Source organism: Thalia democratica, chromosome 3, assembly GCF_965202585.1.
Source record: "Thalia democratica chromosome 3, ktThaDemo2.hap1.1, whole genome shotgun sequence".
NCBI lineage: Eukaryota > Metazoa > Chordata > Thaliacea > Salpida > Salpidae > Thalia > Thalia democratica.
The window spans coordinates 43,472,537-43,544,250 of record NC_139167.1 but is presented as its reverse complement, the minus strand read 5'-3'; the positions used below and the strand labels follow the sequence as shown (position 1 = coordinate 43,544,250).

The 71,714-nt window shown below is 25.0% G+C and overlaps 2 protein-coding genes across 2 annotated transcripts in view; one reads left to right on the top strand and one right to left on the bottom strand.

Annotated features, from left to right (window-relative positions):
- Positions 1–13,036: 13,036 nt before the first annotated feature.
- Positions 13,037–39,033, bottom strand: LOC145831831 (phosphatidylinositol polyphosphate 5-phosphatase type IV-like). Its single transcript, XM_082939172.1, has 9 exons — positions 38,924–39,033; positions 35,427–35,541; positions 33,151–33,275; positions 31,768–31,887; positions 25,899–25,998; positions 25,527–25,675; positions 23,239–23,351; positions 20,310–20,455; positions 13,037–13,467 (listed from the first exon to the last, which is right to left on the bottom strand). Exons 1-9 carry the CDS (start codon positions 38,985–38,987, stop codon positions 13,392–13,394), a joined length of 1,008 nt encoding a protein of 335 aa, XP_082795298.1. The 5' UTR covers positions 38,988–39,033; the 3' UTR covers positions 13,037–13,391.
- Positions 39,034–70,729: 31,696 nt separating this feature from the next.
- LOC145831987 (putative pre-mRNA-splicing factor ATP-dependent RNA helicase mog-4) overlaps positions 70,730–71,714 on the top strand; it is a 16,254-nt gene continuing 15,269 nt past the window's right edge. The window contains exon 1 of the mRNA XM_082939342.1: positions 70,730–70,849. Within this exon, the coding sequence (XP_082795468.1) occupies positions 70,787–70,849 (63 nt within the window). The 5' untranslated portion in view covers positions 70,730–70,786. The remainder of the gene's footprint in view (positions 70,850–71,714) is intronic.

The following is a 71,714-nucleotide window of genomic DNA, read 5'->3' as shown; positions in this document are numbered from 1 at the left end:
CAAGGTTCAACTCAACATATCGTATGCTAGAGAGACTGAAACAGCTAAAATCAAGTGTCCGGTACTATGTGGCTAACTATAAAAACGATCAAGATTCGAATATTACACCTGAAGAATGGCAACTGATTAATGAGATTATTCTACTGCTGGACCTTTATTTGTAACAAAGGAGTTAAGTAAAAAAAGTGCATTGCTCTCAACCGTGATCCCGCAAGCAAAATCACTGAAAAAGTTTGTTTTTTTTTTTTTTGAAAATTCAGAAGTATTAAATGTTCGTAAAAGTTTATAAATAATCGGAGAGGTTTGCAAAAGAAGGTTCTATACCAATAAGAACAACTTAAACCTGGATAACAACAAATTACTGTTAGTCACAACAGCTGTTGTTCAACGATATCGACTTTCCGCTTTTCCTTCTTACCTCAAAAAAAATGTTAAAAATCATATATGTTTCGAGGCTAATAAAGGTTATGATTCTTTTATATTGCCACCAGAGAAACCAAAACCACAGCACTATGTAAATTTTTATCCGAAGAAGTTTTAAAATTACTATTCTTGGTTTAAAATAGAATCAAACACAGCTACACAGGAGTTCGAGCAACAGGATTCTATTAATGAAGAAATTTAAGCGGAAATAAAGGTTTTTTTTATTTGCTACATAAAATTTGAATGCAGAAACTGAAGAGGATGAAGTCTTAAACTGGTGGAGCTTGAACAAGACAAAATACGCACACCTTGCTAGTTTTGCAAGAAATTATCTTGCTGCACAATCATTTTTCTGTATTCGGAAGATTATTTTCTGAAGCTGGGAATTTGTACGAGCAAAAGCAAAATCGATTGCTTCCAAATACCGGCGAAAAACTTTTAATTCTCCACCACAACTTGAAAAACAAGAATAGTCTTTTATAGTATAATAGAGAAATCTTTTGCTATTGTAGTTCATGTTATATTTTTAAACAGTTGCTTAAGTTTATCTATATTTCTTTTTTGTTATGATAAAAGTGTAATCCTAAATGGAATTTAAATAATTTTATTACAATTGTAATTCCTATTCTTTTTTAGGCCTTTACTACAGTTGGTATTGTATTTCAATTTATTGCGGCTCCATGTTTTTATAATTGCACTTTGTTTTATAAATATGAACACTTGCAAAAGTTTATGTTCTTACTCGTTTGTGGTCACAATAAGAACTAACCCTTAAGTTAAAAAGTAAAATGTTTTAATAATTTTTTTGTGATCTGTTTTCTGTGTTAAGTATTTATTAAAGTCTATAATTTATTTATTTTGCATAACAAAAGTACAACTTAATTGTTAATGTTGCTTGCATGGACATTTGATAATTGAAACTAAGTTTTGTGTATGTAGCTTAGTTTTTTTGCCATCAAGACATTCGTTTTTTGTTCGCTTTTAAAATATATTATTCTTAAGTATAATGTATTTAATTATTAATATTGTTTATTTAACGGTAAAAAAAGCGCTCAAAAAGTTTGGTCTTAGGACCTGGTGTACAAAGGAACCTTTCAATTATCGATTCGTACACCACATGCTTATAAAGTTTCTTACGAGCTATTACATATAGTTTTTTTTTATCATTTAAATATTTAGTAATAAAACAATCAGTTAAACGAAAAGAAAAATGTAATAAAATAAAACTAAACGAAAATTAACTGAATTTTGTGTTTAATAATGTACTATGAATCTTATTTAGTAACATAAGAACTAAAAAATATATATAATTTTAAATTAACTATTAAAAGATGATAAACACCACTAATAACAAACGTGTGAATACTTGAATTATAGGTTACAATTTCTTTAAAGATAGTAAAAGGAAATACTCTGAAATTTTTTTTATAAGTATTTTGTGGTAAAAAGGCAATTTTTATTTTATTTAATAATTTAACTTGAACAATAAAAACAATTTTACATTTGAACAGTTAAATAAACTGTTGTAAAAAGTTTTTAAATAATTTTAAAGAAGTTATTTTTACAATAACTTAACTTAACTTTTATAAGTGAAAATATGAAGATAAGTACTGTAAAATTTATGCTTTTAATAGAAAAAATCAATAATGATATTAAGAACAACAAATTTCCTTCTAGTTTAAAATATACTTCTTCTTTTAAGTATTTGTCCAAGTCTAAAACTGTAATAATAGAAAGCAAGCAAAATTTGCAAACATAAAAGAGAAGATTTTTTCTTTGATTTCCTCAAAAAAAAAAAAAAATTAAGTTTGTTTGGAACAGTTATCTTAGCTTACTATTTAAATACAGTAGACTACCGCTTAAGTACGCAAATTGAACCCGACCAAAAAGTGCGTACTTAGCACGGGTAGTGCGTACTTTTTGACGACATAGTATGATATGAAATTTTTTTTTTTTTCTTTTTTATAACTTAGCCACCAAATAATTAAGCCAAATAAACAAGTCTTTATGTTTTAAATAACATTTAATACATAATTCTAATCTGCAAAATTCTTTGATAGATTTTAAAATGATTTTTTTTCTCTATAAAAAGTTTCTACACAACTAATACATGCATTTTATATAGAAAGTCAATGTCAGTCAATGATATAAAAAAGACTATTAAGCCATATTTTCCATACTTTGTTTTGTTAGAGGGAAAGTAACAAACTGTGTTTACCAAACATTTTCAAAACATCAATGTGTGTACATTTGAATTAAATTATGACTTAACTATGTTGTATTTGTAGGTTTTTTTAACTTTGTCATCTAGATTTATTTGTTTTATAGCTTTGCAGCTAAAATATCATTATTCTTTTCACTTTTCTGCAGCCACTACATAAGTACTTAGTTTATTAACATTTAATAACAGGACTGTAACAATCTCAGGCCACTTAGACTACTCAGGATTATTCACCCTAGTTTAAAAGTTGTGAAAGTTTTAGGCTTACTCAGCAGGTTGGCCATTTTTGTCTTTCTGGATAAGTGCGTACTTAAGGCGGGGTGCGTACCAAAAAAAGTGCGTACTTAAGCGGTAGTATACTGTACTTTGTTTTCTACTAAAGTAAAAGCATCTATAACTATTTTTTACATTTGCATGTTAAAAAAAAATTGTAAGCATAAGAAAAAAAAGCTTATAAGTATTCTAAACTTAATTCAGAATAGTAATCTTAAAGAAAAATCTTAAAAAATAACTAGTTAGAAAATTCTAAAACCTAGACTAAACTTATTTTACTGTAACCAAACAAATCAACTTTCGAACAAAAAATAAACAAAAGTATAAAAAAATTTAAAAAAATTTGGACATCAAATGACAAATACTATTAACTACTTTAACAAAAACAAGTAGACGAGTAGGAATTATCACTAATGACCTTGAGAATCACTATCTAAAATATAACTTTTAAGTTCATCCTGAACTTTCCAAAATGACTTATATTATAATAACATAATGGTAGCTTAATCCATAACTTACTTCCTTGGTAGGATAGCGATTTATGACGTATTTCGTTAATGAATTTAGGTAGGAAAAAATTTGTTTCTGAAGACCTCGTATGATAACTATGGACATTTTTACACTTTTATAGTAATTTTTAAAGTTATCTGGTAACAAGTTATTGTTATATTTAAACATAAACAGACCTATTTCATATAGATACAGACTTTCAACATCTAATATTTTTTTCGGAATTTTTAATTCTTTTACACTATCATCATATTTCTTACAATGTATGCATCTAAGTGCTCTGTTTATGAGAACATTGATATCATTTATACATTTTTATTTGCTCTTCCTCAGCACAACAAGCCATTTCTAACATTGCTCATAAACAAAGAGTTAAAGATTAAATATAATTTATTTTCATTTAAGAAGTGTCTGGTTTTATATAATACACCCAATGTTTTTTGTAATTTTGTTTTTATAGCTTCTATGTGTTCTGTCTATTTTAAACTTTTGTCTAAAATATTCCAAAATATCTATAGCTACCTGTGTTTGTTATAACTGTTTTACCTATTTTAACATTAAGTTCATTAACACGTTAAAAATATTGTTCAAACTTTTTTTACGAATTAAGTAATAATACAATACGTAATTTTTATTTATAAACTTATATTGTATTTCAATAACAAGCAGATTAAATCTTTCGGATTCCGATTATTAAAGTATTTGGATTCGAACTCGGGTTCGGCCGGATAAAAATTTCAAAATTGAGATTCGGATCCGGATTCGACCAAATCCTAATTTGTTGAAAATAAGATTCGGATTCGGATCCGGACGAATATTACGAATCCTATTTTAAAATTAAGACTCGGATTCGGTAGATCACTATTTTTGTCACTACAAAAAGCAAAGCTGATGACAAACTAAGATAAGGTTATATTAAAAAGTTATCTTAAGTCATGGAACTGAAATATTTATCTTAAAAACATAAAGGGTTCTTTACATTGTTTTAAAATTTCGTTTTATTTTTTATAGATTTTATTTCAATTGTTTTTTACAAAGTTCAAAGGAATTTTTAAGATATAGGAAAGTAAAGTTAGTGAGATTAAAAATCAAATAAACATAAAAACATTTTCTTCGGACCGTAAAACCTAGATACAAAAAAAATAAATAATATTTACAAGAGAATAAATTGATTATGTAAAATTGTCAATTTTTACATGTTTTTGTCATGAGCTCGAACAAATTATTTAAATTTTTATAGTTTTAATTAGTTTTTTCTTGTTGTCCACTAAAACATGCTTAGAATCATTCCATTTATTGATTTAAGACAATTACAAAATGTATTTTTTTAATCCTATGTCTTTTAAATACCTAGATTACTAACAAAGCAGGTTGGTAAAAAAATTTAAAAAAAATTTAAAGATAATTTGCATGATACACCTATTTTGTATTGACAGCTATAATTATTCAAGATTCGAATAACTTGAAAAAACAATGAAAAATTTTAGATATAAATAAAATAATCGTACCTTTATGAGAACTAGTTTTTTTTAGTTATATGTATAAACCAAATATATATTTAGATACGATAAAAAAAAATAACTTTATTTTTTTTTTTACATTAAAATCTTGATTTTTTTGTTTCATGATATATATGAAGTTTGTAGCAAAAATAAAGGTTGTTAAAATAATAACTTCAAAGCTCAAAATTTAAGCCTAACTAGGTTTTTTTTTTATCTACCTTATGTTTTCTATCACTTTTAGTATGTATAAACATCCGTCCAATATTCATTTTAACAGTTTATTACTAACAAAACAATGTTTCACTCCTATACTTGCATATAGGAGATCCTCAGTTGTTGTAAAAAAATCTGAAAAAATTTTTGAACAAAATAAATGGAAGTATAACATAATTAAAAACTAATGGTATAACAACAAAAATTAAACTTAAAGATACTAAACTTGAGTAAAAATGTTATGCTTATGTTACGCTTTTAAGAATTTTGTTGGTAATACAGACTAGAAAAAAATTATAATGTTATGTACGTTAAAATAGTATTATTTTGTTCAAAAATTTTTCAGATTTGTTTACAACAACTGAGGATCTCCTATATGTAAGTATAGGAGTGAAACATTGTTTTGTAGTAATAAACAGTTAAAATAAATATTGGATAAAAATCTCCTTAAAGACATTTAAGTCGAGAACTTTAAATTGTTTAATTCAAAACAAGTTACAGTATTATATGTATAAACATTTCATTTTTGCCACTTTGTAATACTTTTGGGCATGCTATGTCACTAGATTTCACTAAAATCAAACATAAAGATTGAGTAAAACCTTTTGACATCTTAACAGAAACTAAAAATAATTGAATTGCTACATACATTTGTTGGTCTTAGCTTTTCCAAAGTTGAAGAGTTTACTGTAAATCTAGTTAGAAAAATCTCTCGTTTAACGCCCCGTACACGTTTGCTTAATCCAAAATTTTATGATACTTTAGATCTTATTTAAGATTTCTGTTCAACTCTTTTTGTACTACAGTTTTTTACTAAACCTTTATAGTTGTCTGACTTGTTATTGTTTTATGTTTTAAAATTATTTTTTTCCAACAAATGTTAAAAACATTTTTGATGCTCTATAACTTAATATAAACACTTATACCACAATAATTTAAACCTTAAGAAAATTAAATTATAAAGTTATACTGTTGTTTTTGATTTAAACCCTAGATTTAAATGTTTTAACCTAGTTTTTTTACTAATAGATAAAAACTTATAGTTTTTTATTCACTTAAAATTATATCTAGCACATAAATACAAAATGTTACACGCTTTATTAGTGTGCATTAATCTTTAACATACTCCTCCGTATAGCTGTTCATGTTTTATGACCAGCTAAACGCCGTAAGTAATTAAATTATTTGCGAACAAATATTTTTCTTTAAATGAACTATGTTTATTTAGATATATAGGTTTTAACGTCTTATTTCTTAACTAATTTTTTCAGTATAAATGTTACAAAGTTGTAATAAAATTAAAAATTAACTTTTAACAATATTTTTTTTTAATTAGTTGAAATACTATGTTGCTAAAAGTTACTTAACATATAAATATACATTTAAACAACTCTATTTTGGTTTATTGTAAGTCTTTATAGGCTTAAGTTAAAGAAACTCATAGTATTACTGTACAATACACTACCGCTTAAGTACGCAAATTGAACCCGACCAAAAAGTGCGTACTTAGCACGGGTAGTGCGTACTTTTTGACGACATAGTATAATATGAAATTTAGTTGTTTGTTTTCTTTCTTACAACTAGCCACCAAATAATTAAGCCAAACAAACAAGTCTTTTTATTTTAAATAACATTTAATACATAATTCTAATTTGTAAAATTTTTTTATAAATCTTGAAATGATTTTTTTTTCTATAAAAAGTTTCTACATAATTAATACATACATTTAATATAGAAAGTCAATGTCAGTCAATGATTTAAAAAAAATATTAAGCTACATTTTGTTTTGTTAGAGGAAAAGTACCAAACTAAATTGTGTTTACCAAACATTTTCAAAACTTCAATGTATGTACATTTAAATTAATATATGACTTAACTATTTTGTATTTGTAGGTTTTTTTAATTTTGTCATCTAGATTTATTTATTTTATAGCATTACAGCTCAAATATCATTATTCTTTGTACTTTTCTGCAACCACTACATAAGTATTTAGTTTATTAACATTTAATAACAGGACTGTCATAATTTCAGGTTACTTTAGACTACTCAGGATTACTCACCCTAGTTTAAAAGTTGTGAAAGTCTCAGGCTAACTCAGCAGGTTGGCCATTCTACCTGGAAACATAAAACAATCTGGAAAAACTTGATGATTGAAAATTTAGGCAAAAAAACTGGAATTTCTTATAAGTTCTAGTATAACATCCTTTACTTTGTCTTTCTGGATAAGTGCGTACTTAAGGCGTGATGCGTACCAAAAAAAGTGCGTACTTAAGCGGTAGTATACTGTATATACTTTATTGAACGACAAAAAACTACGCTCAAAATATTTGTTCTTAGGACCTGGTGAAAAAAGAAGGAACGTGTCACTTTTGTACGAGCGTCACTTTTTCACGCAGGGTCACTTTTGCACGACAACTCTTTTGCACGAGCCTCAGTTTAGCACGACGGGACACTTTTGCACGGAGTCACTTTGGCACGAAGTGTCTTTTTGCACAAAGGGTCTTTTTTACACGAGAGTAAAATACTGTACAAATCAAAAGAAAAATTTATTGCAAACAAAAGACAGGAAAAAAATTATAAAAAGATTAATCAATAGAAAAAAAAAGTTACCGACCGATGGTAAAGGTTAGTGGTAAGAGTGATAATAAGATAAAAAGTTACAAAATAAAATAAGAATAAACAATTAGAAAAAAATATAGAAAAGGAAAAAAAAAATTACCGACCGAGGGTGAGGAGTAACAGTAATAGAAAAAATATATATACCTAATAAAAATCATTAATCAAGTAATTTGAATAAATCTGAAAAATTAAATATAAAAAACTAATTATAAAAAAGTAAATAAAAAATTTACCGACCGAGGGTAAGAGTTAGGGGTAATAGTGATCGCAAAAAAAAAGCTAAAATTAAAAAAATATATAGTCAGTACAAAAGTGACCCTCCGTGCAAAAGTGACGCCGTGCAAAATCGTCCACTCGTGCAAAAGTGTCCCTTGTGCAAAAGTAACACCCACCCGCACAAAGAACCTTCCGATAATCGAGTCGCAAACCACGGATACCTTATAACGTCTTGTCCAGGACTATTCGTGATAAAAAAGCTATGGTTTTCAGCTGATTAGTTTGAAATGTAAAATTACCACAAAAAAAAAGATATTTAATCTTAGAGTAAAGCATAAAATGTTAATCATTTCTAACTATATACTATAAAATTTAAACGCACAGGAGTTTAAATTAAAGTAGTAATTTAATTCACTATTCAAAAAAAGTAGATATAATCAGTTTTGTAGTAAGTTTCTATTACAAACACAAGAATTTTAAGTTTTTAATCTTTATTATTTTTGGAATTATAAAACTTCACTAATAATCTACTTACTTCTTTTTAAACTGGAAACTAAAAAAAATAGGAAATGTTTATTTAGTAGTAGTGTTAAAACCATTGAGTTTTAAAAAACATAGGAACATATCTTCAAAAAAACACTATTTAAAAAAAGCGATTATTTTTTTTGAAAAAAAAATTCCACTGCTAACCTTTGAAGAATTTTTATTTAAACAAAAACTGAAAAGATTATTGCAAATTGGTTAAAACAATGAAAGAGATGAAATATTTTAAAAAAATATTAGTTCAAGTAGTTTACATCTTCCATAAAAAACTAATTAAACCATAAACTTTAATCCTCACATCTCAAAAACTACCTTAAATTTTTCAAAGTGTCTAGTAGCTGAGATACAAATCTATCAATTAAATTAATTTGTAAAAATTAAGTTCATTACTTCTTAGATAAATTTTCTTTATATTTTTATGATCATTGTGAATTAAAATCAAATTTTTTGAAGCTTTACAAATAACTTATATAACATAAACTACTGAAAACTAATTTTTTAAGTAGGTCTGAACAACAAAATAAAATAGAAAAATACAATAACAAATTTAAAAATTGACCTCTATTTGTTATAAAGTACTAACTACACTACTAAAATGTTTACTAATGTTATTCAACTTAATATTTTGTGTTTTTTTTTTAATTTATTTTTCAAACAAAACTTTGCCCAAAAAGCTTATCAGTGCATTGAATAATAATTCTTAAACATATAAGTCACAAGCTCAACGCTGTTATAATAACTGTCGGTTAGAACTTAAAGCAAAAACCACATACAAAAAAAATTATCATTTTAAAACTAAAACAAATAGTCTAAACATCTATTAGTTAATAAAATTGTAGATAAGGGATGTTTTTTCTTATTTGAATATATCTAAGAACAAAGAAATTATATTTTCGGAACAAGTATATTTTTTATATTAAACTTTGTTAGCTAATGTTTGTTAAACTTGTACGTTTGGAGGTGTTAATGTTTGTTTAATTTTGTAAATCACTACTTTTAAACAGGTACTTAAAGCTATAAACAACAAAATCAACTAGTCTTAAACGTTTTAACATACTTTTTCTGCTTTAATATCATCAAAAAGATAGCTTCAAATCTAAAATAAAACAATTTGTTAAAAGTTTAACGTTTTTTGTTGTATTATAAGTTAAACATTAAGTTATAGCTTAGATGTAAATTACAGTAAACTCTCGCGAATCTACGCAATCGTTTGGTTATGCTTTCTCGTTTAGTTACGTATTTTGGAGTTATCAAAATGTAAATCAAAATTACTTTGAAAATTCTTTGTAACTTTAAACAGTTATGAACCTGAAAAACTAAATATATGGGAAGTTTTGATCATACCAATTCGACCATCAGACCACAAGTCTTTGGAAGACTGAGACCAGTATCATCCTCATGTTTTATAATTATCCGTTTGAAAATTGATGATTGAAAGTTTTTCGGTTGTGACTGACTGATGAGTCCTTATAACCGAAGGCTTGTGGTCTGATGATCGAATTGATCTAATCAAACCTTCTGTTAAACTTTAGCTTGTCCCACGGTCTATGAAAGTCCATGCTTAGGCTCTGTAGACTTTTACCGATGTTTTTGATATAAACACTTGGTATTTAGCGGCCCGCAGTTAATTAATATGTAAGTATTATCTGTTTGTCGCCGAAATACTTAAAAAGAAGAGTTTTTTTTACTGTGTCGAAACTATTTAAAGCTAAGAAAGCGCCGCGAGAGAAACGTTAGTTTCGGAATTAATTTTTTTTTCTAAGATTTGAGTTAAAATGGTTACGCTACTTATAAACAAGCGCATTTTTGTTTTAGCAGGCATTTTAAGATTATCTATTAACGATACTTCACTTCTAGAATCGTGTATATTTAGTTGTCTTAGTAACAAACGAGTTCTAGAAAACGTTTACAAGAACGTGTTTCGGTCAAGTTGTTAAAGTCACCTAGGTTTAGTTTAGTTTCTATACGCTTTTTAGTTTTGCTGCTTTTTTATGACAATTGCTTCTTATGCATTGCATTTCAAATGTAGTCAAATTACTTCAGTAAGAACCGCTGAGAAACGATAGCTAGTTTATTTCGCTTGATGTCTATTTTTCAGCTTTCGTTGTTTTTTGGCAACTGTTTCTTATGCGTTGCACTTCTATTGTAGACAACTGACTCCATTAAAAACCGATAAATTTAAAGCGGTAAAGATCTGAATAAATGTTTGAAAATATTTTTTTTAAAGAACTAGTATATTCTAAAAGTTATTTAAAAACAAACTTTTTTAAAAATCAAAAAAATAAATCGACCTTTTCTAAATATACCGATATAACGCCCATTTTTTTAAAAGTAATTAGCTCCAACAGGCTTAAAACTAAGAAGCTATTTTTTGTGCTGTCTATATATGTGATTTCCCGCCTACAAAAAGATGAACTAAGTAAAGTTCAAAAATTTTTCATTTTTGAGTGGCAACAGATGCACCCTAGTGGTCAATTTACTCTAGTACCGCCTAATAAACCTGAAACTCAAAAACCTACAAATGATGTTCCCAAAATTTTGTTGTTGTTCTATTCTATATTTAAATCGGAAAGATTCAGTTGATCAGGAAATTGAGACAGAAATTAAGGCTTTTTTGGCTGAAGAAGTTAAAGAAACTGAAGTCTTTTTTTGGTCAAACTCAAACGAAAATAAATACACACATCTTGCCAGGTTTGCAACAAGGTATCTTTCAGCACCACCATCTTCTAATTATTCTGAAAGGTTAAATTCAGAAGCTGGAACTTGTACGAACAAAAGCGAAGCGAATGCTTCAAAAAGCCAGCAAGAAAACTTACGCTACTTCATCACAACTTGAAAAAACAAGAATAAGTTTCTTTGTAGCTTAATTGCATCGATATAAGTAAATGTTATTTACTAAATTACTTACTTTTGTATATGTAAACAGTTGCTAAATAAGTTATTGTAAGTAAAAGCCTATCATAAAAAATTGTTTCTTATTATTTTAAAGCATTGTAACATTTATATTAATTTTATTTTACGATATAAAAGTACAAAATTCAAAATCAGTCGTATAAGTAGTTTGAAATTCAACATATAAACTAAAATTTCGTATAGGTAAATTTTATGTTTTTTTACAACGTTCTTTTTCCTAGTGTTAAAATAAAACATTTAGACAATAATATTGTGTTGTTTTTAACAAAATATTTGTATTAAATAACTTTTACTAATTAATCGTATTATAATAATTAAATTTTATAAGTTTGTTGTCTATTGAAACTGCATAAAACTTAAACATTTAGGATCCGTGACAGAGCGGAACTTAAATTTTAAAATAGATTCAGAACCGGAACCGGCCGGATTTTAATAAGAAAAATTAGATCCGGAACCAGTCGGATCTTAAATAATGGATCTGGTAGTTCACTACTTCTTAACAAACCCCAGAGTATCTATTGTACGTTTCAAATCTCCCGTCAATTATCCCTATCCCACGGAACTTGTTTTTTACTCTATATTACGAACTCTAAATTATCTAGACTAAGTTAGTTATCGCTGCTATAAGAGTTAGTATCGTCCTTTTTTTTTCACTTTTCATAACTAAGCCCAGTATAACTAACTTAGGTTAGTTTTATTAAAAATTCCTAGTAGTCGAAATTCACAAAATTGCCCCCTTACTAGTTATTGCCCTCCGACTCACTAACATAGCTTGAAAAAGCGATGCCGTTTCCATTAAGGGAACTCTGCATTGATTCATTAGCTAAAATAAATTTTGTTAAATAACAAAATGGTAGAAACTTAATAAAACCCTAAACAGTTATTTCAAAAATGTAGTTTTAAGATATAAGTATTATTACTGACTGAAATAATTCGTTTTTTTTTGCTGAATTTATTATGTTATCTGGTTCTTTTTGTCTTATTTTTTATGTTATTAAACTTCAAAAATAATTCAACAATATTTAATGACCCTGTTCAAAATACCCCGTGTTAAAACTTTTATAAATATTATGTATATCATATTTAAATATTAATAAACTAAAAACATTGAATAACCTCCAACTCATTTAATATATAAATAACTAGCCAAAGCTTTTTTAAAATCTTAAAATTAGTCTGAGTTTCCCTAAAAATTTCCTAACTAGACTGAACTTTTTTTTTATCAAAAAAATCATACAAGCCTAAGATTTTCTAAAGTTTCAAACTAGCCTGAGTTTGTAGCAACCTCGACTTTAGTATCTTATTTTTGTCTTTGTACATTACTTAATTTATTTGATGTTTGATAAAGCCCTGTAATTCATCACAATTACTATGAATAGACAATTTTTACAGCTTTAATTTTTATTTTGATCAAATTTTTGCTCTTTACTTATTCTAATACCATAAAATTTTAACAAGAAAAGTACATACACAATAATTTCTAAATACCAGAAGCTTATAAAATATTAATAACTTTCAGTGAGTTTTCAAATCTTAATAAGTATCAATATAATAAAACATTCAACTTTTATTTGTTTCAGAACATTTATTAAGAAGCAGCGTAATAATTGTTTAGCAATAACAAAGAAATGTTTAATAAATTCAGTGTAACTCAAACAGTTTAAATTTTATTTCAACGCTTTATCACATTAGTGAAAGGCAGTAAGAAATTATTTTTGTAGAAATGGCTTTGAGTAACCCAAATTTACACACTTAAAAGTCTCTAATTAAGTTACAAAATTACATAAAACTTCAGATAAAACTTCACAGTGTATTAATAAAGACAAATTTAAATTATAAGTGAAATGGTTTGATTACTAAAAAAGACAGTTTAAAACGTTTCGAATCTAATATGAAAAGAACTAATTTGACAACAAGCAAATATCAAAAAAATACTTAATTTTTAATTATAACTCATTTACAAAATAGAACATACTGTACTTTTGCTATGAAATCCCGAAATAATTTTTCTTTCTACTCTTTTTTCTGTTAACCTATAAGTAAAAAATTATTGTAAGCATATCTGCTTTGTATCGATATGAAAAGAGTTTTTAAAACAAGCAACAAACGCGGAAACGATATAAAAAGCCGAACACCGCGAGATAAACGTGTTTTCGTATGGTCAAGCGTGTGTGGTTGCGGGCACATGTTCTTAGTTTTCGAGCCTTACTTTTGATTATGTTTAAGACGTATTTTAAGTCGCTTATTAAGCATTGTTTTTTATTAGGAATTGATTTATAATCTTGACGACGTCATTGATTTTCATTTAGCGAGTCACTTAGTTTCATTTCAAAGATCGTAGATTGTTTATATTGTAAAATAAATTGTGAGTTTTAATTTGCATTTTTTTACTAAATAGAATTTAACCTAGTTAAGCTTATAAGTTACATTTCTAGCACTTATCTATAGGCTTGGTTATATTAGGCCTCTTATAATATAGGTTTAATTGTAACATACTTTTGTTAACACTATTAGTACACTAATCACTGATATATGAGTACGAGCGCTAGCAGTTATAAATCCATTTGTCAGCATATGACCGCTCGAGGTTAGTTACTGAGCACGCAACGCATGCTCAAGCCGCTGAAAAGCTTCTGCATGGTTGCCACAGATCAAGCTGAGAAAAATTTCCTGACTTTTTGTGATTTTTTACTAAAATTTCCTGACTTTTCTAAATCAAACTCTTAATTTACACTTATTCTAAAATACATAATCTAACAATAGAAACTATATAAAGCTTTCAATCTAATTTTAATACAGGTTAAAACAACAGTGTTTTGCTTAATTCAATCATCAAAATTTCATTACATCACTTGAACCATATGTGTACAATTGATGTATTCGCAATAAAAAGCTCTATCAGAAAAATACTTATATTATTACCTTATAAACACAGCTTGTTCATTATTATTCCAGCAAAATGTTTTCGAAATGTGGTCCAAGGTCAAAACTTATCATGTATGATAATTTTGTTCGAACCATCTGACATGACTGTGCTATTGCACTGTCAGGAAACATTTTTTTGTTCAGCTCCGCCAGTTTGTTACACGAATTAGCTGAGTAATTGTGCTTGACAGTGTGTAATGCCCATAAAATTTCAGCGGTTGCAGTCTGTAACTTACTTACCAAACCTATTGATGGGCTTACACCACTGCTCTCACAACTTGCTACTCTGCTGCTGCTCTCACCACTTACCCCACTGGAGCTTGATCAAGCATTATAGAAAATTTATTGGATTCAGTGAACTCCTGGTATTTTATTTCTATGCCCACCTTCATTCATATATACAGTGAGTGCTTTTCCTATATTTGACAGTGACAGAGTACATGAACACCACTTGCATTTAAACTTTTGTGTATATATCACAGTTTCACTATGGAAGTGTCCTTGCTACAGATCATCAATACTAAAAAGTTTACAAAATCTGCTTGTTCAAGTAGGGTACTTGTTCAATATGTTAATAGAAAAATTGTGCAGTTTAATAAAGGATATTTTACTAATTTATACCAGATGAAGGCATTGTTCTAAAACTAAATATTTCTTTTTATAATTAATAATTTTGTAAATTTCTAGGAAAATTCGGATTTTTTTTGGCTTTAAAGGATTTTTAATTAATTTTTACTATTTGAAGGCTTTGGAAAATAAGGAAATTTGTAAATTTAAACTGACGAATCTGACCTTTTTTTTTAATCGAATTTCCTGACTTTTTTTCAAAACCCCCCACTTTTTCCTGACTTTTGTCATTTTTTTTAATTTTTCCTGACTTTTCATAATTTCCTGACTTTTCCTGACCACGTGGCAACCCTGCGCATGTTAACTAGCAAGCATATACCAACAATAACCCTGAGCCGACTAACATATCAGACCGACACAAATTGTTGTCAGACTAACCAGGTATTAAGTTAGTATTAAGGGTTTAGGGTTATATTATAACAAAAAACATAGGATACCTAATCTAAATATTAAGAAAAAAGTCATAAAAAAAACTGTATTTACTTAAATTAAATAGTAGACTGCAATGTTGTTTATGTATAAGAACTAAAATCTGTTCATACATAAAAATATTAGCAAAACCAATATGTTGTATATTAAAATTTTTTTAACTTAAAATGCATAATCAGGTAAAATATTTCCTAGTGTAAGTTCTTTAACTTGGTAATAAATAGAATAATTATTTTGCACTTGTATTATTATTTAAACAATCACTTACCCAGTAAATTAAACAATTTATTTTAGTCAGCACAAGTAATCATATAAAATAGAAAATAAAAAAACAATGAAATTTAAATAATTATTAAACTGCAGGAACTACAGAATTTATTCGGCACAGGGTAATGATAGTGATTATATTATATTGGACAGACGTTACGTTTTAATCACAGAAGATGGAGCTTTCGCAGGCATAGTTGCAAAAATTTGATCACCAGTTAAGCTAATGATTGATCTGCATTTAAGTTGCTCTACGCCAACAAATACAAAACGAGCAGAAATTTCAATAGGCAAACTCGATTACTTTATAGATACAACAAAAAATCTTTCAACTGCATTGTAGTTTTAAAAGAACAACAAATTTAAAAACAAACAATAAAGAAAAGGATAATATATTCAGGCTACAAATGATGCAAAACATTTGTCTATAACTAAATATTTGTTATAACTTAAAATACACGGCTTAGTTTATTTAGGTTTTAAAAAGCATAAAAATGTAATAATATTTTTAGTTTGATTGTGGTTTAAGCAATTTGTTGTTTATAATATATAATTATAATTTAGTTTTTATAAATTTTGTGGATATAAGTAAAAAAATTATGTGTTTATTTTCTATGTAACTGCTGACCGAAAAAGCTAGTTTTATTTAGCTTTCTAAATTGAGTATCATTTATAATTATTTTATTCAAAATTGTAATTTACTTAAATGTTTAAAAACTATATGAACATTTCTTAAATTAATATAATTTTTTTAAAGAATCGAAGTTTTACATGACAAAAACGTGTTATATGAATTATTAAAATTTTCGTGAGCTCTAAACTCAAACTTTTCACACAAGTTTTTATCAAGTTTTTTTATAACCTTCTTTCAACAAACTATCTTATTTTGACAACCAATTTAGTTTTTCAATAAATTATTTTCTAATACATTATATAATTTCTTTTAAATAAATCAAACTTACTACATACAAATTTGTAGTTATAAACAAAACATAATTTTTTAGTGTTTATTAGTTTTGTTTATAACTAAAAATTTTGTATGTAGTAAGTTTAATTTATTTAAAAGAAATTATATAATGTTAACTATATAAGAATATTTGTGTATAAAAATTGAGTAAAACAAAAATAATTCAGTACAATACTTACGAAATAAAAATAATTTTTTGTTGTTTCAATTACAATATATTGTAATAAAGTATCTGTGATTAAAAAAAATTCTTTATTTAAATATAATAAGTTAAACAAATCTTAAGTAACAGAAATATTTAGAAATAAACGCAACAAAAACCTAAGATCAAAAACTATTTTAAAGAATTGTTTTTAGATTTTAGCAAGTATTTAAAAATTTATAGAACATACAATGACTATAGATTTACCGGATCCAAGATCCGGATGGATCTGGCCATTTTCGCTCGGAACAGAATTCGACCGGATCCTAGTTATTAAAAAAAATATGGATCCGGATCGGGTCGGATCCTTGCTGAGATTTGGCCGGATCCGGATCCAGTTAGTTTGGAAAGACTTTTTTCTTCGGCGATTAGGTTCTTTTAGTTTTATATATTTAGATTATTGTGTTTCGAATATTTAATATATATAAAATTAGTCAAGCGAAACAGACTAATTAAAGTTTAGTTAATTCAATCATTTGTTGTAAACATACAGGTGCATACATCCATTAGAGTAAAAATAGTGAATTAGTAATTTAAAGTTTCTTGCACATTAGATTTATTCTACTGACTCTTCTATTGACTTCTATTTAAAAAATAACTTAGTTCTATTTATAAACTTTGAATATTTTCTTTTTTTAATACAAAACATATATATAAATTTTAATGTATTTCAATTTGTTAAAGTCTATTAAGTTTTAAATTGACCGTTTTAGGTAAATAATGTAAAAACTCTACAAATACAGCTCATTTAATATTTGGTTACTATAACTTTAAGGGGCAGCAATCGTTTATTAATTTTAATCATTTTTCAATTTTTTTATTTACAAACTAATTTCTTTTTAGCCCTGGTTTAGATGAAATATAGTATTAAGTAGTATAAATATTTCTGTGAAAAGTTTAAAATTTTGTTGAACAACTGCTGCCTCTTAAAGTTATAGTAACTTAATATTTTAAATACTTTAATTTATACATAATATTAAGTATATAATACTTTATTTATACATATTAATAAGTATGTTCTTAAGAATACTTTTTATATTAAACAAGAATAGCAGCCACAAACTCAGTATACTAAGATTTTCTTAAACTTAACAACTGTTTTTATTAGATATTAAATGAGTATAATGTAAAGTTTATCATAAAGTAAAAAAAAAGTTCGTTATTTTTTAAAGCATTGTAACATTTAATTTATTTTTCCTATACGTCATACAAGGTACAAATTTCAAGTTTAGTCGTATAAGTAGCATGAATTTTAGCATTTAAACTGAGATTTCGTATAGGTGAGTTACAATTTTTTTTTTTCTAGTTTTCAAAAAAAATATTTAGACAATAAATTGCGTTTTTTTTTAAACAAAATTTATGTATTAAACAATCTTAACTAATTAATGGTGTTATTATAATTAAATTTTATAAGTTTGTTCTTTATTGAAACAACACAAAACTTAAAACATTTAGGATCAGGATTTATCTTAAATTAAATAGCAGACCCGGATCGGGCGGGATCTTAATTTGAAAAAATAGATCCGGATCCGGCCGGATCCTAAATAGTGGATCCAGTAGATCACTAATGATGACGTAATAATCGAATGTATAATTTACAATAATTAATATATCACTTAATATTCTATAAACTTTTTAAAGTTTAGCTTTTATTTGAGTTTATTCTTACTAAGATACTGTAAATAAAAAATCGAAATTATCTTTACAAAAACTGTTTTAAGTTATTCAAGTATGCAATCAAGTTTCGTTTAATATTGTTTTTTAAGGATTAAAAATTGTTAACATAAAAGCTAACCATGAAAAATTTTACGTAACTTTATATGCCAAGTATACATTTTAGCCGTAGAACTGTTCATCTTTTAGTAGACAGATAAACGCCGTAGTTTAAATATAGTTATTACGGGAACGGTTCAATTATGCACGAAAACATTTTTGCATGAAGGGCAAAAAATATAAATAAACAGAAAAATAAACATTAAAAAATCACAAGAAAGAATAAGTAAACAAATAAATTAGTAAAACAAACAAAAAAAAACCGACCGAGGGTAAGGGTTAGGGGTAACAGTAATAATGATAACAATTTTAAAAAGTATAAAAAATAAAAAAAAACTATTTAAAAAAACTATAAAAAAAAATAAACTAATAAAAAACAAAAAAAGTTACCGACCGAGAATAAGGGTTAGGGGAAAGTGATAGAAAAAATAAAATAATCTTATTATAATTATTAATCAAAAAAAAACAAGAAAATAAAAAAATTAACATAAGGTTAGTTATAAAAAAACAATAAATAAAATACAAACCGAGGGTAAGGATTAGGGGTAAAAGTGATAGTAAAAAAAGTTAATAAAAACTAAAATTAATAAAAAAACTATAAATAGAATAAAAATTCAACATGTGCAGAAGTGTGTTCGTGCAAAAATGTCCCTTCGTACATATTAGACTCCTACCCAGTTATTACGTATTGAAACAGTTCTTTAAATAACATAAATAAAGTAATAAAATATAAAAAAATTACCTTTTTTAGAAGTTTATAAAATGGCAGCGAGTCAAAAATGCACGAAGACAATTTTGCACCAAGGGTCAACTTTGCACGAGTTACAATTTTGCACGAAGGGTTATTTTTGCACAACAGTTATTTCGCAACAGTAAAAAAAAAGAATAATATATATATATAAAATACTAAAAGATAAAGTAATAAAAAAAATTAAAAGAAAAAAATACTGACCGAGGGTAAGGGTTAGGGGTAACAGTGATAGTAGAAAAAATAATAACTAAAAATAAATTAATAAATTAAAAGAAAAAAATAATAATAAGTTACTGACCGAGGGTAAGGGGTAACAGTGATAGTAAATTAAAATAAATAAATTAACTAAATTAACAAAAAAATTAAAATTTAAATAAATAAATTAAAATAAATAAAAAATTCAATCCGTGCAAAATTGTCTGCTCGTGCAAAAGTGACCCTTCGTGCAAAAGTGTCTTCCGTGCAATTTTGTCCCCTCGTGAAATTATGTACGCGGATACAAATTTGACAGCTACCTAATTTAATTATAGTCTTTTTAAGACTAATCTAAATGTTTTTTTACAAAATATGAAACATTAAGTACATAAGACATTTTTAAACTTAAGTTGACATTGATTATACAACATATACTTTATCAAATAATAATAACACCTTGTCTTTAACTAGTACTAAAAAAAATTAATAAATATGTACAGACGAATAAAAGTATTGAAATAAGTATAATTTTAGTTAACGAAAAAAAGGATAATTATGGTTTAAATATAACATATACACACTGCAATCAATTAGTGTATATTAAATACATTAGAAATTTAAGAAGTGAACTATCTTCTGCAAATACTAACGCAAGTTATCAAAAAAAGATTATTTACTTTACAATATTCTAATTTGAATGCTTACAACCAAACTAACAATGTTGCATATAACTACTTACTTTTTTTCTTGATCGCAATAAGGTTTAATTTTGACTTTAAACATAGCAAACACAGGCTTATGGTCAGAACATTTGATAGATGGTACTGAATTGTATGAGTAACTTTCTACAATACTTTTATCACTTGATCTGTACAATATCCTATCCTAATACATTTATTGTTCGCTCATAATTACGAATAGTTATTTGTTATACAGCATACAACGATAATAGTATATTTAACAAACTGAATAAACAAATTTAGTGTTTAGTAATTAAATGTTACTAAGTATTATTTAACTGTTCAAAATTTAGGTTTAATTGTTTGCTAACAAAAGATCCTAGTGAAGTAACTTCACTGGAATTTTTATAAAAACAAATCATACAGTAATCTTCCTTTATTCTACCAACATATGTTTCTGTGTGTCAACGAATCAACACACTTCAACTGGGTTCTGTAAAAAAATAATTACTGTAATGAGAGAATAGAAGCATAGAATAAAGTAGGTGTAAACATGTTTTCATAAAAATAAGATATTTTCTACAGATAATAATTATTAACAGTTGAAATACTTAATATTAAATCCGACTGTAATAAAACTATATAATATTTATGATTATTATTCATATAGTTTTATAACAGTCGGATTTAATATTAAGTATTTCACCTATTAATAACTATTATCTGTAGAAAATATCTTATTTTAATGAAAAGATGTATACACCTACTTTATTCTATGCTTTTATTCTCTCATTACAGTAATTATTTTTTACAGAACCCAGTTGAAGTGTGTTGATTCGTTGACACACAGAAACATATGTTGGTAGAATAAAGGAAGATTACTGTATAATTTGTTTTTATTAAGTATTATTTATAAATACTATTAAGAAAATGTTCAGTTAAAATTGTTTTATTAGTACGAGTAAAGTTTCATTACCTAATGTCAGATCTTCAAATAAAAAAAAGACGATCTAAAACACATTATATATAGAGATAGGTTGGTAATAAGAGGTGATCAGTAATATCAAAAATTATACGTATTAGTAAGTTTTAAGAGAAAACTCAATTATAATTTAGCAAAATCTAAAACAATATTATATCTAAATATAATCTAATTTATATAATCTAAATAAGTATTATCAACCAAATCAAACAAATAAATAAAGTTTGAATTAAGTAAAAAAGGACTACTTGGTAAAAAGAAACTACAACAGAATAAAATAAGATTAAGAATAAGACGATTGGAAGAGAGGGCCACAAGGCTGCGAGCTTTGTTCTTCGATTCAATGATTTTTCTCTGTTAGACTCTTCAATGGCCATTATTTCAATCTAAATATTGTACACGCCTCTGGTTTCTGAAGGTTTTTGCATTACGTTTTAAACATTATTGTCCATAAGATTTTGCTGTTATCTAAATAGTTTCTTTTTATATACGCCGACAACGTTGTTTTTTAGGTGGATTTATTAGGCTTGAAGCTAGATTTATGCTGGTTGTATCTGGTCTAATAGACTAAAACTAACCCAAACAACGTTGTCGGCGTATATAAGGAGAAATAATTTAGATGACAGCAACATCTCATGGACAATCATGTATAAAACGGCACGCGAAACCCTCCTCTAACCCTAGAAACCAAGGCGTGTACGATATATAGCTTGGAAATAATAGCCATTGCAGAGTCTAATAGAAAAAAATTGTTAAATCAAAGAACAAAGTTCGCAGCCTTGTGGCCCTCTCTTCCAATCGTCTTACTTTTAATCTTATTTTACTTTGTTATAGTTTATGTTTTTCAAATATTCCCCTTTTTTGCTTATTTTGAACTATTTTGTATTTACTCGATTTGGTTGTTAATACTTAATTTAGTCTAACTTTTGTTGAATTTTGTCCTAACACTAACTAATACTTATTAATTTTTGATATTACTAATCACCTCTAATAACTAATCTATCTCTAAATACAAACTGCTTTAAATCGTCGTTTTGTTATTGTACCTGAAGATCTGCCATTAGGAAGTGAAACTTTACTCGTAGTAATAAACTTTTTATAACTGAACGTTTTTTTAATATCAGGGTTGCCACTCGTTTTTTCAAAAATTTTTCCAGGCTTTTAAAAGTACACACTTCTGGATCTATTTTTAGATTAAAGTTGTGTTTAAGGTAAAAAAAAATGTGTTAAATAGTATAAAGACATTGATAAGATACTGTAAAGCTACTTTAGAAGTGTTTTTAAATAAAAAAATTTTGATGATGACCAAAAAGAGTTATCTATATGATAAACTTTTTGTGTCATATCGAAAATTTTCTACTTAAAATGTAAAAATTGTTTAAAATTCCAGGTTTCCAGGTAAAGTGGCAACCCTGTAATATTCTTGAAAACCATTAGTGTTTGAACTATAATTTTGTTGGTTTAGAGAATTTTGTAGTCCTACTATAAATACTATAATTAAAAAGAACTTTTAATTTATTTTTATAAAAATTTTTGCAAATAATTTTATCTTTATTAAAAAAGAAAATATTCCTAGTTTTTGGAATAATTATTAAAAAGTAAATAAAACTAGTTCGAAGTAAAAACTAATAAATTAATTAAAGCATAAAAAACTACTTTAAAATAGTAAAACTTAGTCAAATTAAATTTTATTTAAAAAAATACAGTAAGATTAGATTTTTTTTCTAATTTATAAAACTTTTGTCAATAAATAAATACTTATTTCTGCTGAAGGATTCATCGCTTATAAAAAAAGAACTGGTTTTAAATATTATTGTTATAAGGAGGTTGCCTTAATCATTATACAAACAATTTAAAAACAGAAATTTTAATGAAAGTTATTAGAGAAACAAATCATTAGAAATAATTTTAATTTCTCAGTTTCATTCGTTTAAATACATTTACTTATTTCCCTTAAATCATTAAAACTTTTTCCTTTTTTTCTAACTCTCAAAACTCAAACTAACCGTATAGCTTGGTACTCTTTCTACTATGTTGTCATAGTTACTGGTGTTTTTTTGAAACTTATAAGTTGGTAAAAAAGTAATTTTTCCTTCTTTATATCCCGGAAAACACCTGCCTGCAATTTTTTTTAAATCCTAGTAAATATAAGTTTATTTATTATCCATTTATATTTAGTAAACATATACAACATTTTTCCTTGAACATATGTTTCAGCGTTTAACATGTATATATGTATTATTTCTACAAGTCTGTCTCAAAATAAAAATATTTATGCTTAAAATGTTTGTACAATGGCATTTAAAAAAATTGACTAATTAGCTAAATTAACTTTGTTTAATACGTCATAATTTGTGTGTTTGTAAAATTTGTAATATTTCACTTGATAAACTTCATTTTTTCGTTTTCTTAAATAACTCAAACAGCACTGAAACAGTTGTGATCAAATTCGAAAACAGTTGTTTTTTATTTAAAATATATATTATTAATTAAGCACTACATTTTTTGATAAAATTTATCAAAATGTTTATATTTAACATATTTATTTTAAAAGTCCATTTAAAAGTCAAAATGCACATTAGGGTGCTTATAAATACGGATGACCTTTAAGTTTACAGCTAAAAAAAATAACAATTGACAAATACCACAAAAACACCCTGAGCAAAATTTTAGATGAGTTGAAAATTTGACATCAGTTTTCTGAAAACTACCCCAATGCAAACTGTATGGGACACAAAAATTTCGACTTTAAAATTCTTAGCTGGAATTTTTTTACATGTGATCAATTATCACAAAAGCACATTGGGCATAACTAAAAATTATTTTTATTAAGTTTCATAGAGGTAATCTTTGATTTATGCAATTTTTACCACATTTTTTTAAGTCTCTTCAATTTTTAGTTTTTTTTTTCAAAAAATAAAAAAGTGCCACCATAAAACTTTTTTTATATCAGACTAAATTGTGCACGATGTGTTTTTGTGATATTTGGCCACATGTAAAAAAATATCCAGCTAAAAATTCTAAGGTCAAATTTTTTGGGTCCCATACAGTTTGCATTGTGGTGGTTTTCAAAAATCGAATGGTGCCAATATGAAAGCTTCTTCAAATAATTTATAGTTTTGCACACGGTATTTTTGTGGTTTTTGCAAAGTGTAAAAAATTTTTAGCTCAAAACTCAAAGGTATAAGTATCATAATGCGCATAATTTAAGCTAAATATTTTTAGAATTGTAAGTCATTTAACTACCAAAATAATTTTGTATCCAAAGAATTACTGAAGTAAAAATACTTAAAAATTTAACATTGATATATGTGCCTTTGACTTAGGCTATTATCTATTTATTAAACTGACTGATAAACTAGATAGTTTTTTGAGATAGGGAAACAATTGTATCAAAAAAATGTAATATTTTATAAATTATATACTATTAGCACCAAAATTCCTTGTAAAGAGCTTATCTATTTTCACATTTACCTAACAAAAAGAAGTATAACATATATAATATTGTCAGGTTGGTCTTTTAGTATAAACTTTTATCAATTTGATGTAACATATTTTTTAAAGGAGCGAAAAACCAGAACAAAATTTTATTTTGGTATCAAATGAGTTTTTTTTTAAATGTTTAAGTAAAAATTATTAATAAATACGATTACGTTCCACTATTTTAAATATTAAAATTTAGTTTTGGAAACTTGACAAAATCTTAGTTAGTAGGCATTGAAGTTTACTAAAACTTAGAGGATTTTTGATATTTTTGATTTTTGTAGTACATTTTTTAGATACTATATTAACAGGGTGGTCAGTAGCTTTTTTTTTTTTAATTTCGTCCAGGTTTTTATAAGTGAAAATTTATTTTCTTATCCCTTGTTAATTTAAAAAAAAATTTCAAATAAGAAAAAAGTTTTTAGTAATATAAAAATACTGAAAAGATACTGTAATGCTACTTTAATTTTGTTTTGATTTAATAAGCTAAACTTAAAATCTAAGTTTTTTCGCATACAATAGACTCTTATCTATTCCAAATTTCATTATTAATTATTTTAATTTAAAATTCCTGTTTTTAGCCAGTATGTTGAAAATCCAGGTTTTTTCAGGAATTATAAATCAAAATGGCCACCCTGTATTTGAAAGAAACCAAAATTTAGAATATGTTAAAAACTTCTTTTTTTATATTTTAATTAGTGCTTTTATATAAAACATGCTATAGGGACATACAAACACTAAAATTAGTTACTAACTATTCTCAGCTTAAGTCTGTAAAAACTTGCAGATTAAAAAATTTAAAGTTATTTACCTAATCTCATGTAGTTTGTTAGTTGATCGCATTTTACAAATTCTCTGATATCATAAGTATTATCTTGAATTGATTCTTTCAGCAATGTAGAAGGCTGACTAATCCGAAAATTTAAGTCTCCAAACCAAAATATAGCATCGAAAAATTCTCTGCATGAGAAGCATATTAATTTAATTTACAACATAAGGTAAGAGTAAAAGTTTTTGTTTATTTAAAAATTAAAACTTTAGCAAATATTTATACAATTTACTTATCTTTCTGTGTTTTCAAATAGAAGAAAAACATTGTGTTTTTTTAAACTTACATACAACTGACAAACTAATTTTTACTAATTGGAAATATCTGTGTAAGTTAATGAAACTAAATACTTACGAATTTAAAATATTGTTAGATGCATGGTTTTCTTCTATTTTGAGAACAGTAGCAATATTTAAGTAATTTGCTATTCTAGAGGCAATATTGTTTTGACCAGCTGTAAAAAATTTAATTAACTTGTTTATTTTAATAACACGTTGCTGTGTATATGAATAATAGACTTTTTTTAAGAGCAGGGTCGGCAGTGTTTTATGAATAACAAGCCAGATTTATTCTAAAAATTTTGTGCGGATCACATAATAAGAAAAATTTCATTCATGGAAAATAGCTTTATGGAATAAATGTAATTACACAAACATAAAATGGCTAAATATAAAAAAATTTTACTAACATCATAAAAAATAATACTTGTAATTTTTTACTATAAATAAGCGAAATTTGTTATCTAAGCTTATTGCAGACGGAAGTTTACCAACCCTTGTTTTAGAGCAGGGGTCAGCAAACTGCGGCCCTTAAAGCCAAAACCTGTGGCCCACAAGGTACGTTTCAGTTTCTTTTTCAAAACTTTTATAAGATTTCTTTTTTGGTAAAAGCTTACAATAAGGCTCTTTATTTAATAACTACTCGTTACTAGTACTCTGCTATTGCTTATTCTATCAATTTTTAATATTAAAATATTTAATTTCATTTTGATTACTACGAATATTTTCAAATAACTTCGGCTTGGGGCTTAAAAATAATTGGGCTATAAATTTTGAGTTGATTTTAGTTATATTAAAATTCTTAAAATGCAGCAATTTATAACTTATGATTCTTTCTAATCTACCCAAATTCGTTTTATAAGTATACATAAGTAGATTAATTATGCTTTTTTGATTAATTTATGAATATTTTGGTTTTGGCACTGGTTTTAAATTAAAAAATTTAAACATAGTCACTCATCTAAAAAAAGTTTATTAATTAATTTCATTTATTGGTCATCAAAATAATCTTGCTAAAAACTGATAAGAATATAGTGTAAATTCAGTTATATACAATGGTTTTAAAATATCTAGCTAAAAATAGTTACGTCATAAAGAGTAAAGTATAAACTTTACTTGCAACTAAATTAAAAAGTACATTACAAAATACGACAAAAACGACACTAATAACACTGAAAACACGCTATTTAAAAACTTTTAAATTGTAGAAATCTCGTTGTTTACAAATTTTCGGCTCTAATAAACAATGAAATTAATTATTTTTTGTTAATTTATTTAAGCACAAGCTTTGAGGCTGTGAATAAATTTTTTATACAGGCAGCAAGCGTGCAACTTTTTCTAGGAAAATTGGCCTAGAACTTATAAAATATGCCGATCCCTGTTTTAAAGTAGAGTTCGAAGAATTAAAATCCATTACTTGCTTTAAATCAAATATGTCAAGTTTAGGAAATTAAAAACTTATTTATATTAAGTTTTTAGATAAGGAAAATTTCAAACTGACGTTATCAATAAATAATTAACGTTTTAGTAAAATATAAATATGAAAATCTAGAAAAAGTCCTCTTTAAAATATATATTTTTAAATATACAATCTGACTTGTCTTAAAGTATTTAATCTAATAAATCTTAAAGTGTTATGTAAAATACATTGAAAATACTTTTTTAAATACTAAATAAAATATATAATATGATGTAGAAAGTATTCACAAGGAGACGATCTAAAATTAAATGAGGCAATTAGTAGATATGCAGATTTTTATTACTTTTTTTTAATGTTGAGCATCGCAAACTTTTTGAAAAACTTTAAAAAAAAATACTTAAAATTTAGATGATCAACTAATAAACTGAATAAAAGATAAAAAACATTACATAACTTTATTGACATCGAGATCTAAAAATTTTACAAAATTCTTAAAAGGTGATGTTTCTTAAAGTGTACAGTGCACACAAGCAAATAAAATGTATCATAAATATTTAAGTTTTCAAAACTATTATTACATGTTTTTTTTAAGATTTATACACAGAAACATCGACAATAACACAAAAGCTTTAGACCATAAAAGAAAACATGTGCTTGAAATCTTGTTTGCTCCAATCATTACTTTAAAGATCAACCATAAACATTTTTCACAACCACTGAGAAATTATTAGAACATGTTGCTACAGTTCGTTTTTTTTTCTGAAGTCAAATGGTAACAAGCTTAAGCAATCATTGAACTGGCACTTGACTGCACTGCATATTCAACAACAACAGTTCCAATGACATGCTACGACTAGTTTTGTTCTTAATAAAACTCTAACTACAATCATTTACAGCCCAACGTCTCAGGCTTAGTCAGTTTCGCTGCGAAAATAGTTTAAAATCATAAAAGCTTTAAAATTTTGCTTAGACATTAAGATGTACCACAGCATTACAGGCAAATAGCTTGGTAAGTTTCTACAACTCTGCAGAAACGTATGCTTTTACCAAAAAAAAACGAGCTTTTGTTTAATTTTTTAGCTTAAAATTCCCGATTTTTTGGTTTTTTGGACTCAATTATTCCTAAATTTGCTCTCCTCATAGACAATTTTGACATATGAAAGACTATTTAGCACTTATAGTGTTAAAAAAATTGAACGAACTGAACTCGCCTAAATTATAAACATTTAGCTCAGAAGCAGATTTTTTTATCAAAGAGGAATGAAGTGTAAAAAATATTTTTTAAATCTGTAGATATTTTAAATTAGAATGAATAAAAATCTACAAAGTGAGAGAGGTATTATTATTGAAAAAATGGATGTTATAATATTGAGAAATTTGCATCATGTTTTATGTTACACAAAAATAAACTAAGACAAAAATAGTATAAACTTTGTAATAACTCAATTATAAACTTACAGAAATGATGAGTAAAAGTAGAATTAAACAAAAATATCAATTTTTGATTAGTGTCAAATAAACTCTCTGAGTTGAATGTTGCTAGTCAAAACATATACAAAAATGAAAAAAAAAGTTATATTGTTGACACATATACAAAAAAAAACATTCTAAATAGTGATGATTTCATTTTTGAAGTCTTATCAGGAAAAATTTATGTATATCACATAAAAAAATAAACAACAAGACAAAAAGCTTGCAGCATGAAATACAATAGGTAAAACTCAATAATTTGAAAGTTTTTTTGAAGTAAGATAAATAAGTTCTAGTTTTTTTGTAGTAATTAAAAAAATTTATTTCTTATTTGAAATTTGTTACAAAGGTTTTATACTTGTTTAGATCAGGGTTTCCCAAAGTAGGCCATATGGCTCTATTGGGTACTATATCAGAAATTTAGGAAGCCATAAGCTGCAAAGTGGACAAAAGGAGCCGTGACTAGTAAAGGGGTTGTAAGTGGGCAAAAATAACTGTATAATTTTTTTTATATTTTATTTAATGATAAAAAAAAATCAAAATATTTTTTTTTAATTTCTTTGTTTTGATATTTTATAATTTTTACAAAAAATTTATGAAAAACTTTTGCTTTATTTTATAAATATACATTTTACTCTGTATTTAAAAAATTTAAATTAAAGGCTATTTCGAAAATATTGTCAACATATTTTTTGTATTTATGGTTTTCTAATGTTTTTTATTATTGTTAAGGAACTTGTAATAAATTAGTTTTTGAAAAAAATGATTGATTAATTTTTACAGCTAAAAATTTTAAACAATCAATGCTAGAAATTACATATAATACTCATTAACTATTTTACAAATTATTTTTCATAAAAGTAAACTGCATTTCTAAAAAAAAAAAAATTGATATAAATTTCAATATTTTTTATGATAAAAATTAAACAAAATTATTAAATGTGTTCAAATTTGTTATTGTATTACTTTTTTTTCAATTAAAAAAAAAAGTTTAGTATTATTATCTGATAAAAGCAACAATTGCAGCAAACAACTTCAGAATGGTGTGGAAATTACCACTACTATAAATTTTAAGCATATCTAACGCATTTTTAATAAAATTGTGATTTTCTTGTACTTATTTTGAATGAAAGTTATTATGAGTTTTCACAAGCGACAAATGAGGAATCATAGGGGATGTGTGTGTAGCATCATAAACTGTCCTGAATATGGTTTTTTCTCATACATAGAAATTCATTAACTTTCAAATTCATTAACAAAACTGGTTAATTCAATATAAATTATAATACTATAAAGGTAGTTTAAATTACTCTCTATACCATATATATTTCAGGGGAACGGGTCTTTTTTGCACGAGCGTCACTTTTGCACTAAAGGTCACTTTTGCACGAGAGGACACTTTTGCACGGCAACTCTTTAGCACGAGGGGACACTTTTGCACAGCGTCAGTTTTGCACGAGTGGACAATTTTGCACACAGAGTCATTTGTTCACGGCAACATTTTTGCACAATGAAAATTTTGCACGGCAGCATTTTTGCACTACAATAGTTTTGCATGACGTCACATTTTTATGGTGACATTTTTGCACAGCAACATTTTGGCAAGATTACTTTTTTGCACGGATTATTACTTTTGCATGCAGGCCGCTTAAATGTTTTTTAGGTAGTACCAAATTTGTAACATAAAAAAAAAAACTAAACGGCCAACATCAAGTATTTAAATGCATTGACTAACAACAAAAATAAAAACCTATCGCCCCAAAGACATTAACAATAGACTGGCCAGATAAATAATCATTAAACACATTGAAAAAGGACTCATTTTTAATAGAGTAAAGGTGCTGCTAATAAAATTGAACTATAAACTAAGCTATATCTCAAAATTAAATTAACAGTTGAAAAAAATTATTTGTTAATTTTACTAACAACATTTTAATTCAAATAAAACTTTTTTTATTTTAATCGAAACTCTTTAATTTTTTTGCAAGAAACTAATTCATATGGAAATTGGTTCTATACTTCAACTGACCGATAAAAAAAAGAATTATGCCAAGCCTCATTATTGAAATAATGTTTGCATGTATTTTTTTGCTATTTTCTCTTAGTAAGTAATCAGTTCTACAAGGTTTAAAAATTGTTTCTGTATTAATTGTAGTTTCACCCTTAACTAGTTTTAAAAAAGTAATAAGGTCAAATTCAAGTCTCCTGTAATCTAATGACTAAATAATAGTTTTTGTTACTCTATCAACGTAAGACATATAAGAAATAATGCAGCGGTTGAAGATTAATCTGAGATATTTTCTATGAACAGATTCTATATAATTTATGTCTTTTTTTAAATTATGGAGACCAGACTGGTGTGTTAAAAATTAACGAAATTATGTTTATTTTTATTTAAAGTATTCAATATTGTTTAAATTTTAAATTAAAAAAAATCGTACTTAACTAGTTTATTTAAATTAAAATTATAAAAATGATTAGAGTGAATTATAGTAAGTTATTATATTATTCTAGGTAAAACTTCAAATAAAAACTTTACAATAAAATTTCATCTATAAAACTATCTCATTTTATTCATTCAAAATATTTTTTGTTTAAAATCAAATTTTATTTAAGTATATGAAAATAAAATTTTATATTGAATTTTTTAAATTTACATTTTAAAAATTAGCAATAAAAAGCGTGCAAAAGTGAGCTTCGTTCAGAATTGACCAATTAATTAAAATTTTTGCACTGCATAAACATTTTCGTGAATCTAGCAAAATTAAAAGCTGTGCAAAAATTTCACTGTGCAAATGTGTCCCCTCGTGCTAAAGTGACCCTCGTGCAAAAGAGTCGCCGTGCAAAAGTGTCCTTGTGCAAAAGTGTCCTTGTGCAAAAGTGTCCTTGTGCAAAAGTGTACCCTCATGCAAAAGTTACACCCATTCATATTTCAAATGCTATAAATGTTTGCAGATTAGTAACTTTTTCAGGCTAGTTACGTCCATGAAGCATTATAATAATTCTTAATTCCTTTGTTCAATTACTTCTATAAATATTTGAATTGCCAACTAACAGTGAAAATGGGAGTTTAAAAATAAAAACTTGCTTCCACACACATCAAGTTGAACACCTATTGCACCTTTTGTCTTAACTTTATGAAATGCTCTTGTAGACATTTTTTCCTTTACACTGCCTAAAAATAATTTAGTAAATAAGCTATCAAATAAAATTTTATACACTTATATTTGAAATCTATTTCTCAAAGTTTTATAAATAAACACAAATGAAAAAGGTTGTTCAATAAAGTTAAAAAAAATATATTTTTAAAAGTTTAGGTTTTTATTTAAAGAGTATATCTTCTTTTTTTTTTTTGCAATTAATTGACAAAAAACATGGTCAAAATTAAATTTTTAATAACTTCTTTATTTACACGAATATTTTTTATATGCAGTTTTTCTTTCTTATTTTCAAAATATATTTGTTTTTCAGATTATTTTAATTCAATTCAAAATTTTCACTATATACAGGGTTGCCACTAATTTTTTCAAAACTTTTCTATGTTTTTAAAAGTACACATTATCGAGTCTATTTTTAATTTAAAATTAAGTTTAAGGTAAAAAATGTGTTAAATACATTGAAAAGATACTGTAAAGCTATTTTAAATATGATTTTAAACAAAAGAAATTTTTGATGATGACAAAAGTTTTCTATTTATATGATAGATTTATATGATAGATATTTATTTTATTTGAGTCAAATCGAAATTTTACGACTGAACATGTGAAAATTGTTAAAATTCCAGGTTTTTCCAGGTTTTTTTTATGAATTTTGTTCAAAATTCCAGATTTTTCAAGTTTTTTTCAAAATTTCTTAAATTCCAGGTTTTTCTAGGATTCCAGGTAAAGTGGCAACCCTGTATACGTAAGGTTTACATCCATTTTTTGAGAATTTGCTCAAAATTTGTCAGAATTTCTTAAAATTATAACTTTTTTAACATGACCTGCTTTTAAGAAAGCAAACTTAATTAACTTTGTACATGTAGCAAGCAATCATCACAAAAACACATTCTACGCGTTTTAAGACGATTTGAAAAAAAGCTTCATAGAGGCTTTTCTTGACTTTCTCAAAAAAACTTTACATAGGGGTTGGTTTCAGAAAAAATGTAAAAAGTACATCAGTGGTAAAAGCTAAAAAACTTTTTTTGTGTTGTTTTTTTATGTAGTTTGTCACGCCCAAAAATTTAAACTAAGCTAACTCCAAGGTCGGGCAACAGATGCACCCATGAACGTACAAAAACTTACTATTCTTAAAATTGGCTGTATTAATTTTCGTACTAAAAATTAACTAAACTAAATACATAATAGAATTAAACTTAAAGGTAAGTGTACCTGTTGCCAGCCTGATGAAATTGAACAGTTTAAAGATTGCAACAACTAAAAAAAATTTGCAAACTTACAATTAGTGTGAAATTGAAACTTCTTTTTTACGAATAATGAAATGTGCAAAACTCCATGTTTACAAGTTAGTGACATCATGAACTCTTCCCCTAATACGTTTAATATACAGTTTTCCCACAAAAGCCTACAAATTAAAGTATTTCTCTAAACAAAGTTATTGATTTCTTTTGCTTATTCATAGTAATAATAATAATAATAATAATAATAATAATAATAATAATAATAATAATAATAATAATAATAATAATAATAATAATAATAATAACAATAACAATAACAATAACAATAACAATAACAATAATAACAATAAAATAACAATAAAATAACAATAAAATAATAATAATAATAATAATAATAATAATAATAATAATAATAATAATAATAATAATAATAATAATAATAATAATAATAATAACAATAAAATAATAATAATAATAATAATAATAATAATAATAATAATAATAATAATAATAATAATAATAATAATAATAATAATAATAATAATAATAATAATAATAATAATAATAATAATAATAATAATAATAATAATAATAATAATAATAATAATAATAATAATAATAATAATAATAATAATAATAATACTGCTACTAAAAGCTAAACATTTTTATAAGCTTTTAAAATAATATAAGTTACCACTACAGTGGGCTTGCAACTTAAAGAATTCTTTTTTTGAAAACTTGTGGTCAGAAAACCACTCTAGCACTCTTAGATCATCAAATCATATAAAAATTCAGTTTTAAAAAAGTGTTTTGCCAATTGGCGCAAGGCGATTTGAAGAGTTCTTGTGTCAAACGAAATTGATGTCTTCAAAAAAAAAGATATCAACAATTAAGAATCAAGCTTTTTAGATTATTTAAAACTAAAATTACTTGATTTTTTTTCATTGTTTCAAAACTATATTTCAAATTTTCGTTTAATATGTTTGACCAGTAAGTTAAAAAAAAAGACTTTTTGTCTCCCGCAAAAACAAAGAACAGTATTTTTTTCTTTATTTCAACTAAATAAACCTTTGAAAGTTTTGAAAAAATTGCTAAGTGAGACAATATAAATGTACTTATCAATGTAGTTCTTAAATTTTGTAAAGTTAAAACATAATTATTAAAAATTATTCTTAAATGCAACTTTTTATTATGTCTTAGAATACTTTACTTTTCATGTGATATTTTAGCCAATATGACAGTATATACCTTTTACTTAAATTTTACTAAAATAATTAAGTAGAACAAGAACTTTTTAAACAAAACAACTTTTCACTTCAGTTTAACTTAGTAAGATACAATTTCTGATGAGCCTTACTACAAAAGTACTCAAATAATTTTATGAAAAATAAAATGTGTTTTGTTATATTTTTTAAATAACTTATAAATCCATAAGACAAATTTTTTATTGAGCCAACTTAAACTAGGTTTTAAATAAGCAAACTAATTTTAAAATGAAAAATTTGAAATGGTACACATATTTAATGCAAAGCAATCTTCAGTCATTTGATTTAAAACTACATTTAAAACACACAAATTACACACAACTAATATAACACATTGTGACCTATTTTTGTGTATAACATTTTTAAAATTAGCTTTCCTTCAAAATAACATACAAAATCTGTAAAATTTCAATAGAGGACTTTAAAATTAACCAAACTTTAACAAACATTATTTATATGCCTACAAACGGAAAGTTATTTATTTGTTTTAGTTATTTAAAACTATTTTAATGCATATATTTTTGTGTACAAAACTTTCAAATTAAAGGAACTAACTGTCATTAAAAAAAAAAGTATTTATTTAATATTTCAGACAAAACTTTGAAAATTAAAAAGTTCAAGACAAACAAAGCATCTTTGAAAATTGAAACAAAACAAATACTTTATCAAACTGTCAACAATTTGCCGTTTATAATAGATGAACAGTTCTATAGAGGCTCAATTTAAAGTACTAGTATAAAGGTTTGATCACACCTAGTCAATCATCAGACCACATGCCTTTGGTAGACTGAGACCCAGGTTTTGTTCTTATTGAAACTCGGTATTTATGTACAAAGTGTTTGTTTAAAATAAAAAACTATTAGATTTTTTTTTAGAAGCATTTAAAATGTTAAATTTAGGCGATAAAAGATATTTCAATCAAAAAATTAAGATTCATTAGTTAAATAAGCTAAATCTTGCTTAAAATACTTTTAAAAGTCATTCAAATATCTTAAATAAATAGTACAAAACAATTGAAGCAATAAAAAAAAGACAAGGCTAAATACTTACAAATTATTAGTAGCTTCTTGGACCCCAATTACATAGACATCACACCTTTTGTTTAAGGGTAGTATAAAACTTTCAATATTTTTTGGTGTTTTACATTTCTGCATATTCCATGTTCCTAGATAGTTTATTAAATTACATTAAAAATTTTCATTAAATAATTTTAACTCTTTTGATAAATTTTTGTACTTACACTGCATCATAAAGTTATAAAACCTTGAAACATTAAATTAGTTGATCACAAACAAAAAATGCATATTATAATGCTATATACGCTATAAAATAGCATATTCCAAACTATAAATAAAAAAAATTTAAAATTCATTGATTAAAAATTTAAACAACTTTGTAAAACTTCTTTAATTTAAAGAAAATTTATCAACCTTGTCTTGTCAAAGTTTTTCATACAAACACTTAGTATAATTTTTGGTAATACAAATTTATTAATTCACATATATTTTCATAAAAAAAATTTCACTCAGCTAATCAGTGAGATTAACGAGATCCTCAGTTCCAATAAAATTCAGAAAACAATGATAACACTTATGGAGACATTAAGACTTGGCTTAAGATATATTTTTAAATAAAAAAACTAGTAAAAAGTTATAAAAAAGTTTCAAGCTACAATCAATTAAAACTACTAATAAAAATTGTTAACAAATTATTTTTAAGGTAAGTAACGCTGCTTGAAAATAAACACTAATGAAATATTATGTCAATTGAATAGAATTTCAAATGCTAACTTAGTATTTAAAGAATTTTTTAATTTAAAATTACAAAACTGTATTTAAAATTGTGGCAAAATCAGATGTAAATTTGTAAAAAAATTAAGTATCCTTTAAACAATACTGTAATAGAAATTTGCTATTCAACTTTTTATGCAACAAACGTTATGAATGTGATAACACTGTGTAAAACAGACAATTAGGTCTTTTTTTAAAGATGGTGTTCCCACAGACATAACTAGAAGAACATGACCACCAGCAAAACAAGCTGCACTTAAACTGCACTATGCCAACAGCAAAACTTTGAAGAAGGATACTCAATTGTATTTACAGATTCAACAAAATATTATATGGACTTGGATAAATTGTTACAAGTAAGCATTAACACAAACAAAATCTTAACAATGTAAGACCAATATTTTATTTTTTAACAAATAGTTTTTATCAAGATATTTGTATTTAAAATTTAGCTACAAAAATTCTTTAATTTTATCTTTATTCATTAACTGTATTACTTTAAGTTAGGAAGTTAGCAAAAATTTTCATATTAAATCCTATTAAGATTGTAGAGTTTATACTTATTTCAAATATTGTTTTAGAAAATCTTTTTATCTTTATCTCATTAATATAAGCATTTATTGAAGAACAATAATTTGCATGAAATAGTTTTTTACTGAGTAGTTTTTATATAAAGATTCATATCGGAGTCATTTATATTTTCATTTCAATTTACAAAAAATACAAAAATACCATTATCTTTTACTAAAAAACTTCTACCTGTTAACAAACCAATTATACAAAGTTTTGAATTACTATGTTATAATATATTTTGTCTTTATTTTTAGTTTACTTAAAAAAATATTTTTTGGTTCTAAATCTTTTGTTTTATTGAGTTAGTTGACAAAGACAGTAAAATTCTTGAAAACGGTTTAAACTTTAAATGTGCAATAAAATTTCTAGACTTTTTTTTAGAATCATTTGACTATTAATCTACTATATAAGATGTAAAAAGAAAATTTAAGTATAATAACAAGTTTTAGCTATCAATTAAGCTACTTTTTATAGTTTTTTAATATTCAAGCTCATTTTTGTTAAATAGCTGGTTAAAGCCAGGGAGTACAGCAGGTTTGTTATGGGAGAAAATACTAAAACAATAAAGAAATAAAAATCACTAAAAATTGTTTTCCATTTATGTTTTTAATACATTCAAATTTTTACAAACTATTCTTTTCAATGTTATAAATAATATGAAAAAAGCAGATTTTTGACTTTTTTAATTTTATGACTAAGGACATAGGGGGGTTAACACCTTTTTTTGAATTTTGATCTTAATTTATATTGTTTTTACTAAGCTAAAAAATGCTTTTTGCAGATTTAAAAATTCAAAATAACTTTTGAGATATAGCCGGTCAAAGTTGGAGGCAACAACAGGTTTCTTATGGGAGGAGCAAACTAAAACAACAAAAATAGACTATTTCCATAAAAATCTATCTTCTCCTACGTTTTTTGAGATAATTACCTCAAACTTTCAGGAAATGTTCCTTGATATATTTAGAAAATTCTGTTAGAACAAAATTAAAAAAAATAAATAAATAACAATTTTACATATAAAATAAACAAAAAATATTTTTTATATAGTTCTTCTTGTAGCTTGTAGTTTGGTAAAAACTATATAAAATAAGATCAAATTGTTAAAAAAGTAAGATTTTAAATTAAGCTGTTTTTTAAAGTCTTAAAGCAATAAAAATTAAAATAAAACTAAACCAATAGAAATATTTTTTTTATCTAGTTTATTTACCCTTGTTGTAGTCAATATATAATTCTTTTTAAACATATATATAAGTATTGAAAATTAAAAAGTTATAACACGCGTGTATGTAGAAATAAGATGAACCTAAAATCCTTTTCTATTCTGATATTTAAAGTTATATGTATTTTAAAAACGAATTAGGTAAATATATAATAGTGTATCATGTTGTCAGAGCTTTTAAAAATTAAAGTTAATTTATTTATAAATATTTATTAATACTTATATTTCACACCGTTTCTTTTAAACTTACGCTTTAAATTTAACTTTATCAAATTCAGCATAATAAAATACAAATAAGAAACTTAATTTGTATATTGCTCATGTATATTGCTTGTTTTATTAAAATAGTCTTATGTTGAAAATATTAAACAGGGTTGTCAAATGTTTTTGGCAAATTTCTTACAGGTTTCCAAAATTTCTTCCAGGTTTTCAAAATTACATGTTTGAGGGTTTATTTTTAATTTAAAAATTAAGTTTAAGGTAAAAAATGTGTTAAATAAAACAACATAAAAAAAAGATATCTTTAAGTTGCTTTTAAGGTGTTTTTTAACCAAAAAAATTTTATGTATACTATAAATGTTTTGGTCAAATCAAAACTTTCCTACTTAGCATGTAAAACTTATTTAAAATTCCACGTTTTTCCAGGTTTTGTAGTAATTTTTGTCTAAATATTGCAAGGAACATTTCCTAAAAGTTTGAAGTATTTATCTCAAAAAACATAGGAGTAGATAGATTTTTAGTGAAAGAGTCTTTTTTAGCAATTTCAGTTTGCGCCTCTCTTAAGGAATCCGTTATTACTTCCAACTTTGACCCGCTATATCTCAAAAATTATTTTGAACTTTTAAAATCTGTAAAAAGTATCTCATAGCTTAGTTAAAACTCTATAAAATAAAATAAAATTGTTAAATAACCATTTATCCCCCACCCTATGCCCTTTAAAGTATAGATTTATCAAGCAAACAAACCTATAAATAAAGAAAAATCTTGTTCTGGAGGTTTGTCATAAACATCACTTTTGTTTCCATCCATTACATTTTTTGTAACTTAATTGTCTAATAATAAATAAATAAATGCTAAAAGAAAGAATTCATAAGTTTGTTACTATCAGTACAAAAACAATAGGCATAGGGGGGTAAACACCCTTTTTTGGTTTTTGATTTTATTTTACATAGTTTTTACTAAGCTACAAAATGCTTTTTACTGATTTAAAAAACTAAAAGTATTTTATGAGATATAGCCGGTCAAAGTTGGAGGCAACAATAGGTTCATTATGGGAGGCGCAAGCTAAAACGGCAAATAACTAGAAATCACTAAAAATCTATCTCCTACGTTTTTTGAGAAAACTACCTCATATTTTCAGGAAATGTTTCTTGATATATTTAAAAATTCTGTCGGAACAGAATTTAAAAAATTAAAAAATTTAATTTTATATAAAAAATAAACAAAAAAACAGTTCCGACAGAATTTTCTAAATATTGCAAGGAACATTTCCTGAAAACTTGAGTAAGTTATCTCAAAAAACGTAGGAGATAGATTTTTAGTGATTTCTAGTTATTTGCCGTTTTAGTTTGCGCCTCCCATAATGAACCTATTGTTGCCTCCAACTTTTACCGCCTATATCTCAAAAATTATTTTGATTTTTTTTAATTTGTAACAAGCATCTTGTAGCTTAGTAAAAACTATATAAAATAAAATCAAAAACCAAAAAAAGGTGTTTACCCCCCCCCCCCCCCCATATGCCCTTAACAATAGTATATATTTTTTTGAATATATTAAGACCAATGCTTAAACTTTTCAATTTATATAGAATTGTAAATTAAAATCTATCAAAAATATTCATTGAAATCTTAATTAGCCAAAATTGTTTTTAGCTAAGATGTTAAATCAGTCAAAAATCGCTCTGTTTGAGTAACTTCATAGTGGCTAATGTTGGCTTCTTAAGTAAAAACTTGTGTTAATGTTGTTAAAAAAGAGTTTGTAAGCAAAGATTAAATATGAACTTAATATATATATAAATTTAATAATATTAATTTTTCAAATATAATTGATGTTTTTTGTTTAAATTGAATAAGAATTGCAAACGTGATTGAATTAATAAGAAACGTGTCCACTTTTACAAAGAAAAACAGGTGAAAAATAGCTTGACTTTTAGATGAAAAAATATTATTTTTTGGCTTTTATTTTTACTAAAAACAAAAGATCTGAGTTATAAAGGGACAAGGAATCATTTAAGATGTTTCTTGGTTTAAATAAATAAGAATTGCAAATGTGATTGATTTAACAAGAAACATTTCCACTTTAACTAAGAAAAACAGGTGAAAAATAGCTTGACGTTTTGATGGAAAAAAATATTATTTGTCAGCTTTTATTTTTAATAAAAACAAAAGATCTAAGTTATACAAAGCACAACAAATCGTTTAAGATGTTTTTTGTTTAAATTGAATAAGAATTGCAAACATGATTGATTTAATAAGAAATGTGTCCACTTTAAGAAAGAAAAGCAGGTGAAAAATAGCCTGACTTTTAGATGGAAAAAAATATTATTTGTCAGCTTTTATTTTAATAAAAACAAAATATCTGAGTTATACATAGCACAAGGTCTTGTTTAAGATGTTTTTTTGATTAAAGTGAATAAAAATTGCAAATGTGATTGATTTTTTAAGTTTCTAGACTTATAAGTTTTTAAAGCATGCTCTTTAGGATATTTTTTCATTTTTGAGGCTGAAAAGACTGCAGTAATAGTTGCAAGTCATTAAATATTCATTGAAAACATTTTTTTTTAAACTTTTGTCCTGGAAAAGGTTTAGAGCTTTTTCTAGCTGTACAATAATCAATAAATGTCAAACATAGTCTACCATGAGCACCACCCTGTCTCCTTTCTTAGATACCAATTTTTATGATCTTTTATATCCTTTTTATGAAATTAAGTTTATAAATACTGAAAATCTGGTCTATGTAGGTTTTTGAAACTTATTATTTAAACCCCATAATTATTGATTAATTTCTAAGGGTTTACTAGAGCCCTATTACAGCTCAACCAAAAAGCACCTAACATAACTATAAAATTTATACTATAATGTCAGGGACATAATTTTTAAATGAGGATGTTATAAAAATTGTTATAAATGTTTACTAAGATTTACCATTTTGTTAAATTTTAAAAATTTCGCCATATTTTGTAAATAGATTTACTTTATTATTACGCTAAAAATATTGTACAACCTTTTTTTACTAAGTAAGTAATAATATGAATACATAACTATTATTTGTAAGCTTGTATTCTATTTAGCAACGTAAATCTTTAAAACTTTAATTATAAAATAATCCGGATTCCGAGCTGGCTTAATGGGTCCGATTATAAAATGCCGGTGTTTCACCTTTTTTTTATTTTTTGCTGACTCAGCAAGTACGTAAAATGTTATACGTCAACAAGTTGTATAGTAAACACGAGCGTGAACTTGGCTTGTATAGCTTTTTTTATTTATCTTTTAACCAAAATATAAAACCAATTATTTTAAAATTCTTTAAAGCTAACTTTTAACTTTATCTTGCACGATTTTCGATTTTTAGGTTTACAGACTTTAATTCAAAAAAATTTTCTTTTAGTTTTGACTTTTAACAGACTTATACAGTTAAATTTTATGATGTAGTAAATTTTTTACCAAATTAATTAGTGTTTTTAGAATATATGACCCATACAAGTTTTACCTAAACTCTTAGCACTTGAGCAAGAAATCCCTCAAATAGCTTAGTTTAAACTTGGTTTAATAAGTATGTTAAAAAAAACTTGAAAAAAAATTATTATTTTCGGAGAAAAACTTGTAAAATTATAAAAAATGGAAAAAAGCTCAAAGTTTTTAAAGGGGCCAACTACAAAAGTCAAACCCCAATTTGATTGAAACTATTGTGAAAAGCAAAGCAAAAGAACGTTCTTTAAAATGAAAAAAAAGTTCCAAGTTAGCATTAAAGAATTTGAAAATAATTGGTTCTAAATGTTGGTTAAAAAATAATTACAAAAAAAGCCATTCAAGCCAAGTTCACGCTCGTAGGGGCACAGTTGCCAGAATTTTATAGCTATTTTTGCCCTTATATAATTTTCAATGAAAACTTGACATACAAAATATTTTAACCGTTTGGTATCTCACAAGAGCTAAGTTTGACTTACTTTGAATATCAATGAATGCTTAGCTTACTATTAAAAAGTTATAGTAAAGTGCTTTTCTCACAAATTTTAAGTTTATGAAAGTAAACTGTTTCATGACTAAATACTTAAACTAAAGCCTTTGCATCAGAGCAGAGCAAATTCCTATACTGTTTTTTAGGTGATTGAAAAGCTACTTTCAAAAATTATAATTTTTTGTTTATAAAACTAATAATTATTTCTAAATGGAGAATTTTGTGAGTTTGCACATTCGGTTAAATGTGCAAGTTATGAGTTTGCACTGCTGCTTAAGTTTGCATTTTAAGAAATTGTGTTAATAGTATTTTTTGCTAAGTAAATTAAACTTGAAAACTTTTTTTAAATGTAGTTATTTTTAATTCATTAACTTCTATTTAATATACTTGAACGAAATATATTAAAAAATATTATGATACAATGCAAAAACTACATTAACATTAAATGGTCTAATCAACAAAAACCATTCGCTAGTTTGCAGTTTTAGCGATATTTTAAAACTAAATTTATATAAGTAATCAATACTTATGCTTTTAAAAACAAAAAATTCCCTAAATACTTTTGTTTCTTTATTAAAAACTTACCTTATTTGTAATAAATATTGCATTCAATGTTTACATTTTTATCAATACCTAAACTATTTTACATTACCTTTAACATTTATAAGCTATCAGTAAAAAAATAAGGCTTTTTCATAATTAACATTTTTATAACATGTGAAAGTCATGTAAAAGTTTTAAATTGTTAACTTTTAAAAAAATTGTAAATTAACCCTATAGACAGTAAAATATATTTAACAACAACAGTATACATAGAAGAATTTTTATTTAAATTTAAGCTGGTCTTATAATATTTTTTGTTCATCATAACAATGAAAAATATAAGGATTAAAGCTATTGAAAAAGAAAATAGATACTTTTATTGGTACTTATTAAAACTGAATCATAGAAAATAGAATTTCCGATTAACGGTTATTTTTTATTGATTATTTTTTAGATTTGAAAAAAAAAATTCAAATGGTATAAGTTAATCTACAAAAAACGCTTTAAAAAAAATAATAAAAACTAAAGCTTTTTTACAAATAAAAATCAAAGAAAAAGTAAATGTCAATATATAAACTGAAAAAGTTAAGAAACAGTTTATTATTTGTAACTTAGCAAAACTAAAAGTGTGAATACACCCTAAAAACAGTAAAATCTATTTATTAATGAAAGATACATATAAGCTTTATTTTTAATTTGAAGCTGGTCTTATAATCCTTTATGTTCATCATAAAAATGAGAAAACATATGGATTAAAGCTATTTTAAAAATTACTTACATTGGTATTTATTAAAATTATTTAAAAAATATATATGCTATTTACATTCTTGTTCTAATAGTTTTATGTCATTAGCTAAGTGAAAATGAAAAAAAGATCAAACAACATCAGTAAATATACTTTGAAATGTAAAAAAGTTGATTAAGAATAGTATCTACACTGGTATTCATAATAGTTAAATTTTAATCAAAATGTAGAGCTTAAAATTATAGTTTTAAAAATTGAATTAAAAACTTTCAGTGTGTAATAAAAAAACTAACTTTTATCCATACTTTTAAAAATAAATAAAATCGATGGGAAGATATGGCTTAAAATACTTTTTACACTCATATAAAATTGAATATCAAAAACTACAACATTAATTGAAAGATTACACACTTAACCTCCAATGTACAAGGTAAAAAAAATAATTAGTTTAAAGCATTCATATATTACCAATGATGTAACAAAAAACAGAGATTTAAAAAAAAAACAAATTTAATATTAAATGATTTAAAACATTACATGAGCTTACTTATATACAATAATTAACAATAAGCTATGTTCCTTTAATCTAATTAATTTAAAATTTACTACACAACATTTTTGATCATATAGTATATATGAATTCCGTTTTAGAAGTTTTTTTTTTTTTCTGAGATTAAAAAAATTAAACTACATGTTTCAAATAACTTACTACAATACAACTTTCAAATAAGTTTTAAATAACTAAGCTTTTAAATGCATTTTATATTGCAAGTTTGAGTAATTTTGTTTGTTCTACATAAATATGAAAATCAATTAAAACAAAACATTTTGAAATCAATTTTTAAACATAAACTTATTTAAATGTAGTTTAATAAAAATAAGTATAGAAAAACACTAAATAATAACCTTTTTGTCGATATTTAAGTTGACTTAAAAAGTAAAGAAACTTTTAATGCAATCAAAAACTAAATTGCTTTAAACAGTTACTTTTTTTTAGAGTCACCTACTTCTTTAAAAAAGCTTAAAGTAGCATCAAAGTTAAAAGAAAATTCACACAAGAAGGAACTTTCTTTTGAAAATTTTACCTTTTAAACATAAAATTATATAAAAATGTTCGTTAAAATGTTATATGTTTGATTTGTTATTAACATGTAGAAAACAAAAACAGCAAAAATATATCTTTTTGTTCAATTTAAAGTAGATTAACACACTCTTATAGTTTAATACAACAAAAAAATAGAATTAAACAGGAGATTTTAAGCACATTTTAAGTTAAAAAACAATACTTTATCTAATTGTTAAGACTTTTACACAAATCAGTGAATGATAAAACTATAATTCTAATAAAATGATAAAACAATAGAGGAACATGTTCTTTGTTTAAAAATAAATTAAGTTAAACTTTTTAGAAAAAAAACTGTGAGTGATAAAACTACAAATATGTACTAAACTAATAAATAAAAAACATCTCTAAAAAGTTTTCATTTCCTAATAACTCAGATGAAATAAAACACTAAGAACAAACTATTTCAATATATCAAGCATACCTAGCTCTGAAGTTTGTGATTTTACACTTAAATCTTAATAAAGATTGCAAAACCTCTAGGAAACACAACAACTTGTTCATAATAATACATACTGTTATCTTAAATTACAAGACATGTATAAAGGTAATTTAAAAATTTTTACAGAGTTTAAAATTTCAGCTTAACCATTTAAAAATGCTTTTAGCATTAAAACATATTCTAAAAAAACAAGTTTCAAACCTCTTGAATTATATTATTGGGTAGTTGAAACATCTAATGTGGGTCTACTGTTTTTTGAATTGAAATTTTTAATTTCGGACAAAGAAGCTAATTAGAGGTTTCTATCCAACCACTTTCATTGGTAGTATTTTTCATATCAACCTACAGAATATAAAAAGTAGTTATGCTCCCTTTAATATATATATACTGGTTATGAAAAGTGCATGAACAAGGGCATTCAAGTAGACCTACCAAAGTCAAAAATAAAAGTCAAGCTATATACAATTTATTCATATTATTTTTGAACTTGTGATTAAAGAGATTTTGATAATAATGTTTAAATGTTCGAGATGATTAACAGAACTAGAATTGACTATTTTCTAAAACTATTTCATTAGAAAAGCGTTACAATTTATATGTATAATTTTTGTAGCTTGTTTTACTTAATTTGCTTTAAACAACTTTTACTGCTTTTTAATTTTGGGTAAATTTACAATTTATAATAACAAGCGTTTTTTGTAAAAAAAACTGTTACTTGGTTAAACCCATTCATATTACAAAATAATTTTCAAAATGATTACAAATAAATAATAATTATATATAATATTATTACAAATTTATAAATTAAAAACTGAAAAGTTAAATATGAACTTAAAACCTTTCTACTAAATAACTAGAAGAACTTAATTAAATTCTAAAAAAAATAACTCTTTACAAGCAGAACCAATATTACATAATGTTAATAAATTTGGTATATAAAAAATAGTTACAACTTTTGGATGCTTACCAAAATAGCTGATTTCGACAGCCTTAACAGTAGCCTTGTCAACAAAAAGGAAATTATAAGTCATCTCCAATTTTCTTTTTGAGTAATCCTTGCACATGGGCCAAAGGTCATGTTTTATTACAGCTGTGCACTCGGTACGCCTCAAACGAGCAGCTTGTACTTTATCATCAAACATTTAAGCAAGCAGCTGCTTATGCCCAGTATTGCCTCAAGCATCTTAGCTCGAGTTTTAACATGTATTACAGCTATTGTGAATGATGAGGGAGCCTGAAGTAGATTTGTTTTTAAGCCTCCACTACAAATAATTGATTGTAACTTAATAGTAATTATAATTTCAGAAATCTACTTAAATTCTCTTTATTAAAATTAAAAAAAGTCATACTACAAAAACTTTTGTGAAAAAGTCTTAGAGGCCAAAAAAAAATCAGTAAGTTTAAAAAATTATCTTTGCTCTTTTTCCAAGTATACTTATAATTTAGTTAATTTAAATTTAACTTACTTTTTTGAACTTAGTTTTTATATTCTAAGTTTAATTAATTTTGTGTTTACAAATTAAGCAACAATTACAACACTGTTACATAATTAATTTACAAAAATATTTTTAGAGTACTTCAAAGTTTCTGTAGGGTGAGGTTTGATTCACATTTAATAAACTTTTAATAAATAAAAATTCATATATGTCGAATGAACACTCATAGTTAATAACACCATATTACAGAAGGCGCATTCAACTAACGCAGTTTTACAAATGTACAAAAAATAACTTTAAATAATAGCTATATTTTTATGAAATGTTTTTAGCTCAAATTAATTAAAACTACCATTTGTTAAATGCTGGCTACTTATAGCATGGTGCATTAGAGTAAAACTTTTAGTATTTCGGTAATATTTAAAACCCATCAATTATTTTGTAAAAATAAATAAATTACATATATAATCTGTCCATACTATTTATAGGTTTTGTTTATGTCTGTACAGTTTATTGTTATGTTTATTATATTCTATAACTTTTACTTAGAAAAATAAGTGAATAAACTAAAAAGCATCTAGAAATTTATCAAACTATACAAATATCTGCTGCAAAATATGCATGCAGTTATAAAAATAAAAACAAAACATTCATGTTCATGCATTTCTCTTTTATCAACATTTATTTCATATAAACCTGCTTGCTTTTGATGTAACAATCAAGATTAAAAAAAATATTTTAAGAATTTAAACAAATTGTAACATTTCATAGCATAACATTTGTTTCAAATCAACCTGCTTGCTTTTAATGTATCAATTATTTTTTCTTTAAAAAATTTAGTTTTTTTTTAAAGAATTTAAACAAGTAGAGCAACAAAAAACAACATGTAATTCATAAACAAATTTAACAGGGAAGCTGAATATTGACATATTTGATATCCGTTCTGAGTACAGATATTGAAAGTACACAGTCTAGTTTTAGACTAAAGTTAAGGTTAAAAACTGTGTTAAGTAGTATAAAAACATTAAAAAGATACAGTTAAGCTACTTCAAATGTGTTAAAAAAAAATTATGAGAGATTCTTCATGTCAAACCAAAATTTTACTACTTAATATGTAAAAATTGTTAACAATTACAGGTTTTCTAGTAATTTGTTTTGAATATTCAAGGTTTTTCCAGGATTCTAGATTTTTTTACCACTCTGTCAAAAGTTTATCTTTATGTTTTACATAATTTCTATAATAATTCATTAGTTGGGTCTGTTTTACATTCCATACCACTTGTTAAAATATTTTTAATAAACAGGGTAGCCAGTGATTTAAAAAAAAATTCTTCCTGGTTATCTGATTTCGTTCTACATTTTAGTTTTTAAGTACAAGTTTAGTTGTTTTTTTAAGTATAAAATTAAACTAAAGGTAAAAAATAATGAAAAGATACTATACAGCTACTTGATATAATGGGTTTTTTATTAAACAAAAATATGAAAAATATTTAAACATATTATCAGTATATAATAGTTCATTTTATAAAGAACTTGTTTAAATTTTTAGTTTAAAATTCAAGGTAAAATGGGGAACTAAATAAGTTTTCTTTTAAAAATTTTTGAGAAAATTTTATAAAGTGTGTTGTACCTTTATACAGGGTTGCCACTTGTTTTTAAATTTTTTTTCCAGGTTTTCCAAATTTCTTCCAGGTTTTTAAAAGTACACACTTTTAGTTTTAAGTTAATTTTTATATAAGAAACTGTGTTAAATAGTTTGAAAAAAAACTGTAAAGTTACTCTAAATGTGTATTTTATTAAAAAAAATTTTGATGATGACAAAAAAAATTTACTTATATGATAGATTTTTTGTGTCAAACTGAAATTTTACTACTGAATAAATCAAAATTATGAAAAATTCCAGGTTTTTCCATATTTTTTGATCAAAATTACAGGTTTTTCCAGGTTTTTTTCAAAATTTCTCAAATTCCAGGTTTTTCCAGGTTTCCAGGTATAGTGGCAACCCTGTTTATAATCAAATTGAAAAGTATTTCAAAAAACAGTGTAAAATTAAGTGCAGGAGCACAAATATAGAAAACCAATATAATATGACAAAGTGTTAGTAGCCTCCTAAAACAGATCAAACTTATTTTTAGTCTGAAACTATTTAAAAAATCATCAAAGTAAATTGTATATATAAAAATATAACAACTAGTCCAACACTGTACAAAATTAAATCTATTGTTTTAATCAATATTTTCCAATCACCATATAAAACAACAAACCGAACAAAACAGCTGCAAATGTTTCAAAATGACATTAAAAAATCAAGAAGTGATTTTTGTAATTATTTTGAAAATAATTTAAGGGCATGGGGCATATAATCATAAAACACTTTTTTTCACAATTTGATCTTATTTTATATATTTTTACTAAGCTACAAAATGCTTTTTACAGCTTTTAAAAATTCAAAATAATTTTTGAGATATAGCCAGTCAAAGTAAGAGGCAAAAATAGGTTCCTTACAGGAGTTGCAGACTAAAACTGCAAAATAGATTATTTCACTAAAAATTTATCTTCTTCTCCGTTTTTTGAGATTAGGTATTTTAAAAGTCTGGGCCAGAGAGAACCTTGTATACACTAAACACATTTAACTTTGATTATAAAAACTAAAATGTGCAATATTGTATCTACAGGTAGAATTTAAAAAACAAATTTACCACTTCTGTATCAAAACAGATCTTTTCTATATTTTTTTATAAAAATATCCTTTAAAGATTATCCTTTTGAAACAGTTAGTATTTTATAATCTTAAACTAATATATCTACCAAAAATTCAACTTCACAAACTTCATACAAATTTTGTCTTAAATATAAGTCCATTAGCAACCAGAGAAAAGGCACATTTTCAATTTCTAAAATATTAAAACAATAAAATATTAAAATTAAAAAAAGAAAAAGAAAACATGTGAGGCTCACAACTAAGGTCATTGGATTGGTGTGCAGAAGGACCTTTCAGTCATGGGCTGCGCACCATTTGTTTGTGACTAATACTTTGAGCTAAATTTAAAAACAATAATAATAAGTAAAAAATAACCAAAAAACTTAACAACTATTTATACATACAATAAAAAAAAATGGAAAGCACTTTTTTTAACCTATTACTGCTAATATTGACCGTGGAAACTATAGTCTACCATGGGCTCCGCCCACACTGTCTCCTACCCTAAATTTTGATTTTTACATCATTTAAATTTTACTTTTCCCTTTCTACAAGAGCAACCAAAAAAATGCAATAAATAACTCAAAAATAAATAAAAGGAAAGAATTAGTAAATTCACTACAATAAAATGTTTAGTATAATCATAATACTTAAGAGCACCATGTATTTCAAAAATTGTCTAGAAAAATTTTGTATATGTATGTAGGTAAAAATTTTAAATATTGGCTTAACTGTTTTATTGATTTGTAAACTTGTTTTATTGAATAAAACAATTAACATGTCCAACCAGCATAAAGTTTGTTTTAATTCAAGTAAATTAAATGAAAAACGTAAAAAAATGTCTAAGTGCAAAAAAGAGTTAAAAAAATTTGCTTTTTCACATTGCTATGTTTACTTATAGAACAATATTCTGGAAATTTTAGTTTGAAGTAAGTTTATAAAGTTAATTTTTAAGATATAATATGTATAAAATGAAATGTTAAAATACGTTCTATCAAAAGGAATAGACATTTTTTAACTAATATACTATGAATTGAGCTGTTTGATTTTTTCTATATGGTGAATAAATATCAGTCTCAAACTCTACTCCTCATTTTATTCAAACAATGAAATTATTTTAATTATCTTAAACTAACAAACAAGATTATTATCAACTTAACCTTTTTAATGACAGTTTTTAATAAGATTTCTAAATATTTTTTAAGGAAAGAACTGATTGTAATAATTTTACTTTTATCATTCAACAAGCTTAAAGCTAAAATTTAAGTTAATTTAAAACTTATTTTAACAAAAAATTTCATTTTCATACATTAATTTCAGTTTACTAATTATTTATGTTGTTTTACTCTTTATTAAAGGTTACTTTAGAGCAAGAAGCTATTACTAGATGAGCTAAATGTTTGAGTCACCAGAATTTAAAAATTTTAAAGCTTTTAAAAAAGGGGGTTTTATTTATTCTAAAAGCAATTTTTTTATCAAAACGGCAATATTTTTTTCCATAAGCTTATAGTGTAAAATCACTTATCGCAATTATTTAAGGGCTAAAAGCTAATTTATTACCACCTTCCAAAAAAACAATTTTTTTACTAAGATTTATAGCTTTATAGCTACTTATGGTAACTGTGCGTAGGGGCGTCGCGTGGGGAGGGACACTGGCGCATGCGTGCCACCAAAAAAAAAAGAAAAGAAGTAAAAAAAAAATTTAATATCTTTTTCCTTTATTGTTTACTTTTTCTGCTTTATTTGTCTTTTTTTAACTATGTTTATCTAGTATTCAAAAACTTAAACGAAATTTTATATACCAATTAGTGACAAGTTAGGAAAATTACCTAATATACTGATTCGGTGCGCAAACGAAAGTGCGCACCGATGTTGATGAAAAACTCCATAAGGAAAAATTGCAAACTTCATTAACTTCATAAGAGTTTAGACTCAAAAAGTATGCAACTAATTAGTACACCGCTGTAGTATAACCTTATGGCAAATTTTACTACAAAAAGTTTACAAAAATACGTCACGCTTGAAGGAAAATTAAACAATTTAACAATTTTTTTTTTATTCTACAATAAAAGTTACGACAACTGCTAGTTTTCTGAACTTTGTTTTTGTAAACATACAAGAAAAAGCGTGTCGGCCTATTAAAAATAAACTTAGTTTGTGATTTTTGTTTTAAACAATACAATCAGATAATTTAATTTAAAAAGCATACTTTTAATTATTTTCCAAAGTTGTAATAAGCTGTAATAACAGTTATAAAGTTGGTCTGTTTTAACTTTTGTGTAACTTTATTTAAATTTTGTGCAATGAGGTGTTGTTATCACTGTTGTATTGTATATTAAAGAGATTGATATTTTTTTCGTAAATAAAACAGATACTTTCGTTTTATTGAATATATTCATTTTTTAAGATATAAAGTTTACTGTAAGTAGTAAAAACAATTTTCATTTAGTAAGTTTACACTTGTGCAAGTATAAGTAATTCTAATGGAATTTGTATATTTTTTAATTGTTTAATTTTATAATTTATAAGTATTTTAACAAACAGTTACTTCGAACTTATTTTACTTAATGAATTTATTTCAATTATATTACTTATAAAAATATCTTTTTAAAGCTAATCACAAAAGTTTTAATTTAAGGGATTTTTTTAGAAAAAAAAATTGTGCACCCCCTGACCAAAATATCACGCTACGCCACTGGTAAACAGCAAACAGAGAAAATAAAACAGTGACAGAAAACTGCTTAAATCTATGCGAAAACTGTAATAATTTGAAAGTTGTAAATTACTGATAATTATACTTTACTATAACTAAGGGCGCAGCAGTTATTCAAATAATTTGATTTTTTCACAGGAGCTAAACTTAATAATATTTTCTTCTATATTTTGTACTTATTTGTTTTTGTTTTAATATGTAACTTGGTCTGTTTTAAGCTATGATTAGCTAGAAAATTAAAGTAAACCTATGCTTATTTTTAGAATTTGTTCAAAATTTAAAAATGACCGATAAATTTATTCAAAATGTTATTCAACTTAAATAAAAAGATCCAAAATGAGTTATAATACTTAGTTTGAACAAGAATTGATCTAGAAAAAAAGACTTTTTACGTTTTACTAAGAAAATAGTGAAAAATATTGAAAATTATGTTGATTTTTCAAAAGATTTTTTTCCCTCATCCGGACTCAACAAGTAGTTTACTTTGTACACATTGTGATCTTGTCTCAGGTTTTTTTAATTTATGATAATAAAAGGTTGGTACAAGAGCAACTAATAATAAAGTAAATATCAGCCACTGAATATTTTGGGTAAGAGGGATCTGGACCAAAATTACCATCCAATAGTAATTGAAATGTCTCAGGTCTATTATTTTCGGTTAACAAAGGGTTGGTACCAAATTTAGCAACCTCTACTAAAAGATATTTCTGTGGGCCACTGTCGCCTTGTCCTAGTACAACAACTAGGTCAGTTTCTTCTCCGGTGTCATCTAACTATTTTGGCGTTTCATTAACTAATACCTGTTCCGATGGTATTGGCGTAACAGTTTTTGAATTTATACTTGAAGTAGATTTGAAAAAAAGATATGAATTCTCTTGCTAAAGAATATAAATTCTCCATAATAATGGCGTTCAGGATAGTAACAAAGAAGTTTTTAAGTTGACTGTTAGGCAGTTTAGAACCAAGTATTCTAGTAAGTTTATAAATTTTAGATAATTAACCATAATTATTTTTCAAGTAATTTATACTTATTCATAGGTAAGTAGATAGTTGTTTTATTGGTTAGTTTAATGTTAATTTTGAAAGGAAAGGTAGAGTTACAGGTGATGACAACTTACTTCAAAATACCTTTATCGTTGTAGAAGGAATAGTAAGTCTGAAGTTTTTCTACAAAAAAAATACATTGCATAATTCTTTTATTTGAGTTTATAGTATAACTCAGGTTGATACTATTTATAAAATTTTGTTTTTCAAAAACAATCTTTTGAACAGCATCACTTTAAGTTATCACATTCATCAAGTAAAGTTGAGTATATTATTGTAATATATTTCCATATTACTAATAGGTAAAAGATGACAATAATAATAATAATAATAATAATAATAATAATAATAATAAAAATAATAATAATAATAATAATAATAATAATAATAATAATAATAATAATAATAATAATAATAATAATAATAATAATAATAATAATAATAATAATAATAATAATAATAATAATAATAATAATAATAATAATAATAATAATAATAATAATAATAATAATAATAATAATAATAATAATAATAGTAATAGTAATAGTAATAGTAATAATAATAATAATAATAATAATAATAATAATAATAATAATAATAATAATAATAATAATAATAATAATAATAATAATAATAATAATAATAATAATAATAATAATAATAATAATAATAATAATAATAATAATAATAATAATAATAATAATAATAATAATAATAATAATAATAATAATAATAATAATAATAATAATAATAATAATAATAATAATAATAATAATAATAATAATAATAATAATAATAATAATAATAATAATAATAATAATAATAATAATAATAATAATAATAATAATAATAATAATAATAATAATAATAATAATAATAATAATAATAATAATAATAATAATAATAATAATAATAATAATAATAATAATAATAATAATAATAATAATAATAATAATAATAATAATAATAATAATAAAAATAATAATAATAATAATAATAATAATAATAATAATAATAATAATAATAATAATAATAATAATAATAATAATAATAATAATAATAATAATAATAATGATAAAAATAATAATAATAATAATAATAATAATAATAATAATAATAATAATAATAATAATAATAATAATAATAATAATAATAATAATAATAATAATAATAATAATAATAATAATAATAATAATAATAATAATAAAAATAATAATAATAATAATAATAATAATAATAATAATAATAATAATAATAATAATAATAATAATAATAATAATAATAATAATAATAATAATGATAAAAATAATAATAATAATAATAATAATAATAATAATAATAATAATAATAATAATAATAATAATAATAATAATAATAATAATAATAATAATAATAATAATAATAATAATAATAATAATAATAATAATAATAATAATAATAATAATAATAATAATAATAATAATAATAATAATTATTATTATTATGATAATGATATTCAAGAACAATGTAAGTAAAATTGTAACTGTTGTAAGTCGAATAAATTAAACTGTCCTTACATGGTTACTGCTTAACTAAAAATGGCCTGAATAAGGTGCGTGTTAAATATAAACTTAGTGAAGATAATATCAAAAAAAAAATAATAATAAGGATAAATTGTATATTGGTTCGACAGGAGGTCATTTTAAAGATAGGTACACCGGGCATAAGTATACTTTTAAGCATTTGAATAAAAAGAATAGTACAAGATTGTCAGATTTCATTTGACAGTATTTTGACAGGTATGGTACCAAACAAGAAATTGAATAGAGCATCCTTCACCACGCCAACAATAACATCAGTAGCGCGAACAAGATCTGCAAAATATTCAACCTTGAACGACTGGCAATTTTAGCAGAAGATAGTAAACAATTACTAAATAAAAGATGTGATATTTCAAACAACTGTGTACACAACCGACGGTTCTTCTTAAAAAAACCTTGGCGCATTCTCACCTTCCATATTTTTTATTTAACTTTTACATTAACACACACATTCAATTAATATATATTAATATAATTATATATCCTAAGTAAAATATAGTTTTATTCATTTTACTCTCCGACATTTTATATATTCATTTTACCCTCTGACTATAATTCTTCCTATATTTATGTGTTAAGCTCCAAGTTTTATTGGAAACCTGTATTAAAATCACAGATAAACTGTGCTTTTTTACTTACTACGCCCAATAGAACGGCTAGAGATTTTTTTACTGCAGGTTTATACTTAGCATATAACTACCTTGTTGTTTTATGTTTTAACTTTCATACTAAACACAACCTGTAATTTATAACACAGTTTAATTATTATATATTTAAAATATCTGTATGTGATCTTGAATCTAAACACGCGACTGCTTCTTTATAAAACAATAATCAATTATTTTAATAATTATTATTTAAATTATATATACAGTTCAAGTCATTATGGTTTTATGTATGTTGCTGTATTTAATTATCGCTCAGTACTTTGTAAGCTTAATAACAAGTTTGTTATTTTGTGCTTTGTTTTCTTTAATTTTAATTTTTATATTTAATGAAAATCTGCTTCTTAATTGCATGTAACTTTGATTTTGTTATAATAAATATTTAATAAAAAATCTACATTATATCAAGTTCCTGTTACTTTTATTGTCTTTAGCGTTGTTAAACTTATTGATTCACTAATTAATGATTGTTGTTTTACTTTTTATACAAAATAGATTACATAATATTTTTCATAGTAAAGCGCTTTACTGCTTTCCCAAACATAAATACTAAATTATTTAACTTTATAATACAAATTAAATAGGTGTCCTAATGCTCATATATATTGTGACGTAATTATTAGATATGTTTTGTTCAATCACTATCAACAGTAAATAAATTTGAATTAGTTGTTCTTTCCATTAATGTAAGTGGTTTATATTATGATTTGTTTTTTTTTTTTTGTGTTTTAAATTACTAACTTAATTTAGACTTAATAATTACAAATGTTATATAGTTTTAAAACAGTCGGATTCAAAATTAAATATTATAGCTATTGTTAACTATTAACCTGTAAAAATCTGTAGACATTATTTTCATTTTTAATGAAAATATGTATACACCTACTTTAGCTTCTATTCTTTCATTACAGTATTTATTTTTTTATAGAACCCAGTTGAAAAGTGTTAATCCGTTAACACACAGAAACATATGTTGGTACAATAAAGGAAGATTACTGTATAATTTGTTTTTATTTTGTATTGCAGCGAACTTGTTTCACTAGGATCTTTTTTTAACAAACACTTAAATTAATATTTTGAATAGTTATAAAATTTTTCGAAGTTTCACTGCTTAACATCTAGAAATTGTTTAAAGTTCTTGGTTTTCTAGCGATTTTCATTTTAAATTCCAAGTTTTTCCAGGTTTTTTAGTTTAAATTGTCAAACCAGGTTTTTCCATGATTCCAGGTTTAGTGGCCTCCCTGTAGGTAGCTGTCAAATTTGCACGAGGATACAAAATTGCACATTATGATAACTTTAGAAGTAGAACATAATTTGTTATAGTTAAGTTTTAAAACTATTATGAGCACAATTATATCAGTTTCTAGTTCAGTTACTACAAAATATTTTTTCTATAGTGTCAACCACTAAGTCTCAATCTTGCAGTTCAACTCAGAGAGTTTTAAAGCTTTCTTTATGAGAGGCTCAAGGATACCCCTGTCCCTTTTACCACCCCAGCTCTAACATACAACAAATTTTTTGTCAGTTTCACGTTCTCTTTCTCTAAAGGCCCAAAACTTCTGAACAACCACTTTTCTTCCTCGGGAATACTTTGAACTGCTTGATAAATGGTACTCATCCTATTCAACAATCTTACTAGGCCCAATAATTTTCTCTACTTCAACAAGTGAGTCTTCGCATACCTAATTTTGGAAAATGATGTATGCAAAAATGACACAATGTACTAATGATGGTCAAAATTAACTTAATTCTAAAATTATAACTTATATGACATAAATTATATTAAGCATTACTATTAGTAAACGAATTCCTTTTAACTTTTATATAGAAAACATATGCTTTGTAGGTTAAAGCAATACGGTTATAGTGTTGCTTTTTTTACTTATAATATTATAGTTAATATTTTCGTATTTGAATAATTTGTAATTAGCTTCAGTTGTTACGAGGACCCTTTAAACAACGGTAGAGCATTCTGTTAGACTCAAACGTAAACATTACTAATTATAAGTGGATAGTTCTATTTAGTTTATTACATATTCTATAAAAGTTATCTAACAGTTTGATATTTTTAACAGTATTTTGATAGGTATGGAACCAAACCAGAAATGGAATGGAGCATCCTCCACCACGCCAACAATAACATTAGTAGCGCGAACAAGATCTGCCAAACATGCAACCTTGAACGAATGGCAATTTTAGCAGAAGATAGTAAACAACTACTAAATAAAAGACGTGATATTTCAAACAATTGTGCACACAACCGACGGTTCTTCTTCAAATAACACCTTGGCACCTTCTCACCTTTCATACTTTTCATTCACCTTCCACATACACACACATTCACTTAACATATATTAATATAATTATATATCCTAAGTAACATATAGTTTTATTCATTTCTTATTTATATCTATTTCACACAAGTCACTTTCTATTCTCTGAAATTTCATATATTCACTTTACCCTCCGACTATAATTCTTTACACCTTTATATGTTAAGTTCCAAGTTTCATTGGAAGCCTGTATTCAAATCACAGATAAACCGTGCTTTTTTACCTACTACGCCCAAGAAGGCTAGTAGGTTTTTTACTGCAGGTTTATACTTAGCATATGACTACCTTGTTGTTTAGTATTTCAACTTTCATATATAACACAGTTTACTTATTAAATATTTAAAATATTTGTATGGTATATTTAAATTAAACAGCCGACTCCTACTTTACCAATTAAATATTTTATTTTTTATATAAAACAATATATATTTAATTTAGGTCATTATGATTTTATGTATGTCGCTGTAAATTAACTATCGGTCAGTACATTGTAAGCCCAATAACAATTTTGTTTTTTGTGTTTTGTTTTTTTCTTAAAGTTTAATTTTTTCATTTTTGATTTTTACATTTGAACTAAATCTGCTTCCTAATTCTATATAACTTTGATTCAATCATTACAAACATTCAATATATAATATACATGTTACATCGAGTTTCTGTGACTTTTATTGCCTTCAGCGCCGTTAAGTTTTATCAAACTTTATTGATTCACTAACTAATGGTTAATGTTTTATTTTTGTTCAAAATAGATTACATAAAAACTAAATTAATGTTCTTTGCAATACAAATTAAATAGTTTAAATAATCTCATTTACATCGTGACGTAACTATTAGTTGTAACGAATGTATTTTTCATTAGTTAACGACAATAAAATTTGAATTAGTTAACTTTCCCATTAACGTGAGTTGTTTGTTTATATTATTTTTTGTTGTGTAATTTAGCTTTACTTTAGTTATTTTAGATTTAATAATCTCAAATATTATATAGTTTTATAACAGTCGGATATAATATAAAGTATTTCACCTATTAATATCTATTATCTGTAGAAAATATCTTATTTTAATTAAAACATGTATACACCTACTTTATTCTATGCTTCTATTCTCTCATTACAGTAATTATTTTTTTACAGAACCCAGTTAAATTGTGTTGATTCGTTGACACACAGAAACATATGTTGGTAGAATAAAGAAAGATTACTGTATAATTTTTTTTTTATCCAACAGTTTATCGTTTAATCTTCTTTAAATTATAATTTATGTATAAAAATCCGTTATGTCTTAAAATGGGTCAAAATATAAAAACATAATAAGTATAGATTGTTTATTGAATAATTGAAAAAAGCGCTTAAAAAAGTTTGGTCTAAGGACCTGGTGCACGAAAAAACCTTTCGGTTATCGAGTTGTACACCACAAATAAACAAATGAAAATAAATAAAAACCTGCAGGCTACATTACAATATGGACGAAGTACTCTTTTCGAAAGAACTTTGTGTTGTAGAAAACCTTCTTTTCAAAGTCTTTATCAAAAGCTATCTAAGATTTGTTCTTTAAATACTTTAATATGGTTACTACTAAACAGCATAGTTTTTTAAAAACTTAGTTGAAGCATCAATAAAACAATTTTTCGAAAAAGCAAATAACATTATCTAATTAAAAATATAAAAATATTTTTTTTTTAATTAACTAATTTTCTAGTTAATTCTTGTTACTATATAATTCTTGGCTTAAATCCAAACAATAAAAATAAAAATTTTGTTTTATATGTGATGTTTCACTTATATACTATTAAACTAAAAAAAATTTTGAACTTAGACCTATTCTAATAAACAGTAGGTAAAAAATAATAGTTTAATAAAAAATATGATAAATTTTTGAGATACATTTTAGAATAGATATAATAAGTTTTTATAAAACAAATAAAAATAATTTTGTTTTGGTACTGGTTTTAAAGTAAAAAATTTAAACATATGTCACTAATTTCAAAAAGGTTTTTTTATTAATTTCATTTAGCGCATCATCAGAATAATCTTGCTAATAACTGATAATAATATAGTGTAAATTTAGTTATATACAATGGTTTTGAAATGTCTAGCTAATAATAGTTACGTGATAAAGAGTCAAGTGTAATAGTCTGTTTAAAAGGTTAAAATTAGAGTTAAATTATACTTTGCTAACTTAAAGTTATTTGGAAGACGAAATTATTAAAAAAAAAGATTTAAGATGGTAGAAATTTTACTTGAAACTAAATTAAATAAAAAGTAGATTACAAAATACGACAAAAAGCGACAACAATAGTACTAAAAAACGCTATTTATAAAGTTTTAAATTGTAAAAATCTCTTTGTTTAAAAATTTTCTAATAAACGTGTTCTAATAAACAAAGGTTTTACAAGTGAGAAATATTAGGAGTTTCTCGCTCTGGATATAATTTTGAACTTACTATCCAGGTAATTCTCAGCACAATTAGGGTTTTTAAGGAGGTGTTCATGGATAGATGATTGTTCAACTTTTGGCTTAACGTCGTCATTGAAAATAAACCTTTTTAGCTTTTTTGTGACATACTGCTCTCTCATGTTTTTGTTTTAACAAATTGTTTTTTCATAAACCTTAACTGAAATGTAACCACTTAAATAAGCTTAGAAAAAAAATCTAAGCTTTATTTAAAATTTTTCTTTTAATGTGAATACCTTATTATACTACGATAAAACATAGGTTGATTAAAACATACTTTTTATGTTTTATTTGAGTTTAAATGTTTTCTAGTACACCTTAACTGAAGTAATATTGTTTATTAAACGACAAAAAAAGCGCTTAAAATGTTTGGTCCTAGGACTCGGTGCACGAAAAAACCTTTTAGTTATCGAGTCGTACACCACGGGTACCTTTTAAAGTCTTGTCCAGGGTTGTAAGTAAGTATATTGGTACATGTGCTAAAAAAATCTTGTTTCGTATCATTTAAAGTGTTCTTTTTAAATTTTAAATGTGAAGTCTTTAAACGAACTTGTTTTAGCAAATAATATAAAAATATAACTTATGTTTGATGTTTTAGAAAATTTTAAGAAGTTTTGATTGTGAATTGTGATCACTTTTAATAAACTTAGAAAAATATGCTGATCAAAACTTGTTTTAATAAAATTTAAATATTTAAATTTTATTTAAACTTCGTGTTTTATGTCATACTTGTACTTATTTAATAAAAAAATATAATAGATTCTAAAAATATTTATAAAATAAAGCATTAAAATTTGCAACATTTTATATATATTTATGTATATCTAATTAATTACATATTAAAGGTTTTATACAAAGTTCTGATCGATAGTGCTCGAGCTCGACAAATCAAATTGGAGCTTAATATTTATTTAATTAAATAAAAACTATAATTCAAACAGCTGTTTCACACATTGAAATGTAAAATTTCATGTGATCGTCAGTAAGTTACAGTTTATTATAATAGTAAACAGAAATTTCGATTTTAGAATTTTTTATAATAATTATGACGTAGTAATGGTACAGTTTATTGTACGATTAGTTGAATTTGAAATACGCTGTGAATGTTATTCTATGCTTTATAGGAAAGTTTAAAAAGGTTATTTTGGAAAAATGTTTTAAGCTATTAGAAAAATTTTTTAGGCTGTTGGGAAAAATGTTATAAAATGCTATAAAATACTCGTGTTTGCCGCTTCGATTTTATTTTGTTTTAATATTTAGTTGGTTTTAATTTTGTTAAAAAAGTATTTTTGATAATGGATGCATATGTTTTGTCTTTCGCTTTTCTTGTTTAGTGTTACGTTCTTATCTGATTTTTCGATTTCTATTTTTTCTAAGTTACAAAGTTTGCAGCCGAATTTAGTATTGAATTTTAATTTTGTCCTGTTTAATATTTCCCAGCTAATTTTGTAGTCTGTAACTGTATTGTTATCTTTTAAGTTCCATATGTAATTCGCTAGTTATGTTGTGTGTCTTTTGTTAATATTGTTGAATGATGATTTGTGGTTTCTGTATCTTTGTTTAAAGGTATTTCACACATTGAAATTTTACATTTCAATGTGTGAAGCAGCTGTTTGAATTATAGTTTTTTTATAATTAAGTAAATAATTAATTACATATGTTTAATTTGTATTATATTAAAGTGATTTAATTGCAATTTATGTAAAAACAGATGCAATTACATATTTAGTATAAATGATTTAGTTTACATGTTTGATTTTTAAGCCGTGGTATACAAATAGTTTTAAATTAACTTGTAAAATGAATATAATTACTAAAAATCTTTTTTGAAAACGCTTTCGATATCGAAAAAGATTCCCTAAACTGAACCATGACCGATTTTTCTAAATTTTACCAAGATGGTTTTCTGAACATTAAGGGTAATTATTTCAAAAATGTGTTGGAAATAGACTTTTATTTCTATAAATTTTCATTCTAGTTTTCTCCTCTCCTAAGGACCCTATTACACTTATTTTTTTTAATTTAGATACAAAAAATCAGTAAAAAGCAACCTATAACTAATAGTTTATAACCAAACCTTCAGAAAAGTTTATCGTTGTAGAGGGGAGAGTGGGTTTCTTCTGATGTTTTCTACCTAAATCTGAACGCTCACAACTAAGGTCGATGGATTGGTGTTTCTATAAATTTCTATAAATTTTCATTCTAGTTTTCTCCTCTCCTAAGGACCCTATTACACTTATTTTTTTTAATTTAGATACAAAAAATCAGTAAAAAACAACCTATAACTAATAGTTTATAACCAAACCTTCAGAAAAGCTTATCGTTGTAGAGGGGAGAGTGGGTTTCTTCTGATGTTTTCTACCTAAATCTGAACGCTCACAACTAAGGTCGATGGATTGGTGTTTCTATAAATTTCTATAAATTTTCATTCTAGTTTTCTCCTCTCCTAAGGACCCTATTACACTTATTTTTTTTAATTTAGATACAAAAAATCAGTAAAAAACAACCTATAACTAATAGTTTATAACCAAACCTTCAGAAAAGCTTATTGTTGTAGAGGGGAGAGTGGGTTTCTTCTGATGTTTTCTACCTAAATCTGAACGCTCACAACTAAGGTCGATGGATTGGTGTGGAGAAAGACCTTTCGGTCATCGAGCTACACACCATTTACTTGTAACTAATTCTTTGAGCTAACTTTAAAACAATAATGAAAAAATAAAAACAAAAACTTAGAAAGTAACTGTATATACAAAAATTTTTTTTTTTAAGTTTAAAAATGGTAAGCACCCTTTTTTAACCCATTACTGCCAATATTGACCATGGAAACCATAGTCTACCATGGGCTCCACACCGTCTCCTCCCCTAGATTTCTATTTTTATGATCATGTACATTCACATTTTTCTTGTTGCCCTCTAAGCAAGAGCAACCACAAAAAATGCAACAGATATCTCAAAATTGAATAAATGGGGAGAGTTAGTAATGTCAGTATACATAAAATATTCAGTAATGTCATAAAACTGAAAGAGCGCCATGTATTTTAAAAAAGTGTCTTTAAGTTTCTAGTATATGTGTTTGTAGGTAAAAAAAAAAAACTTTGTCTAACTGTTTTATAGATTTGTAGACAATTCAGTTTTAAACAATAAAATCTAGCACTAATAATTGATAGAATTTGTTTAAACTACTTAAAATAAAATCACTTCTAACAATAAACAGCTAAATTTAAAAAACAAAATAATAAAACTTCACAAATATTCTGAAAAAAATAAAGTAATAATAAAAGTATTTAATTGAGTTAAATAAACTGTTTGTAAACCTAAAACTAATTTTTAACAACTAAAATTAAATAACCAGAATGTCTAAAAAATATGAAGTTTTTACTTCTAAGTTTAAAATCTCCATCTTCTGAAACAAATTGACAATTAATATATAGTAAACAAAAAACTACAAAATAGAGTTACAAAAGAAAAATAATACATCTACTCGTTTAATCACACTGTCAATGAGGACAAAACAATACTATCAAATTTTATGTACAAGAAACAAATAAAAAAAGTATATATAATAGATAAAATAATGAAAATAATAAATCCAACTTATACCAATCCAGCTCTACGTTCACCCAGTTTATAAGACCAACAGCAATCAGCCCAAAAAAAAAGATTAAGACAAATACCAATACTAAGATATAAGTTTAACTGTTGGTAAGGATTAAGCTTGATATTTTTCTGATTGTCTTTTAAGTAAGTTTTCTCTCATTCCATATTGAAATGCTCCAAGATAGCTCTGATCTATTAAGTTTCTAGGCAATTCTTCCCATAGTTTAGAACCAAGGTAAGATAATGTTTTAAGACCAAAGAGACTATTTACTCTGGGAAAAAAATAGTTTGTTTCGGCAAATCTTGTTAGATGATTATGCATTTTATTAACCTTTGTAAAGTAAGGCTTAAATTTAACTGGCAAGGTATCTTTTTTAAATTTGTGGATAAAAACTCCTACCTCATAATTAAACATATTTTGAACATCTAATATTTTCTTTCTATTTTTATACTTTTAACATTTTCATTCCAACCTTTGGAATGAATGCATCTTAATGCTCTATTAATGAGTTTATCAATCTCAGTAATTTTAGTTTTACTTGCCCTACCCCAACACAACATACCATATCTTACATGACTCATCAGAAGAGAATTAAAGATGTAGTATAAGGAATTTTGATTTAAAAAGTACCTTGTTTTGTATAAAATACCTATTGTTTTCAATAGCTTTGTTTTTACTGCTTCAATATGGTCAGACCAATTGAGGTTACTATCAATTGTAAAACCAAGATACTTATAATTTTCTTCCTTTAATATGGATGTATTACCTATTTTTATTTGTAAACTTGTGTTTTTCCAAACTTTTGTTTTACCAGAGTGAAAGAGCATGTACCTTGTTTTATCAGTATTTAGTTTAAGCCTACTATCCTTTAACCATTTTGATACATTATCTAGTTCTGAATTAAGGTATGCAGTGTCTGTTTTGTAATTGTCTTTTTTAAATGTGGTATATAATAATGTATCGTCTGCAAAATTTAGTTCATTGAGACTGGTGTTGTTTTGAAGATCATTTATATATACCAAAAACAATAACGGTCCTAAAACAGAACCCTGTGGCACTCCTACTTCTACACCCTCCCAATCTGATTCATGCCCTCCAAAATTAACAAATTGCTTTCTTTCAGTTAAATATAATTTTATTAAATTATGCATTTTTCCATTTATTCCAATATATTCTAATTTGTCTAACAAAATCTTTCTATCCACACAGTCAAAGGCCTTGCTCAAATCTAATAAAACAGCACAAACTGCATTTCCCTTATCAGAGGTGGACAATGTACTTTCCACAAACTCTAGAGCTAAGGTAGTAGAGTGTCCCTCCCAAAGCCAAACTGAGAAGAATTTAAGATATTGAATTTTGTAAAAAACTTGTATAAGCGACTATATATGGCTTTTTCTATAATTTTGTTAATATTTGATAAAAGTGAAATCGGCCAATAGTTTCCTGGAAGTGTTTTTGAACCTGATTTAAATATAGGAATAACTTTAGCTAATTTTAAACAATTTAGGTAATTACCTAAGTAAACCTTCATGAAATGCTTGATTGGTTAGTTCACTAATAACTGGAGCTATATGATAATTTATTTTCTTTAAGATTTTAGTAGAAAAATTATCTACACCACTAGCTTTATCTGAACTTAAACTTTTTATAATACTTATTATTTCATTTTCATGTACATCAAACCAGACAAAACTGTTATAGTGGTTTTTTGGGCTATTAATAGAAGACTTTGGATGAATTTCCTGTTTTAAATAAGTTTGTTTTCCAATATTGGCAAAATGAAGGTTCAAGTTATTTACAATTTCATCTGGATTAACAAAAGATTTTTTATTTATTTCAAGTTTATGAGGAAAAATATGTTTTTTTTTCTGTCTGTTTGTAATATTATTAATTACCTTCCAAGTCTCTGCTGAATCTTTATTACAGCTTTGAATTCTAATTTCAAAATACTTTTTTTTTCGAAATTGTTTTAATTTTTGTTAACTTGTTTCTGTAAACTTTATATTCTTTTACTTGGTGCATGTTACTAAAGTTACTTCTGCATAGTATTTTGTAAAGGTTGTTTTTATGCATAATAGATTTATGAATACCTTTTGTAATCCAGGGTTTTGACTTGAGTTTTAATTGAGATTTTGAAAGTTTTTTCATAGGAATATTTTTATCACTTATCTCTTTGATTTGATCTATAAAGCATTCAAACTTTGAATGTATTGAGTCTTTAGAGTTAATAATTTTATATATTTGAAATCTATTAAGAATTTTGGAAGTATCAATCATTAGTTTTTGAGTATTAATTTTAGAAAAATCTTGGCAAAATTTAATTTTAGAATTTATATTAGTCTTACTTTGGTTATAATATTTTAGTTTTACATAGAGTGGGAAATGATCAGAAATATCTAATAAAAGTACTTTTGAGTCTAGAATTTTTTGCGGGTTGGAGTAGTAAAAATGATCAATCAATGTCCCTCCCAGTTTACTAACTCTGGTTGGAACATTAATCACATTAGTAAGACCAAAGCTACACATTTCATCATAATAGTTTTTAATTGATTGTTCCTTATCTTTTTTGAGTAAGTTAATGTTAATATCCCCAAATACGCAGATATCTTTATTTTGTAATGTAATATTTGATAAAAAGTCTGAAAATTGTTTCGTAAATTCTGTAATTGAGGTCCCTGGATGGCGATAAATTAACCCTACTAATATTTTTTTACTACTTACTCCCACTGATAATTCTACCCAAACTGATTCGTAATTAGCACTATGGAAAATGAGATCACTTCTTAATGTATATGTCATAGAGTTGTTAATATATATTCCAACTCCTCCTGCTTTTGAAAAAGAATTTGTATAATGGAATGAGTATTTGTTTAAAATTATCAAATCAAGTATATTGTTGTTATTTAATTAGGTCTTACAGATCCCTATTATGTCAGGTAACATTCTGTAGGAAGTCATTAATTCTTCTAAGAGGGATATGTTTTTTGATAAACTTCTTATGTTTTCATGTAAAAAGCTAAGTTCCTTATTAATAGCTTTGTTTTTTAGGGTGTCTGCAGAGGTGTACTGTGAACAAGCAGCAATAGGATCAGTATCAATGTTTGAAGTATCATTCTCATTAGTGAGAGAATAGTTTAAAAGAAGTAATTCGGTGTTACTAAAATTACAAAATGGAAATACACTAATATAACAGGTTTTACATAAAAAAGTTTCATCCTCATTGACAACATGACATTCAAATTGATTAAGAGTTAGAGTTGAACATTTAAAATGAGTCCATATATTACACAAGTCACACTTTATACAAGAATTTTTACATGCATTACCACATACTCTACAAGGGTATTTTACATTTTTTATATGGGATGAGTAGAGGTTTTTAAATTCTTTATTACTAATTAAACTAAAAGGTATTTCCTGCATTAAACAACTAAAACAAAAAAAAGGGTCATTAGATAAATTTAAAGAAACAAATTGAGAACTAGAAATTTTACTACACTTAAAATGTGACCATTGGCCACATATTTCACAATATACACAATTATTTTTTACACTTTTTTTACATACTAAACAAATATATACATTTTTATCAACAAATTTTAAACAACTCATCTAAAAAAAAACAAAAAATATACTTTCACTTACATGTAAAGATAATAAACAGCTATTTATTTTGAAACTTTGCTAAGGTCTTCTATACATTCTAATATAATAGCTGGTGATTCATCAGATTTCCTAATTCTGACAATTCCATTTTTCACCCAAGCATACTTCCAATTGTTTTCTTTTCGGAACCTCCTAGCATGACCAAGGAGAATCCTACTAGATTTTGTCAAATTCTCATTGACAAAAACCATGCTGGCATTCAAGTTACTAAAAGAGGCATTAGCCAACTTTCTTTTTTCCTTCATGATCTTATCCTTTATATCTCTAGATTTAAATGCTATCAAGATAGGATTAAAAATCCTCTTACCATCCTTCTTCTCTTGCTTAGTTTCTGCTTTGACTGGCTTCATTCTTCTAATAGTGCCAATTTGGCCTCTTTCTACCTTTGGAACTCTTTCTTCATTAACTTGTTTTCATTTTTTATATCTTCAAGTTCCTGACCCATGTAGCTCAGAGAGCGTTTTAATTCATTGTTGACTTCCGCTTGACTTGCCAGCTTTTCATGCAATCCCTTGATTTCACTATGGAGCATATCAAGTTTATCATTTGAAGTCTTCTCCAACCTCTCAATCATTTTTTTCAAAGTAGAACAGTTCACTTTTTCCACCATTTTAATTAATTATTTTATTTATATTAAAACCTTATTCAAATAGAATAATATTGTATGGTTGTGCATGATTGTTTATTTGCTATTTTCCAGTTTTGTTATATTTTATTTGTTAGCTGTATACATTAATTACTATTGCATAACTACAAGTTTTTTTCTTCTTACTTTTATTGGACTAAAACTAGAACCAATACAAGTACAGAAACTGCATTTTTTCTTAATAGTTAATTATTTTTAAATTTTTTTTTGAGTAACATTTCAGTTAAATAGTTAGTTATCAAGCTTTAAGATAGTTATTTAATGCTAATGTAACCATTTATAATACTAGTTTTATGCATTTTCTCAACAACTGATTGTGAGTTCACTGTGGTGGAGGTGATCACAAGATTGGATTGTTGGTGTGATTTTTTTGTTGTAGAGCCGGTGAACACTCACTTAGGGATTTAAGCTTCATGATTTTTCCACACTTTGTGGTTTTTAGTGTTGAGATTTTAGCCTTGTGAGTGAGTGTTATCCAAATGGCCTGTCACCAAGAGATTTTTTATTTGTTTAAAAGATAGTTTTTGTTTGTATTAATTTTGTATAGTTAAAGTTAAGTATTAATGAGGCAGGTAAAATTACATATGATGTAACACACTCACTTTTTCCCAGAAAACGTTAATCGTTGCAAGGGGTAGAGTTTGAGACTGTTGCTTTTTTACAATAAAATAAAAACTCTTCAAATTAAGATCGAGTTGTAAAAAAAATATTTTATCCCCACTATGCCAGTAATGTATAATAAAACCTAAAATTTATCTTAACAAATATTTTGAATTAATATTATTATGGAAATTATATAAGCTCACACAAAGAATAAGTTTAAAAGACTTATTGATAAATAAGAACACCTTTATTCATTGTCATCATTTACACAAATAGATATAACACAAAATTTAGTAAAATAAAAAGCTCAATACTTTTCTTAGTTTAATCACACCTGTCAATAAAGATAAAGCTACTCTATTGAATTCTAAATTTAGAAATACAACAAATAAGACCAGTCCACCTCTTCTCATACCTGGTCAATAAGACCACCACAAATCGACCCCCAAGAAAAAAGGGTATAAGTAATTATTTACCAACAATTTTATATAATACCATATACTAAATATAAAACTTTACATTTATCTGAATGACATTTAAGCAAAACATCTCTCAATCCTTACTGAAATCTTCTAAGATAGTTTTGGTTTTAAGTTTCTAGAAACTCTTTTCCAGACTTGGTAAAAAGAACTGTCTTTAGTGTTAAAAAATTCCCATCAGTAGGATTTAAATTTATTTAAGACAATAATTTAAGGGCATAGAGTAAGAAAATCACTTTTTTCACATTTTGATCTTATATTAAAGGGTTTTATCTAAGTGTTTGGAAAGAATTTCAAAAGATTGACAAATAAAAATTGGTAATTACCTAGGATGATGTTATATCAATATCAGACTTAAAATATATTATATTCGATGTAATTTTTAACCATATTTTTCAGCTAAAATTTTGTATTTTATAAATACATAAATAAAGTTAAACTTATTTATCACAAACTAATAAAACTTAAATATTTAATAGATTTTATTTGACAATATAAAGTGATTATACCAATACATGTCATAGGGGGGTCCACCTTGATTTTTACAAGTTGATCTTATTTTATAGAGTTTTATCTAAGCTATCAGACATTTTTAACCCTTTGAAAAAATTCAAAGTATTTTTGAGATATGAGAGATCAAAGTCGGTGACCTTAATAGGTTGCTAATGGAAGATGCAAACTAAAAATGCAAAAAAAGACCATTTCACTAAAAGTCTATCTCCTCCTTTATTTTTTAAGCAATCTTTTTCAAATTTTCATAGAAAGTGTACTATTAAACTTTAAAAAGTTTGAATGCAGGAATTTTTAAATTTTGAAAAATAAAATTTTTATCAAAAAAGAACCACCTAATTTTTTGTTTTTTTTAACTAAAATTTTATAATATTTTTAAAATTCCAACATTTAAAGTCTTATAAACTATAAAAGGAACGTTTCCTGAAAGTTAGAGGTTGTTAGCTAAAAAAAATGAAGAATTCAAAGTCTTCTAACTCAAACTAGTAAACCTTTTTTTATCAAGTTTGATTTATTTATCAAAATGAAATAAAACTAGTGTAACTAAAAATCTATCAGTTTTATATGAAATTTATTTCTAGTAAATAACAGTTTTGCTCCACTGTTGACCCTTTTAAAAGTTGTTTATAAAAAAGTAAATGTTTTGATATATTTTAAATAAATAATGTAATATTTTAATTAACACATTTAATAAATAGAACCTGGTTTTGTTAAAAAAAAAATTATTATATTTATATACCATTTGCAACTTAATATCAATAGATTATTCATTTTGTTTTATATTTTATTACACAAAGCTTTTCAAAACTGTACAAGTTTCATTCTCAATTGATAAATTTTAAATGAATTTAAAAAAAATTTTGGTAACTGAACAGCTTAAAAAATAACTTTAAATTTTGACGTATAAATAAATTCAAATAAATACAAAATTTAGAGATTTAGCAAGTAAAACTAAAGTAAAGGTATGTTTATTAATAGATTGTTGATAATTTTGCATTTCCATTTAATGCTATTTGCGTATATAAATTAGGTTGCTCTTCATCAATCAATATTGATTCCAGGCTGTAGAGTATGCTTTGTTTACATTGTTTCAAAACTTTAAAGTTTTGAACTATGTCAGAGTTTTGACAGGGTGTGCAATTAAAAATATGTTCAAATTGTGCTTTAGTTTTACTTGCTAAATTGTATACTTTTGAAAAGCTTTGTGTAATAAAATATAAAATAAAATGAATAATCTATTGATATTAAGTTGCAAATGGTAAATAAAAATACGTTCAAAAACCTTCCTATAACAACATTTATTATTGTATTTTACAGAAATTAATTAAATTAGGTGGATTAGATAGCTTATTAAATAGCTTTTATATTGGAAATGTCTGATGTTTTACAATGGGTTCTTCAGAAAATTACTGTTCTTTTGGGAATAAGTGATCAGGTAATGGAATTATTGTTGTTGCTTAATTATAAAATTTTTTTTATAGGTGCTAAAACTTGATTTATGTTATAATTTCAAAGTTGATCCTAACTGTAAGTTTGATCAATAGTTTATTTTTTTAAATTTTCCTTTATAGTAGGTTAGCAAAAAGTCAAGATTCCAATGAACTTTATAGAGCTTTAAATTAAGTTGAAAAATGTATCTAAATTTTAAGTTATCACAGTTTTAAGCTTCTCCTACACTAGATTTACATCATGTACTTTACTTTTTTTGCTTAGTAATTGGACCTGTTGTTGATTATATGTACAATTTTTATGATAAGTTTACTTGTTTAGATAAATAGATACTATCATGAAAAAGTTTTAAAGCAAATCACATATAAACTTTTATAAATCAAATTATTTAGTATGCAAGAATTGTTCTTTTTAAGAATTTATTGTAATACAAGGTTGTTGCCTACTTAGGAGTAACTCAGGCTCACTCAGGTTAGTTTTAAAGTAAACAAATCTTAAACAAGATTTTAGAAACTCAAGCTGATTTAGAAATGTTTCATAGTTATTTTTATTATTTTAAACTTGTTTAAATTATAAATTATTTCCTGTTTGTTAATTTTATGATTATGTTTTAAACATTAAATAAAACTTTTCACATTCAAACAAAGTTTCAACACACTCAAGGCTACTAATTACAATTTTGGCTAGTTTATGAATTTTGAAAAGCTTACTCAGATTTGCTTATTATTTTTTTAATTCAAGCTGGTTAGGATATCTAGTTATGTTATAACGTTGTCTACAGGCTGAAATAGGATGCCTTATAATTTAAAATTATGATATAAACCTTTTTATAATTAAACAAATTGAGTAAC

Coding starts and splice junctions, on each gene's coding strand:
- LOC145831831 (XM_082939172.1), bottom strand. CDS start 38,987: ATGGATGGAAACAAAAGTGATGTTTATGACAAACCTCCAGAACAAGAT. Junction 31,888..33,150: donor GTTTCAATTTCACACTAATT/GTAAGTTTGCAA, acceptor AATTATTTTTAG/GCAGTGTAAAGGAAAAAATG. Junction 20,456..23,238: donor AAAGAGTACCAAGCTATACG/GTTAGTTTGAGT, acceptor TAAATGTATTAG/GATAGGATATTGTACAGATC.